General features: G+C 39.7%; 2 protein-coding genes and 1 pseudogene across 5 annotated transcripts; 2 read left to right on the top strand and 1 right to left on the bottom strand.

Moving 5' to 3' along the window:
- The first annotated feature begins 22,069 nt into the window (after window positions 1-22,069).
- On the top strand, window positions 22,070-29,250 carry LOC101389678 (serpin B3). Of its 2 annotated transcripts, none has more exons than XM_087438838.1 (7): window positions 22,070-22,255; window positions 22,859-22,915; window positions 24,181-24,309; window positions 25,076-25,193; window positions 26,362-26,501; window positions 26,788-26,943; window positions 28,849-29,250. In XM_087438838.1, exons 1-7 carry the CDS (start codon window positions 22,091-22,093, stop codon window positions 29,248-29,250), a joined length of 1,167 nt encoding a protein of 388 aa, XP_087294964.1. In that variant the 5' UTR covers window positions 22,070-22,090. The 2 variants fall into 2 exon arrangements, with proteins under 2 accessions (XP_087294964.1, XP_087294963.1); XM_087438837.1 differs by having other exon boundaries at window positions 22,090-22,255; window positions 26,851-26,943.
- Window positions 29,251-40,706: 11,456 nt separating this feature from the next.
- LOC147915330 (tricarboxylate transport protein, mitochondrial pseudogene) lies at window positions 40,707-41,335 on the top strand (annotated as a pseudogene).
- Window positions 41,336-47,668: 6,333 nt separating this feature from the next.
- On the bottom strand, window positions 47,669-69,453 carry SERPINB13 (serpin family B member 13). Of its 3 annotated transcripts, XM_004422608.3 has the most exons (9): window positions 69,345-69,453; window positions 67,948-68,129; window positions 67,349-67,404; window positions 64,025-64,028; window positions 58,092-58,220; window positions 57,583-57,700; window positions 56,055-56,197; window positions 55,693-55,848; window positions 47,669-48,073 (listed from the first exon to the last, which is right to left on the bottom strand). In XM_004422608.3, exons 1-9 carry the CDS (start codon window positions 69,451-69,453, stop codon window positions 47,669-47,671), a joined length of 1,302 nt encoding a protein of 433 aa, XP_004422665.2. The 3 variants fall into 3 exon arrangements, with proteins under 3 accessions (XP_004422665.2, XP_087294961.1, XP_087294962.1); XM_087438835.1 differs by lacking the exons at window positions 64,025-64,028; window positions 67,349-67,404; window positions 69,345-69,453 and having other exon boundaries at window positions 67,948-68,112; XM_087438836.1 differs by lacking the exons at window positions 57,583-57,700; window positions 58,092-58,220; window positions 64,025-64,028; ... (1 more) ...; window positions 67,948-68,129; window positions 69,345-69,453 and adding an exon at window positions 56,312-56,375.
- Window positions 69,454-72,089: the final 2,636 nt, after the last annotated feature.

Below are 72,089 nucleotides of genomic sequence, written 5' to 3'. Positions count from 1 at the left end.
TTTTGGAAGTGTTTGAGAAAGACTGGTGTCAATTTTTTAAATATCTGGTGGAAATCAACAGTGAAGCCATTTTACCAGGGCTTTTCTCTGCTGGGAGAAACCATGACTTTAATAAATACAAAATAAGACCAAATTTCCTTTCATAATCAAATGAAATGGAATCCATCCACCATCCTGTCTATTCAAGATGTCATTCTCCCCCCTGGACCATCCCTCTCTTAATAAGTTTAAGAACCCAGGGTGTTTACCAGTTGGGGTGTGAAGAGGGATGGTCAACATTATCCTTGCTTTAAAGAGGAAAGACCATGCATCTATTGTGTCCCCAGAAAATCTTGTACTCACAAGTTGCTGTTGCAGCCATTGCCACACGGTATCACTAGTGGTGTGGTCTGAATGTGCTGCACTTGGTACCATATAACAACACCATGGCCTGGATCTGGACCCTGCAACAATGATCTCCAAACCTTAACTCAAGAACAACTCCTAACTTTTGTTCAAACCCTCACACATTTTTTAGTTGAGAACTAAAATTTTGTCCATAATATAAATAGTTATAAAGGATATAATTTATGTCATATTACAAGTGTTGTTATTTTCAAATATACTGTGGCATCACTCTTTTAAATGTGTCCAATGAAAATAACCACATGATACCCACTATAATCCATTTTTAAAACACAAGAACAAGCCCTTTACGTTTCTAATATTTTACACCAATGCTTTGTACATGGAAATTATATCTCCAGTCCACTTTCTCCAAGAATTTCATCCTAATTTAGTATTTGTATATTTTAAAGTCTTTTATTGATAATTTTCCATTCTTTCCTACAATGAAAATGTTTATAAATTTAAAATATGAAATATTATTTTGTCCAATGATCATATGGCTCTAAAAGTTCAAAACCTCTTTTGGATTGAATTATCATTGCACTTACTGCCAGCATAATTTTGAAAAAAATATGTAAATAAATACGTTAAAAATTTGATAAGTAATTATTAAGCTCAAAAGCTAATTTTTTATCCAGAGCAGCATGTCTTAATGAGATGAATCAGAATAAAATTTCTCTGTGCTTTTTGAATTAAGATAAAAATGTATACTGCTAAAGGTTCATGGGTTCTTCATCTAACAGAATTTATTTGGATTTTGTTAATATCAACCAGTAAAAGTTTTTATTTTTTATTTTTACCTGTTCAGACCTTTTTTTTTTTTTTTTAATTTTTTCTTTATTGCAGTAACATTGGTTTATAACATTGTAAAAATTTCAGGTGTACATCATTGTACTTCTATTTCTGCATGGACTACATCATGTTCACCACCAAAATACTAATTACAACCCATCACCACACACATGTACCGAATTATCCCTTTCACCCTCCTCCCCCCCCCTTCCCCTCTGGTAACCACCAATCCAATCTCTGTCCCTATGTGTTTGTTTATTGTTGTTATTATCTACTACTTAATGAAGGAAATCATACGGTATTTGACCTTCTCCCTCTGACTTATTTCACTTTGCATTATACCCTCAATGTCCATCCATGTTGTCACAAATGGCTGGATTTCGTCGTTTCTTATGGCTGAGTAGTATTCCATTGTGTATATATACTAGAGCTTCTTTATCCATTCGTCCCTTGATGGGCACTTAGGTTGCTTCCAAGTCTTGGCTATTGTGAATAACGCTGCAATGAACACAGGGGTGCATGTACCTTTGCAAATTGGTGTTTTCAAGTTCTTTGGATAAATACCCAACAGTGGAATAGCTGGATCATATGGTAGTTCTATCGTTGATTTTTTGAGGAATCTCCATACTGTTTTCCATAGTGGCTGCACCAGTTTGCACTTCCACCAGCAGTGTATGAGAGTTCCCTTCTCTCCACATCCTCTCCAACACATGTTGTTTCCTGTCTTGTTAATTATAGCCATTCTGACGGGCGTGAGGTGATATCTCATTGTAGTTTTGATTTGCATTTCCCTGATAGTTAGTGATTTTGAACATCTTTTCATGTGTCTGTTGGCCATCTGTATATCTTCTTTGGAGAAATGTCTGTTCAGGTCTTTTGCCCATTTTTTAATTGGGTTGGTAGTTTTTTTGTTGTTGAGATGTATGAGTTCTTTATATATTTTGGAGATTAAGCCCTTATCAGATGTATGGTTTGCAAATATCTTCTCCCAATTGTTAGGTTGTCTTTTTGTTTTGTTGATGGTTTCCTTCGCTGTGCAGAAGCTTTTTAGTTTGATGTAGTCCCATTTGTTTATTTTTTCTATTGTTTCTCTTACCCGGTCAGATGTGGTGTTTGAAAAGATGTTGCTAAGACCAATGTCGAAGAGCGTACTGCCTATGTTTTCTTCTAGAACTTTCACAGTTTCAGGTCTTACATTCAAGTCTTTAATCCATTTGGAGTTAATTTTTGTGTATGGTGTAAGGTAAGGGTCTACTTTCATTTTTTTGCATATGGCTATCCAGTTTTCCCAACACCATTTGTTGAAGAGACTTTCTTTTCCCCAATCTATGTTCTTGGCTCCTTTGTCAAAGATTAGCTGTCCATAGATGTGTGGGTTTATTTCTGGGCTTTCGATTCTATTCCATTGGTCTGTGTGTCTGTTTTTGTGCCAGTACCATGCTGTTTTGGTTACTATAGCTTTGTAGTATATTTTGAAATCAGGGAGTGTGATACCTCCAGCTTTGTTCTTTTTTCTCAGGATTCCTTTAGCTATTCGGGGTCTTCTGTTGTTCCATATAAATTTTAGGTTTCTTTGTTCTATTTCTGTGAAAAATGTTGTTGGAACTTTGATAGGGATTGCATTGAATCTATAGATGGCTTTAGGAAGTATGGACATCTTAACTATGTTAATTCTTCCAATCCAAGAGCACTGAATATCTTTCTATTTCTTTGTGTCTTCTTCAATTTCCTTCAGAAATGTTTTATAGTTTTCGGTGTACAGATCTTTCACCTCTTTGGTTAAGTTTATTCCTAGGTATTTTATTCTTTTTGTTGCAATTGTAAATGGGATGGTATTCTTAATTTCTCTTTCTGCTACTTCGTTGTTAGTGTACAGAAATGCAACTGATTTTTGTATGTTGATTTTGTATCCTGCAACTTTACCATATTCGTTTATTACTTCTAAAAGTTTTCTGGTGGATTCTTTAGGGTTTTCTATATATAAAATCATGTCATCTGCAAATAGTGACAGTTTCACTTCTTCCTTTCCAATTTGGATCCCTTTTATTTCTTTCTCTTGCCTGATTGCTCTGGCTAGGACTTCCAATACTATGTTAAATAGGAGTGGTGACAGTGGGCATCCTTGTCTGGTTCCTGTTCTTAGAGGGATAGCTTTCAGTTTTTCACCATTGAGGATGATATTAGCTGTGGGTTTCTCATATATGGTCTTTATTATGTTGAGGTACTTTCCTTCTATACCCATTTTATTCAGAGTTTTTATCATAAATGGATGCTGTATCTTGTCAAATGCTTTCTCTGCATCTATTGAGATGATCATGTGATTTTTGTTCTTCATTTTATTAATGTGGTGTATTACGTTGATTGATTTGCGAATGTTAAACCATCCCTGCATACCTGGAATAAATCCCACTTGATCATGGTGTATAATCTTTTTAAAGTATTGTTGTATGCGATTTGCTAGTATTTTATTGAGGATTTTCGCATCGATGTTCATCAGTGATATTGGCCTGTAATTTTCTTTTTTTGTGTTGTCCTTGTCTGGTTTTGGTATCAGGGTAATGTCAGCTTCGTAGAATGAGTTAGGAGCTTCCCCCTCCTCAATTTTTGGAAGAGTTTGAGAAGGATAGGTATTAAGTCTTCTTTGAATGTTTGGTAGAATTCACCAGGGAAGCCGTCTGGTCCTGGACTTTTATTTTTGGGGAGGTTTTTGATTACTGTTTCGATCTCCTTACTGGTGATTGGTCTATTCAAATTCTCTACTTCTTCTTGATCCAGTTTTGGAAGGTTGTATGATTCTAAGAATTTATCCATTTCTTCCAGATTGTCGAATTGGTTGGCATATAGTTTTTCATAGTATTCTCTTATAATCTTTTGTATTTCTGAGGTGTCTGTTGTAACCTCTCCTCTTTCATTTCTGATTTTACTTATTTGTGCCTTCTCTCTTTTTTCTTGGTGAGTCTAGCTAAAGGTTTGTCTATTTTGTTGATCTTTTCAAAGAACCAGCTCTTGGTTTTATTAATTTTTTCTATTGTTTTTTTGGTCTCTATTTCATTTATTTCTGCTCTGATTTTTATTATTTCCCTTCTTCTACTGATTTTGGGCTTTGTTTGTTCTTTTTGCAGTTCCTTTAGGTGCATTGTTAGATTGTTTATTTGAGATTTTTCTTGTTTGTTGAGATAGGCCTGTATCGCTATAAACTTCCCTCTTAGAACCGCTTTTGCTGTATCCCATGAATTCTGGCATGTCGTATTTTCGTTTTCATTTGTCTCCAGGTATTTTTTGATTTCTTCTTTGATTTCTTCGTTAACCCAGTCATTGTTCAGTAGCATTTTGTTTAATCTCCATGTATTTGTGGCTTTTCTGATTTTCTTCCTATAGTTGATTTCTAGTTTCATACCGTTGTGGTCAGAAAAGATGCTTGGTATTATTTCAATCTTCTTAAATTTATGGAGACTTGTTTTGTGGCCTAATATGTGATCAATCCTGGAGAATGTTCCATGTGCATTTGAAAAGAACGTGTATTCTTCGGTTTTTGGATGGAATGCTCTGTATATATCTACTAGGTCCATCTGTTCTAGTGTGTCGTTTAAGGCCAATGTTTCCTTATTGATCTTCTGTTTGGATGATCTATCCGTTGGTGTAAGTGGAGTGTTAAAGTCCCCTACTATTATTGTGTTACTGTCTATTTCTGTTTTTCTGTCTGTTAATAATTGCTTTATATATTTAGGTGCACCTACATTGGGTGCGTAGATATTTACAAGTGTTATATCCTCTTGTTGGATTGTTCCCTTGATCATTACGTAAAGTCCTTCTTTGTCTCTTTTTATAGTTTTTGTTTTAGTCTATTTTGTCTGATATGAGTATTGCTACCCTAGCTTTCTTTTCATTGCCATGTGCATGGAGTATCTTTTTCCATCCCTTCACTTTCAGTTTGTGAGTGTCTTTAGGTCTGAAGTGTGTCTCTTATATACAGCATATATATGGGTCTTGTTTCTTTATCCAGTCAGCCACCCTATGCCTTTTAATTGGAGCATTTAGTCCATTGATCTTTAAAGTAGCTATTGATAAGTATGTACTTACTGCCATTTTTTAACGTTTTTTTTCCTCTCAGTGTTTTAGTAGTCCTTCTCTGTTCCTTACTTCTTCTATACAGAATTGATGGTCACTTTAGTTTGACCTCTGTCTGAAACCTGTACTCTTTAACTACCCTCCTCCCTCCTTTTATGTTTTTGATATCATATGTAACCTCTTTTTTGTGCATTTGTGTCCATTATGTTCTAATCGTGGAAATAGATAATTTTTCCTATTTGTGGTCTTCTCTTTTCCCCTTAAATCAGTCCCTTTAACATTTCTTGTAACACTGGTTTCTTGGTGACAAACTCCTTTAATTTTTGCTTATCTGGGAAAATTTTGATCTCTCCTTCCATTTTGAACGATAACCTTGCTGGGTAGAGTATTCTTGGCTGTAAGTTTTTTCCTTTTAGCACTTTAAATATATCGTGCCATTCTCTTCTAGCCTGTAAGGTTTCTGCTGAGAAGTCAGCTGATAGCCTTATGGGGTTTCCTTTGTATGTAACTTGACATTCTCTTGCGGCTTTTAGGATTCTCTCTTTATCTTTAATTCTGGACATTTTGATTATGATGTGTCTTGGTGTGGGCCTCTTTGGGTTTATCTTGTTTGGGGCTCTCTGTGCCTCCTGTACCTGGATGTCTGTTTCCTTCCTTAGGTTAGGGAAGTTTTCATCTATTATTTCTTGAAATAGATTCTCTGACCCCTTGTCTCGCTCTTCTCCTTCCGGGACACCTATCACACGGATGTTAGTGCGCTTGATGTTGTCTCAGAGGTCCCTTAGACTGTCCTCACTCTTTTGAATTCTTTTCTCTTTTACCTGTTCACCTTGGGTAATTTCTTCTAGTCTTTCTTCCAGCTCACAGATCCATTCTTCTGTATCCCCTACTCTGCTTTTGAGTACCTCTAATGAATTTTTCATTTCCAGTATTGTATTCTTCATTTCTGATTGGTTCTTTTTTATATCTTCCATTTCTTTGTTGACATTCTCACTGAGTTCATCTATTCTTCTCCCCAGATCAGTGAGCATCCTTAACACTCTTAGTTTGAACTCTCTGTCGGGTAGGTTGCTCATTTCTGTTTCACTTAGTTCCTTTTCTGGGGTTTTGTCCTGTTCCCTTACTTGGAATGTATTCTTTTGCCTCCTCATTTTGCCTCTTTCCCTGTGCTTGTGTCTACGTATTAGGTAGGTCAACTAAGTCTCCTGCTCTTGGATAGGTGACCTTATGTAAGTGATGCCTTAGGAGGCTTCCAGTGTGTTTCCCTCAGTTCTCAATGTTCCGGGGGTGGCCCCTATGTGGGCTACGTGTGTCCTTCTATTGTGGCCTGTTAGCTCTCCCTATAGGCGCCCAGGGAGGCTGAGTTATGCTCCTGGCCAGCTGTTGTAATGCTCAGCTGCTTGTAGTTGTTGTGGGCCCTTCAGTCTCTTTATCAGGTGTGGGGAGCCCCAGCACAGTTGGCTGTAAGTTCTAATACCACATTTGTGTTGCAGTATTTCTTTTAAGTGAGTAGGCCCCCAGTGTGGCAGGTTGTTAGGCTCAGGGCCTTACAATTGCTGTAAACCTCTAGCCTATTAGGTCTCTTGTCAGCTCTCTGAGGATTGCAGCTGGGTGGGGCTGCCCTTAGGCACAGGAGCACCCAATTGTTTCAGGCTTTGGAAGGTGGGGCAAACCTCCCATGTGGGTCTTTGAGAAGCACAAGTCTTCTGCAGCTGACAAGCCCTGTTGCCCACAGGTCCACACACACAGTCAACACAGTCCTGCCCCGTGTGAGCGCCCCGACCTCCCCAAGCGGACCCAGTCTCTCCACGGCGGGAGCCCCACACACTCTGCCACCACCCCACACTCTCCACCTGCTCCTTGTGCACACCCTGCCCCGCTCAAGTCAGCTCAGTTGCCAGGCTCCAGAGAATCCAGTCACCAATCTAAGCAGGCCCACACGTTGCCTGAGGGCTTGTTGTTGGGTGGGGCCAATCTCTAGGGTGGGCTGCCTGCCCTGGCTGAGCTGGATTAAATTGGTGCTCTAGCAGGTGGGGCCGACCCTGGGCTAGCAGGCCTCGGGGAGAACTCCAATGGCTTCTGTGTCAGCACGCTCACACCAGGCCACAACAATCGCCGCCGTCAATGTCCCAGTCCCTGGAGAGGTCTCACCCCTCACCGAGATGCACTCAGGGCCTATTAGGTGAGTCTCTTGTCACCGAAGCACTGTGCACCTTTCTTTCTGGTGATTTTAGGATGCTTTCTGGAACGGGTGAGTTTGTGCGCGGGCCCTTTAAGAGCCAGTTTTAGTTTCTTTGTGAACCGGGTTTTCTGGGGGTACTCCCCAATGTTTTAGTAGCAGGCAAAGTCAGATATTATGCCGCTGGTGTCGATTGTGCTGGGTCCACAATATGCCCACAGCGGGGGCTCTCCCGGCTCAGGACCCCGCGCCTCCAGGGAGGCTGCGTACCTGTGAGCTGCTCCCGGCGGCCGTGAAGCTGGCGGCTTGTGAAGGCGGCGTTTTTCCTCTCCGGAAGGGAGTCTCTGCCTCTTCTACCCCAGTTAGGATTGTCTGTTGTTGCAGGAGTTCCTCTCATCCAGTTTTCAGTTCTGTCTCAGGGGTAATTTTTCCACGAGTAGTTGTAAATTGGCTGTGTCCGCGTGAGGAGGTGAGTTCAGAGTCTGCCTACGCCGCCATCTTGACTCCGCCCTCCTCAACCAGTAAAAGTTTTTAGAGACGAAATAAAATGAGGAGTCACTCTCACAGGAGGAAATATTCATGATGACATTTGATAAAATAGATTTTGTATATTAATTGAATGATCTACATCAAATCTGAAAAATTTCATAGGTTTTCTCCAATGTATCTTAAAAATAAATAACTCAGTAAGACATTTCATTCGTTTGGTGTTTTCTTGTGCCTGAGATAAATGTTAGGAATAGCAGAAAAGAATTTGTCACATGTAAATTCATAGGTAGAAAACTCATATCTAGTGTTCAGTAGCTCTTGAGATGTTTTTCTGCTTTGGACTCCAGAAAAACACAATCTCGACAGCAGTCAAATATTCAAAGAAGCTGTGTTATTATTTAAAAATTGTCACTATTCTCATTGCCACCTTGCCTTAACTTATATATATATTTGTAATTCAGAACGGCTCAATCTGAGCTAAAAAATGTTCCCACCTGACACTCCTTTCTTCACAATTTACAGGAGTCAGTATACAACAGTGAATGCAGAAGCCCAGTAAGTGGGCCTGGGGTATCTTGATTAATCATTAAATGAGGTTTTGTCTTATTTGCTCCTGGGCATCTCACTGATATAAGATTTGAGGTAGATGACAAGTTTGCTTTGCTTTCCTGAAATGTGGAAGAATTGGGAAACCTGCCACTGTGAACATAGGACGTTTTCAGGCGGATAAGTTATGGAGAAAAGATCACATGCCTTTGAGATTTAGTAATTCACAGACAATGGAAAAGTCCCTGTGGACACCTTTAGCTTGACTCCAATTTGAAGACCACTGTTTTAGAAGATGTTTTGGTTAGAGGGAGCCTCTCTTCCCCAGATACAGTCAGCTGTACTGGTTCCATGACCCACCATCCACGTAAGTGGTGTTCATTCTCTCTTTCTCTCTCCATCTCTCCCTTTCTTCCTCCCTTCTATGCTCTATCACACTCTCACTTTCTCTCTCTCCTTCCCTCCATGCTTCCCTGTCTCTGTCTTTCCTTCCTTCCCTGCCTCCTTACTCTCATCCTTCCCATGGTCTTCCTCCCCACCTCTCTCTCTCTCTCTTTCTCTTTCACTAACCACACGCACACATCATCAGACCAAGGGCGCTGGGTGAGAAGTGGTCCATCAATAAAACATCTTGCCTCTGGAACTAGCCCTCCTGTCAGGTCTTGGAAACAGCAGCTCATGCGACATGCCAATTCCTGGTACATCCTCTCAATCTCCACCATTGAAAATAGGACTTAACCTCCATTATCTCTCCACCGCTGCCGTCAGCAGTGATCCACAAAACAAGGAAGAAGCAAGAATGCAGCTTCCCTAAGCTCCTTTCACAAGGTCGAGGTCAGATAAGCACCACAGGAACCATGACCTCAGTCACTCTAGAGTATTCTGGCTGGCGCTGCAAAACTGATGAATTCCCCATCTACTGCCAGAGCCATGGCCTGAGCATTTGTTGCTCCAGAATGATTGGCAGTCATAATACAGGCATAGCTTGGAGATATTGTGGGTTCCCTTCCAGACCACCGAAATAAAGCAAATATCACAATAAAGTGAGTCAGATTTTTTGGTTTCCCAGCCAATATAAAAGTTATGTTGACAGTATACTGAAGTCTCTTATGAAGTGTGGAATAACATTGTGTCTAAAAAACAATGTACATACCTTAATTAAAAAATACTTGATTGCTAAAAAATGGTAACCATCATCTAAGCCTTCAGCAAGTCATAATCTTTTTGCTGGTGGAGGGTTTTACCTCAGTGTTGAGGGCTGCTGACTGATCAGAGTGGTAGTTGCTGAAGGTTGGGGTGGTTAGGGCAATTTCTTAAAATAGGACAACAATAAAATTTGTCGCATCCACTGACTCTTCCTTTCATGAACGATTTCTCTGTAGCGTGGGGTGCTGTTTGATAGCATTTTACCCACAGTAGAACTTCTTTCAAAATTGGAGTCAGTCCTCTCAAACCTCGCCATTGCTTTATCAACTAAGTTTATCTAATATCCAAACTTCTTTCTTATCATTTCAAAACTCTTCACAGCATCCCCATCAGGAGTAGATTCTATCTCAAGAAACCATTTTCTTTGCTCATCCATAAGAAGTAACTCCTCATGCATGAAAGTTTTATCATGAGATAGCAGCAATTCAGTCACATCTTCAGGCTCCACCTCTAATTCTTGTTCTCTCACCATTTCCGCCACATCTGCAGTTACTTCCTGCACTGAAGTCTTGACCCCTCAAAGTCATCCACGAGGGTTGGAATCAACTTCTTCCAAACTCCTGTTAACATTGATATTTTGACCTCCTGCCATGAGTCATGGATGTTCTTAAAGGTATCCAGAATGGTGAATCCTTTCCAGAAGGTTTTCAATTTACTTTGCCCAGATCTGTCAGAGGAATCACTCTCTATGGTAGCTATAGCCCTACAAAATGTATTTCTTAAAGAATAAGACTCAAAAGTCAAAATTACACCTTGACCCATGGGCTAAAAAAATGGACGTTGTGTTAGCAAGCGTGAAAATAGCATTAGTCTCGTTGTACATCTCCATCCATGCTGTTGGGTGACCAGGAACTTTGTCAATGAGCAGTAATATTTTGAAAGAAACCTTATGTTCTGAGCAGTAGGTCTCAACATTGGGCATAAAATATTCAGTAAACCACGCTATAAACAGATGTACCATCATCCAGGCCTTGATATTCAATTTACAGAGCACAGGCAAGTAGTTTTAGCATACTTCTTAAGGGCTCTCGATTTTTGAAGTGGTAAATGAGCAATGGCTTCAACTTCAAGTCACCAGCTGCATCAGCCTCTAACAATAGGGTCAGCCTATCCTTTGAAGCTGAAGCCAGGCGTTGACTTCTCCTCTCTAGCTATGAAAGTCCTAGGTGGCATCTCTTCCAATATGAGATTCTTTTCCTCTACCTGGAAAACCTGTTGCTTAGTATAGCCACCTCCATTAATTATCTTAGCTAGATCTTCTGGATAACTTGCTGCAGCTTCTACATCAGCACTTGCTGCTTCACCTGGCACTTTTATGTTATGGAGATGGCTTCTTTCCTTAAACCGCATCCTCCAACCTCTGCTATTTTTAAACTTTTCTTCTGCAGCATCATAACCTCTCTCAGCCTTCACAGAATTAAAGAGACTTAGGGCCTTGCTCTGTATTAGGATTTGGCTTAAAGGAATATGGTGGCTGGTTTGTTCTTCTAACCAGACCACTAAAACTTTCTCCATATCAGCAATAAGGCTCTTTCTCTTTCTTATCATTCATATGTTCACTGGAGTAGCACTTTTAATGTCCCTCAAGAACTTTTCCTTTGCATTCACAACTAGGCTAACTGTTTGGCACAAGAGGCCTAGCTTTCAGACTAAATCAGCTTTCAACATGCCTTCCTAACAAAACTTAACCATTTCTAGCTTTTGATTTCAAGTGAGACACATGCGGCTCTTCCTTTCACTTCAACATAGAGGCCAGTGTAGGGTTATTAATTGGCCTAATCTCAATATGGTTATGTCTCAGGGAATAGGGAGGCCCAAGGAGAGGGAGAGAGAGGAGGGAACGGCCAGTCAGTGGAGCAGTCAGAACACCAACAACATTTATCAGTTAAACTCATTGTCTTATATGGGCACAGTTCATGGTGCCCCAAAACAATTACAAAGGTGACATCAAAGATCACTAATCACAGATGACCAAAACAAATATAATAAAAATGAAAAAATTTGAAATACTGCGAGCATTAACAAAACGTGACACAGAGACACCAAGTGAGCAAATGTGGTTGGAAAAATGGCGCCAATAGATTTGCTTGATGCAGGGGTGCCACAAACCTTCAATTGATAAAAAAAATGCAGTTTCTTTGAAGCACAATAAGATGAAGTATAACTGTACCTGCTCTCTTGGCCCCATCACACTCAATAGATAATCATGAACAAGTACAGTCTGGTGTCAATGGATTTCCCAGTGTCTGGGCTGCTCAGGCTTGCTCATGATCACATGGAGACACATACATGTCTTATAGTTATGGAAAGTTAGCTGAAGGGTTTTTCCTCGAACTGTTAAAAGTGATTAGTTTTGGCTCAAAAGATCACTGATTGTAGTGGGTTGAACAGTACCCCTCAAAAATTCATGTCCACGAAGAATCTTGGAATGTGACCTCATTTGGGGATAGGTCAGAGGCATAATTAGTTAAGACAAGGTCGCAGTGGCTTAGGGTGGGTCCTCATCCAATATTTTGTGCCCTTCTAAAAAGAGAAGAGACACACAGGGAAGAAGGTCATGTAAACACAGAGGCAGAGGCTATATACATGAGCCAAGGAACACAAGGAAACACCAGAAGCTGGAAGAAGCAAGAAAGGAGTCTCTCCTAGTGGCTTCAGAGGGAGCGTGGTCCTAATGACAACATGATGTTAGAGTTCTGACTTCCAGAAATGGGAGAGAATAAATTTCAGTCATAGTAAGCCCCAGTTTTTGGTACTTTATGATGGCAGTCCTAGGAAAATTGAGAGTGGAGGAGGAGTCCCCAGTTGTACATTCCTCCCTACATTTCTGAATTATCTCAGTTTACTAAAGAAAGCATCCAGTATTTCAGAAATTTTTTCAAAATTACTTTCAAAGAAGAGAGATAAGCATCATAGGAAATAATGTTGTAAATCAAAGTGAATATTAACCAAATATTCAATTTAATGCACTGAATTTCAGGAGCAATTCTTTCACATGAAGTACAATTAATTAACATGTGTTGTCAAGTGATCCTCCTAGCATGGGGAGGACATTACTGGGACATTTCAAAGTCAAGAATTTCTTGTGCCCTAACACATAACTACTGGTACCAATGGGAGTAGAGTTGATCAGGCTTGGGCAACTGGGAGACTGAAGGAGGTGATAATAAATGCTCCCGGCTGTCCTAGGGAGATACATGTTAAAGGCAGGATCATTCCCAGGAATACAGAGGCAATGAGATGGGAAATGTATGGTGATGAGATGGGCTGGATACTTTGGTTCAGGAGATTAGGCTGTGCAAGTCACTTGTCACCTGAATGTAAAGGAACTTTGGCAAACCTCCATTGTCCATAAGTCCCTGCTTCTGGCACTGTGCTAGAGACTACTCACATAGCCCACTAGTAAGTCATAGAAAATAACTAAAAATCCATTGTATGGAGAATGGATGACTGAAAAAGCCTTAAAATGTGATGATCAAACATATTATGTAACCACCCCTAAATTCAGAATGATCTTCAAGAAGCATTCATCCAAATGGAAGCAACCAACAGTCATTCATTCCTGGTTACTGCCAGACTTGGTGCATAGAGAAAATATTCTCTTTGAGTCCCAAGAACACACTTATTCTATTGAAATATTAACACAGTTCCATAACAGAAGTGGTGAAAGACAGTGTAATATTTCTAACTTAAAAAGTTACAGAACAAAATTGTAAATAGGAACTGATTAAAACAATGTAAAACATCAATAATCATGTGTTGAATATCAGTCCAAACTAATACACAGGAAGAGCTATATGAATGGCCCTAGAGGTGGGAGGTGTCAGAGGAGGGATGGAGCAGATTGCTGGGAGAGAAGGAAAGGAAGGGCCCTAAGCTGAGAGAACTGGGCTAGGAAACTCCTGGACTGATGCTGTACCGGTGGATAGATGATCACGTAGAATGTAGAGAGAAGAATGCCTGCGGTAGACACGAGGAAAAGCAAAGCCTGCACTTAAGAGGTGGCAGTGGAAAGTGAGTTGAAGACAGAAGTCAGAGAGGTAGAGGAGAACTAAGGATAGAATCCCAAGGAAGACCAGTCAACAGTGAGAAAATTCCCAGATAAGGACTGAAAAAGGAGCTCTCAGGCAGCTATTAGAAAGACACCGACAGGCTTGAACAGGAATGTTTAAGAGGTGTAATGGGGCTAGACCACAAGGTGTGCAGAAATAGATGTGGAATCTGCACTCCTCTGGCTAAACCTCAAACCTGAAAAGACAAACCACAGACACTCTCCATGTGGCTCAGTGTTTCTACAGATAAATCGTATGTAGAGCCGATGGCCCTCAAGGCTCATTATCTTCAGTCACAAACAGGCGCCACAGAATACCCAGCGACATGTCTACATTTCTCAAGCAACCGTGCCCTCTAGTTCCCCAGAATTACGTTCCAATCATCAATCTCCCTACTTTCCCCACCCACACCGAACAAATGATGGCTACACATATTCTTTCAACATGTCTTTCTCTGTGGGACACTGTGTTTGGAGATCTATGCTTTCTGATACACGAATTCTGGGTCATTCATGTTCACTGCTGTAGCATATTCTATTGTACGAACAGAGAATAATTTATTCTCCATATTCTTGTATTAAAACACTTCTAATTTGTTTCTACTTCTTGCCATTGCCAATTAAGGTATGATTAATACCCTATAATGTGATTAATGATGAAGTCCCCTTGAGCACAGCATGTGAGTAAATCAAGGGTATATATTTAAATAGACAACTGCTGAATCTTAACCACATGCTGCCAAACATTCCCAAATTAGTTGTACTAACAGTTTCATTAGCATATTATCAGTAATGCTCTTCTTCCACATCACACCAATCTTCAGTATTGAAGAACTGTCAGTATTACTGTTGTTAATCTCATCATTGTTTTCATTGCATTTTCCTGACCTAGGAAAATCAAGCATCTTATCAATGTAAACATATAGAAGTCTTTTAGGATTTATTTGTCAAGGTCCATGAAAAATGTTTTGCAAAATTCAGTTTGAATTTACCTTCCCAGGCCCTGCATAAGTAATCAGCCAATCCCACAATCTTTATAATCATTGTTGTCACAATAGCAAGTAACCACCACACCCACTTGAGGTCCCAACACCTTGTCTTCCACCCACACTGCTTGTTCTGCCATCACCACTGATAATCTAATGCTAATATATGCTGATGCCAGTGCCCCATTTCCTCTCAGCATGTGTTTCTCAATATGTGAGCAACCTGATTCCAGACTTCCCTTTGAAGATGTTTTTCATAAAGCCATTGACTTACTGTATTAGTCAAGGGCCTAGCAGAAAACAAATGACACAGTCAAAATGGGGAATTAAGGTAAGTTTAATATGGAACCATACAATGTATGGTCAGGGCTAAGAGAAACCAAGATAGGTTAGCGACCATCCCAGGGCTAGCAACAGTGGGGACACATGGCTACCCATACACCCAAATGGCTAGGAGAAGAGTGGTTCCCAAATTCCAGAGAAAGTAGCTGTAGCCAAATGAAAGGCAGCCCAACAGGATCTGTGGCCTTTGGTAAAGGAACACAGCCACCCCTTGGCAACTGAACTGAGACCGAGCTGGGTGACTAAGTACACTGACCTCCCTCAGCTGAGGATCTACTCCTGTTGTCTGCCACGGGACAGATGCATATGTTTGTCAAAGGACAAGACCCTGGTCATGTCTCCCTACAACTCAGCCTCCTGGGATCTACAGGAGGTTGAAAGAGTTAAGGATGGAAATGGAGAAGCAAAATAAAGTCCCCAGCAAGTCCACATCCCATGTAATCAAATTTCTTTAGCCCTCTAGAACTTTGCAGCACCACTGGGACTCCAGAGAGTCATCCACAGCTACTATTACCTTTATATAAAGAGCATATTCAAATAGATAAGGAAACATCATGAATCCAATGAACAAAAGGGCAAAAGAAATGACTTTTTTCACAAAAGAAGAGATTCAACTAGAGTAGAGATGTAAAATAAAACAAGAATGGCGTCCATTTGTTGAAGAGGAAATGAAAGATTTGAAGTCACCCAGAATACTGGAAACAGTGAGGATGAAGAAGAAAACCGTAAAAGGGCAGAGAGGCAACAGATTAGGAACTATTAAGGAGTAACATACAAGGTAGATGGGACATGTAGTGGTATACCCCCATGGCACAAAACTTGAAGTAAAGCATTGAAGACAGGGAAAGAACAATGGCTAGAAAAGTCAGTGAGAATAAAAGAAAGAGAAGGCCTGTTTCCTGCTTCATAGTGTGAAGATGGGGGAGTGAGAAGTTGCCCCTGAGAACAGATCAAGACTCATGCAGTCTTGGGGAAAATCTGTATTTCAGATAAAGGAAGGAGGAAGAGGGAGAGTTCTAGGAATAAGGAGAGCCAACATCGGTCTTTCTTGGCAACAGAACAGAAATGCCAAGATGAATCATGGCAGGTGGGGTGGGAGTTATAAGTGATCAGCCAGGGACAGGGTTGGATTTCGTTGAAAGCATCGAGTGGGAGGACTGTCCTAGCAGGTCTTGGAGGTGTGGGAATGGGGAAAGGGAGGAGGTAATATGAGTCCCTGTCAGTCTTCCATGATTTACCTAGACATGAGACCAATTCCCTAACTAACATCTGTTCAAATCTTCGTGCAATGGGTCCTCCTCTGTGAAAATTAAAGAAAATTAATTAACCCTGTTCTCTCATTATCCAATGTGAAAGAACATATCTGTATCTACACCTGCATCTATAGAGAATACAGTAATTGGCAGATATTCTGCAATTGGATGCTTGAAGAATCTTCTACACTAACCAGTTTCCTTGTAGACAGACACAACTGCATACCTGGTAAGGAGGAAGAAATAAAATGTCTCCTATGATTTGCACCTTAACAATCCTGACTAAACTTCACGCCCTTCATGAGGAAGTGCGGTTCAGGAAAACTGAGGGGATATTTCTTAACCAACCTGCAAAGGTATTAGAAATAGCAGGGTGGCTCCTGAAAACATAACTTCCTCTTGACTTCTATGGAGTGTCTGGATTCCTGGGACCAATAGTGTTGGTTATATATTTAGAAATACCTAAAGACATAAGTGGGCAAGTACTTACAGGAAAAAACTCCTGAAAATTGCTGGGTCTTCTGTGACACTGTATGACATCAGGATGTCACAACCCTCCCTATTAAACACCCGGAGCACTTTTCAGAAACAGAAGAAAAGTATGAAATAGTTTCTCAGTTGAACTAAGCCAAGCCCTCTTTAAATGGAAGCAAACTCCTGGTCCTTATCAATTAGTGCGTTTGCCTCAAACTCAACCTCTGCCTGACAAATCTTGGCAGCTTAGTCTCAGGAGGATTCAGTGCTAGTCAGAAGCTTTCGTCCATAGCTCTGTCCCCCTGAAGGCCATTATCCTACTTTGTCACCCTATTTCTTCTTCCACGCCCAGGCTGAGCTTCTCGGTTCTGTCCTATGGGATTTGGGTCCGTTTCTCTTTGAGCCCAAAGAAACTCATCCTGCTCCTGTTCCAGGAAACTCTGCTCTATCTAGAGACAGTGGTCTGTGATGCAGCCTTCACTGAGAAGCCCCTCTCCTCATGTTTGTAATTGTTCATCCTGCACCTTTTCCCTCATCATTGTCCTGTACCTTTGACTTACTCCTTAGTTGATCAAAACTCCATTAGTCTGTGTCCTGCTCACCTGTTCCAGTCTCAACACAAGGAGCTTTTACATGACAATCCCATTCAGGGATCACTATGCATATATTGTTAGAGGAGACCCAAGAGCAGCATGGCCTGGGGATGGGGGATCAGGGAGGGAAAATCTTTCAGCTTTAGAAACACAGATCATCTTCTCCCGCCTGCCTCCTACCTCCATCCTCTGCATCTGGGACCTTGATGTAGGTGAATCTTTCTGTGAATTCTTGAGGTGCTGGGACTAGAGCCCCTGCACATGGCTGATGTTAAGAAGGACCAACAACAATAACAAGTGTTAGAGAGGTGTAGAGAAATCAGAACTCTTATACATATCCCCACCATTTTCTGGTGGGAATGTAAAACAGCGCTGGTGCTATGTCAACACAGATGGAATCTAAAAATAACAATAATAAAATTTTTAAAATAAATAAGAATTTTAAAAATCTGACTTAGAGATACAGAGAACACATTCAAGTTGCCAGAGGTAGGCGGTTGCGGGGTGGGCCAAATGGGTAAATGTGGTCAAAAAGTACAAACTTCCAGTTATAAGATAAAGAAGACCTGGGATGTAATGTGCAGCACAATGATTATAGCTAACCCATACAGTATTGTATATTTGAAAGTTGTTAAGAGAGTGGAACTTAAAGTTTTCCTCAAAAAAAAAAAAATTTAAACTATGTGTGGTGATGAAGGTTAACTAAACGTCTTGTGGCAATCATTTTGCAATATTTATATATAATTATTGTGTTGTACACCTTAAAGTAATACAATGTTATGTGTCAATTATATCTCAATTTAAAATATTAAAATAGCAACAGAAGTTCGTACCCACAAGTTCATACCAGCATTATTCACATTTCCAAAAGTTGGATGCAACTAAAATGTCCATTAATGCATGAATGGATAAAAAAATGTATTATATCATACAAAAGAATATTATTTAGACATAAAGGAAATGAAGCATGGATACATGCTACAGCATGGATGGATTTGATATTATGCTAGGTGCAAGGACCTTGATACAAAACGCCACATACTGTGCAATTCCACTTATAGGAAATGTCCCAACGACAAGAAGTGGATGAGTGGTTTCCAGGGACTGGGGTGAGGGGAGAACTGTGGAGGGGGTTTCTTTGGGGAGCTATGAATTGTTCTGGAACTAGATCATATGACGGTTGCACAACCTTGTCAATGTACTAAAAACTAGTGATTGGGACATTTTTAAAAGGTATACCTTACGGTATATGAATTATATCTCAAGTAGAAAGTTGGTCCCAGTACACACAAATCCTACCCCTGTCGTAGGGGACATATGGGGCTAGATGCCCTGGAACAACAGCCCTCTCCCCAGCCACAGCCAGGCCTCCGGGGACAGTGCACTCTGGGGAAAAACACTTCTTCTGTCTGCCTCCTTTCCCTCTCAGAGTTCCTCATTTACTAAATCCCGGCTGGATAGAGCTGTTTAGGGAACAGAGGGTTGGGGATGATTTCAGGCTCTCTCTGAGCCCCACACTCAGAGAAAATCACCCAGATCCTATCCCCACTTACTGTTCTTGGTTGTCTCGGGACGGAGCCCTAAGAAGGTGTCTGAAAGGCCAGCCTTCTCTCCTGGTGACTGTGGGGCCCACAGAGAGCAGTTTGGGAGCTTAGTATTTGACCCTCTCCCACCCCTTTGGATTGGGTGGGATTGAAACTGAGGATGAAGAATTTAAAATTTCTCTGGATTAGGCTGAAACTGTGCCTTGTACCCACAAGATTAACATGGGAAACAAAAATCACCAAAGTTTCTGAGTTTGCCTTGCAGAGCAACAGGAGGAACACTGAGAGGAAAGGAACTTGCTGATAGCCCCCAGCCTGACTAAGCATCTTGTAGGAGCGTTGAGAAGCTAACATGCCTGATTGTAAACTTTAGATGTCAAAGACTAAAAATCACTGCATGCAACACACAGAACACACAGTCACCCCTGTGTGGAGGACACTTAGAACTTCAGCCCCCAAGGCCACATGCTCCCTCGCCCCTACCTAAAATCCCAAGTGAAAACCCTTGCTTGTAGCTTTTCAGGGAGTTCGGGATTGCAGCATTAGCTGAACATTCTCTTTGCTCAGCACTTTGCAATAGAATTCCTCCTTTTTCCACTACACCCGGGGTCAGAGACTGGCTTCCTGCACGATAGGTGAGTGAACTCACTTCAGGTTCAGTAACGGGAGGACCTCATCTCTTCTGAGAATGCAGAAGAGAAAGGTTGCTTGCATTTAAACATAAGGAGGTATGTCTTTTTAAACCAAGAGTCTGTCTAACACAGTCTGGAAAGTGGATACATACGCAGGGTCTGAGCCAGACTATCTGCCAGGATACCTCACTGTGCAAATCACTATCCATAGAAACCTGGGTTTCTGTTCAACCTCTCTGTGCCTTATTTCTGTCTTCTGTGATACGGCGACAGCAAAGGGACCTGCATCAATGAGTTGTTAAAGATGCAAATGGACAAATATATTTCCCTGTTCAATAAAAGTCCAGAGTTTTTAATATTATTCTACCTATTGAAACCCCATGCACATGAAGACAATAAGCTTCCAGTGATAAGAAACATAACCATATATTTATCCAAAGGACATCAAAAAACTAATCGGAAAAGAAATATTCACCTCTATATTCATTGCAGTATTATTCACAATAGCCAAGAATTGGAAGCAACCTAAGGGCTCATCAACAGATGAATGGATAAAGAAGTTGTGGTAAATATAGACAACGGAATACTACTCAGCCATAAAAGAGAGAAAATTGTGCCATTTGCAACAACATGGATGGATCTTGAGGGTATAATGGTAAGTCAAATAAGTCAGATGGAGAAAGACAATTACCATCTGACTTCACTCATATGTGGAAGATAAACAGACAAACACATAGACATAGAGACCTGATTGGTGGATACCAGAAGGGAAGGGGTGGGGCCAGGGTGAAAGGAGTGAACGGACACATATGCATGATGGCAGACGGCAACTAGACTTTTGATGGTGAATACAATGGAGTCTATACCGAAGTCTGAACACCTATCACCTGTACAACTTAAATTTATAAAATGTTATAAAATAATGAAACCTCAATAAAATTAAAAAAAAAAAAAAAAGAAATTGAACCATAGCATTCAAAGAACAGCTTGTTCTCATGGTTTCTTCTAGGCATTTGAGCCAGATATTCATTCCATGAATCTGGAGGTGATGTGCTAAAGGGCAGGGTGACAAAGAAATGTCATGATTCCGGAGCTCCAACAATTTATTTCTACCTCATATTAATACAAAATTTAGACTACTGCCATGCAAAATGGCCCCTGTTTGTATCACTTCTTTGTCTCATTGAGAGCATATTAACACCACAAGGTAAATCAGCTTCCCACTGACCTTAAAACAAAAGGGAAAATCAGGGACTGGCTGCAAGGGGGCAGGGGAGGTAACAAAGAGGACCTCTGTCAAGGCACAGCCTTTAGGGGAAGGCAATAGATTCCTGTTCCCCACGTCCTGCTGCGACACCTCGTCGCTATCTCTCTAGACTGAGAATTCGAGCTATTTTCCTGTTTATACAGAATAATTACTACAGAAATTGACAGGTGGAACAGCCCTTTTAGAAAATTAAATAGAAAATGTAAGTTTTGCAATTGTGTTTGAATTAGGCCTTAAAGACAATTCAACATCCAAGAGAAGTAAGAGGGTTATTTTAGGGGTTATTTCTGGGTGACTGTGGCTGGGAGCATGTGAGAAAATTGGATTTTAACTTAATTCTCATCGGTACTGGAAAGGCACCTCCATGCATTTCATATGAGCCAGTGATGGCAGGGCCACAATGTTTTCTGAAGGTTAAAAGGAAGTACAGTAATAGAACTATAAGCGTGTTTATTTTCTCATAAATATTTCTTGTTCATGAAGGTGACAGCTAGCTTGATTAAGAAATCAAAAGCTGATTGACTTGAAATGCCACATGCCCTGAGCAATGGGAGGTGGGCAGAGAGAGGTATATATTCAGGATCTCACCATTCACCTCACACGGGCTTCCAGGCTCCCTGCCCACCTCTGCTTCCTCCAGGAACACAGGTAAGTGCTTCCAGCTGCTCCACTTAACAACATGAAGCATTTTTGAAAATAATAACAATGGTGCCTTTTACATCATGTACCCATTCATTCTCTATGATTGTAATGTACTTGTTCTGAGGGGGCAAATTTGAAACACCCTCTTCACCTGATTTATCATTTATCTGATGTATTTCCTTCTGAGGAAGCAAATGCCCCTTTAGGAGTACATGTGGTGGAGGGGAGGGTGTCTGGCACCCACGGAGCCTTGAAGGGAAAGTCAGAGATGTGCCTTATGGGAGCTGGCTGGATGTTATCTACACGGATCATGGTCTTCCGATCTGTTATAAAACATTTTCTACCCACGTCTAGGACAGCCAGTGAGGAAGGAAAGATGAGGATGTTCCATTAATTTTTCACATAAGTATTTTTAAATGGTAATTCTGATAATCTTCTAATTAGAAAATTTATACAAGTATATTGAAAAAGAGTTGAAAAGTAAAAAGATGAAAAACTTCAATTGCCAGAATCCCACAACCCAAATACAAGTCATTTCTTCGAAGAAAATTTCATTACACACCAACCTTGTCTTGAGTAAAGTCATTCTCAAATGAACCTGATGCTTTTCCAGGAGTTCCAGATCACACCGTGGCCGCCATGAATTCACTCAGTGAAGCAAACACCCACTTTGCAGTTGATCTGTTCCAACAGCTCAGAAAATCAAACAAGGACAACATCTTCTACTCCCCTCTCAGCATCTCTTCAGCGTTAGCCTTGACCTACTCAGGGGCCCAAGGGAACACTGCACTCCAAATTGGCAAGGTAGGTGTCAGCTCCCTTTACATTGACCGGGTTAGACTGAATTCTCTGTTGGCCTGTGTGCAGATGCTCGCAGATCTGGCTGTCCCAGGGGTAGCACAGGAGGCTGAGCAAGATTCCCACGTCCGAGTGAGCACAGGGCTGTGGGGGCATCCCCCTCCCCCAGTGCTCTGCCCCATCTGCCTCCCTGAGCCTCAACTTCCTTTGGGAGCTGGGACAAACGCCTACAACTGCCCAACAACTAGACACGAGGCTTAAAGGCAAGAGCACTGGGAGAAGTGATGCACTGACTTAGCTCCATGGGAAACACCTTCACATGACTCCTAAGCCGTCCATCCGTCATGAATCAGGATTCTTTGAAGCAGCTGGTGATCCATCAGCTTTGCTGTAGTTTTTCAAGGAGGAAATGCTCACACTGAAGCTTTCTTTATTCTGCTTCCTTTGCTTCTATATTGTTTTTTTTATTATTATTATGGGTTGGCTTGGGGGTTTTGTTTCATCTATTAGTTTGGGTTTATTTCTGTTTTTCTTTCTTCCTTTAGTTTCCTCTAATGGAGACAGATCTTTTGAGTAAAGTTTTCTTGTCCCTCTTCCTGTCCCTTCCAGGTCCTTCACTTTAATGACGTCACAGACAGCACAAGGGGAAGAGCCTCAACAGCTCACGTGAGTCACGGAGCGCTGGGGTCTAGAAGGAGAGTCACATATCCAAGAGGGTCACAGTTTAAACTGGGAATTTTAGCGAAAACTCCATTTTTAGGGGAAATTTGGGGCAACATACACTGGACAGGCAGAGCTGCTTCTCATTTCATATTACATACTTATTTATTTCACATTTTTGTTTCCTAAGAGGAGATCAGCATAGTGATTAAGAGCACGGCTTCTGGAACTGGGAGACTAGCTTCAAATTCCTCCTCTGCTGTTCGTGAACAGGGACCATGGGCAGGCATAACTGCTCTGAGACCCAGTGACCTCATGCCAATAAACTGGCAGTAATGGAAAATCTGCCTCAATACCTGCAAATACACGCAAAACATCACTACATGTCTGGATTACTGGATACCCTGATACATATTATGGATTATTATTATGGAATAACAGTAATTACAGTAATCACAATAAACTTGATAAACTAATGTAATTTTAATTAACTCAAAGATGGGATTAACAGGAATAAGCGTACATCCAAGAATATTTTCCAAAATAATTGCATTAACTATACGGTTTATAGCCTTAATAGCATAAAAGTATTAGCTAGCAAGTGGAAGGTGCTGGATTCACACAGGCCTAGGTTCAAAAATTGGCTCTGCTACCTTGTGTCTCTTTGCAGAGGTTGTTTCGTTCTCTGAGCTTTCTTGTTTTCATCTGAATCGGACTAAAGACGTAGAGATACAGATGCAAAGCCTTAGCAGTGTACCAGGCACACACTGTTCCTACACTTGGAGTATGACCATCATGAGTGAAGAGACATGGATCACACTCAACAGTCTCACAAGAGAACACCACCTAGGAGTGTACAGGGCTTCATGTCATAACATCATTGAAACACACAAATTCAACATTCTCATACAACTGATGGCAGGTAAAATGAAAATGTTTCTAGCCCTTAAGGACCTTAAGCTTAGCTGGGAAGTTTAACCTAATCGTAGGTACCAATTAGAGGACTTTCCAATGGTGGAATGGTGCTGCATCTGTACCCCAAAAGAGAAAAGACTGGAGGATTATTTAGAGCAGAGACAAAGACATGCCTTGAAGACATTGAATGTAAAACTTTTCAAGAATAATTCAGGTAAACTACACCAATATCAGAGAATAACAACAAATGTCATTCATGGGGTTACCAACCTTTAGGGATGGCTCTAACAGAGTTACCTGGGTTTAGTATTTACATTGACAGAGAATGCAATGAGTTCACTTTTTGATGATTGAAGGTTGAAAAGTCGAGAAACGTGCATCACCAGTTTCAAAAGCTTCTGACTGAATTAAAGAAACCCACTAATGACTATGAGCTGAACATCGCCAACAGGCTCTATGGAGAAAAGAAGTTTCAGTTTCGTCAGGTAAGTTTCACTGTCCTGTCACACCTTTAATCTGCATCCTAGGTACTCTGTCTCCCAATCACCAAATGGAGGAGAGTGAGCAGATGAGCCTGGCTGGCCCACATAGGGAGAATATACCCAGGGTGCAAGGCTCCCTTGCCACAGCTATACTCAATGGAGTGTCCTAGAGGTCGACAATCCACCAAGAAAGTGTGGGTTTAGGGGTTACTTTATTGTTAAAGGGCAGATTCAGTAGCAGAATAAGTCATCAGGTGCCCCTAATGATCTGACACCATTCAGTCATATAGTGTAAATTTTGGTGGGCAGTGACCCAGGAAGTGTATGGTGAATGGGATACTGATGGTATGGGCAGGCTTGATGAGTCCCTGGGGAAAGCTAGGGAAGTACCAGGGGATACTGAATGCACAGCATGGAAGTTATAAGCAAAGATGAGGACCTGATTCATGGGTATTACTGGAGAGGAGTACGAGCACACCTCCTTTGGAGCAACAAGCTTTGCAGTTTGCAACCCACAGCTTCTTCTCCTCCAGGCTTTGTCAGGTGGTATTGCCCTTCAGAGACCTCATTTTTGTGCCATCCTATACTTCCCTTTCACATTACCCCCATGGGAGCTGTATAAAAATACGCAGGGGCAAGAAAATGTACATTTCTTTAGAGTCTGGATTCCTGTGCTATATTTTGTTAAGATTGAAAACAACTCACTTGGGAATACATAGTTAATAATAAATTACTCTTAATTCCTCTTTTCTTCCTTCCCATGTCAAAGGAATACATGGATAATGTTAAGAAATTCTACCTAGCCAGTGTGGAATCTGCTGATTTTATAAAGGCTCCAGAAGAAAGTCTCAAGAAGATTAATTCCTGGGTGGAAAGCCAAACGAATGGTAGAGTATGGGAGATCACCCATAAAGAAACACATTGAGTTCCTGCTGTGCATGAACCCTGTGCTTGACACTGCATGGGATGCAGGGAGAGGGAAATGAAATGAGTTTGCAGAAAACAGAGAAGAGCCCTGCAGGTGGCGGGACGGTCCAAGCAACGCGGAGATAAATAAGGGGAACCCAAGATGTGGTCCGGGACCAGCAACCTGGAAATACAGCTGGAGATCTGTGTTTGCTCATGGCCACAATGACAGAATCTTTGTGGACTCCAACTCTCTGCTCCGATGCCATCCTGGGTTCACATCCTTTACTTGAAGTCAGAGCCTTAATTTCCGTATATGGTTCCCTAAGAGAACCATTAGAAAGGCTTCCCATGTCCTTTGTTAATCGGCAAACAAGCAGCTCTCCTGTAAACTACCCTCCTTGCCACCTGCAGCTGCAGCTGCCTGCCCACTTCTCCATCCCCACATCCTGAGGGGTGATCCCAGCTGTCATCCCCATCCAGGACAGAGAGCTTGACAAAGTCTCCATTTTATGAACCCCTATCCTACCTCCCACTCCTTTCATAGACCAAAGCTACAGCAATTCTAAGTGGAGAGTGAAGAGGAAGACCCGCAAGGGAGTGCTGTCTGGCAGCATTGGACAAGTCTTTCAGATTAAATAGAGTTCATGCCATTTGTCCTAAAGAACACTCAAGCCCTCCTTTGTCTGAGTAGTGAGCCCAAAGTTGAAAAAACAGAAAAGAAGGAGGGGAGAGAGGAGTCAAGCCTGGAGGTATGGAAGAATAAAGGAGGGAAGGAGGGAGGGAGGGAATGGATTTGCTGAAATGATAACTAAAATCCATTTATAAATATTCATTGTGAGATGACCTGAGTCTCCCACCCACCCACCCACTCACTCTGAGAGACAGAGACTCTGAACACCATTCCAGTGATAAGAAGGGAAGTCCCCATCAGGGGTAACTCCATCAGGATGGTGCCATGAGGAAAGCTGCACCTCACCTCGTGAACTATTGGTCACGGAGTCCCTAAAGTGGTGACTTGTGTGAATAATTAATGGTCCACTGTAACTTTCAAAGTATCTTCCAGACAAACCACTTGTACCTTCATGCATCTTCCAGACAAACCACTTGTACCTTCATGACAGACATTTGTTTTTCTTTGTGTTGCAGGAAAAATCAAGGATCTGTTTCCCCCTGGCTCGCTTAGCTCCGCCATTCTGGTTCTGGTGAACGCGGTCTATTTCAAAGGGCATTGGCAGTGGAAATTTGACGAAAAAAATACTGTGGAGGAAAAATTTTGGCTGAACAAGGTATTGTCTATAATTTATTTATGACAGTAATATAGTTATATATGGAATGTTAAGTTTAAACTCATATCTGATAAAATGTACAAGTGTGAATAGAAAATAGAATTTGTCTATTTTCTTCTTGTTTCATTTTCTTGACTTTAGCTGGGAATACTTGAAGAGACTCTTCCTCTAGTTCACATTTTCCCAGATAATCTTGTAGAAAAAAGATGTGCTGGTATCTTAATAGTATCATCTTTCTTTGACCTATGCCTCACTTGGCATTTCTTTTCCATATTAATTACTGCAGGATACCAGCAAATCTGTGCAGATGATGAAACAAACTAGTTCCTTTAAATTCACTGAACTGGAGGACGTGCAAGCCAAGATCCTGGAAATACCGTACACAGGCAAAGATCTAAGCATGGTGTTGCTGCTGCCAAATGAAGTAGATGGTCTAAAGAAGGTAAAATCTTGTACCTCCAATTCTTCCTTCTTTTGCCCAATTTCCTAGTAGTGCAATGCTTGTATGGACTATTCGTGGAAGCAGTGCTGACAGGTGGTGGCTTGCAAAGCTCAAGTACAGAGTACACCATTTCTTCCCTGCCTACAGCCTAAAAGAGAATTATTAAGGAGAACCTGGCCACATGTCACGTTCCAAAAAATGAATATCCTAAGTATCACAGTGTGATATGGAAGAATATATAGAAAATCACCCTCACAGTTCCCATGAGTATTCTGATGAAACTATGAAGTGTCAGTTCAGAAAAAAATACACCTAAACACACACATTATATATTGCAACCACAAGAAGCTCTGAAATATTCCAGTGTATTCATTTGAGGATAAGGAAATTCACACTGATATATGGTGACACAGGGAAATATTTGCAAGTTCACTCAATAAACAAAATGAGAAAATGAAAATACCAAAGGGTACAGTGGTCAAATAGATTTATCTTGTTGCCTACTTTTCAATTTGGAAGTATTCTGTCCTTAGGAATTCAAAAGTCATTCAGACCCTCATTGCTGGGAGTCAGAAAACAACAAAAAAGAATCATAGAATTTTCCTCTTAGCATTGTTATTATAGGTAAAGTTAATACGTAAAAATACCAATAACAATATCTGGCATAATAAGGACATTCCACAAATGGCCATCTGAAATTACTGTAACAGTCAATGATGATACTGAAGTTGCAGTGAACTTGCCACACTCGAAATATATGTTGTGGTAACCCTGGAAATTGGAGATAGAGCCTAAGGGAAAGTAATATGACAGTATATGTGAAGGGCCATTACAATACTCGTACTCCAGCTCAAAATCCTCGTTATCTATGACATCAGGAACCCCAGTCAGGGATTTTATCCTAAGCTAACTAATTTAAACCAGGAAGAGTTTTTGGACAGAAGTGGCTCAAAACAATGAAAAATTCACACCAAGGAATGATGCTGCATCTTTCATCGCCGATAATTGAGCTTACAGACTGGCACACACTGAATTCTCTAAAAATATTAATTAAGTAAATATATATACAATAAATAGTAATTGAATACTAGTATTACATAACAATTTAAACTTGATTATAGAAATATATATCTATATGGGAAAAGTTTACAAATAAGTCAAGCAAGAAAAAGGAATAAAAATAGGGTGTACGCGGGACTAGCCCAGTGCCATAGTGGTTGGGTTTGCTCTCTCCACTTTGGCGGCCTGGGGTTCCTGGGTTCGGATCCCAGGTGGGGACCTATGCACCACTTGTCAAGCCATGCTGTGGCAGGCATCCCACATATAAAGTACATGAAGATGGGCACAGATGTTAGCCCAGGGCCAATCTTCCTCAGCAAAAAGAGGAGGATTGGCAACAGATGTTAGCTCAGGGCTAATCTTCCGCACCAAGAAAAAAAAATAGGGTGTATGCTATAAGTGCAGTATATAAAAAATTATGTACACATAGACATTAATTACAGAAGTCTATTTGATTATGGAAAATGCCGTAGGGAGGGAGGATAAGAAATGGGATAGGTAATTTTATGACAAAATAATTTTATTTAATTATTCTGTTGTGGCACATATATGTATATGCATATATATATACATGTATACATATGTGTACTTATATATATATTTATGTGTCCATATATGCATAAAAATAACACAGTCATGAATATATAAGTACATTTATTTGACTTTATAATATATATCCATGTCTGTGTTATTTTTACCTCCTGAGATTAAATTGAATAAACTGAACCCTCCATAATTACATTTTCTATTAAAATAAAGGTTTTCTACATGTTTCAATCTAATGTTAACGTTGTGTTGGGTGTCCACTGAGAATCACGTCCGTTGTTCTTTTTTCCATTTTTATAGCTTGAAGATAAATTCACAGCTGAGAAATTAATAGAGTGGACAAGCTCACAGAATATGAGAGAGACACTCGTGGATTTATGTTTACCTTGGTTCCAAGTGGAAGAGAGCTATGACCTCAAGGACACGATGAAGTCCATGGGGATGGTGGATGCCTTCAGTCCACAGGATGCCGACTTCTCGGGCATGACTGGGAGCCGGGGTCTCGTGGTGTCTAAAATCCTACACAAGTCCTTTGTGGAGGTGACTGAGGAGGGCACAGAGGCTGCAGCTGCTACTGGCATAAGCTTAGAATTGTCGTCACCACGAATTTACAGTTTCCATTGTGATCATCCTTTCCTGTTCTTCATCAAGCATAATAAGACCAACAGCATCCTCTTCTTGGGCAGAGTCTCTTCCCCTTAGAAGAAAGTAGCCTGCTAATAACTTAGAGGGAAGTTTACGGTTGTTCCAGTATGTTAATCGCTGGAGATAACAGGTTCTCTTTAGCTCTTTTTCCTTTCCAATCTCATAGTCATTACTAAGAATGTAACGGCTGAAATAGCATGTCTTTCTACAAACACACGTAAGCCTATTTTATTTGGCCATGATAATTCCCCTTTGGACAAAAAGTTCAAGATAAGATAAAAAGATACTTCAACACTCTATCTTATCCTAAATTTGAAATATCATCTGCTATCTCAAAAATTATATCTACTAATCTTATTAACCTAGACACCCACATGTACTTGAATTTAGGAGATATCTGGGATCCTTACATGTCTAAATTTTTGATTTTATGAAATACATTGTCAATTAAAAAATGACTTACTCATATTATTTGTTGCTTTTTCTTCTTTTTCCTTCTCTACAACAAAGTGGCCCACCACATACAGAAAAGATAATTCAGAAATATATTATCATATTAAAAAAAAATTCAAAATACAAGTAGTGAATTTGAGTTTGCAGAGGTAGGCTCATACCAAAACATGAAAGGATTTGTAGCCCATGTTAAGAACTTTCAATTTTATCTAAAATAAATGAAAAGCCGTTACAGGTTTTGTTCATTTATTTGTCCAAAGTGGAGAATGAGATCATCACATCTACATCTTTATATCTCTGGCTACTATGATGTAAAGGGAGGAGAGGAAAGAATAGCGTGGATACACTGATATTAGTTAGTAACCTATTACAATGTCAGGAGTGGAGATGGAGAAAAACAGACACCTGAGAGAATTATTTAGGAAGTAAAATCCACAGAATCTGGCAACACATTATATATGCCAGAAATAAGAGATAAAAGCCAAAAATGATGTCCAAGTTTCTGGCCTAATCCACTGGTTGGATGGAAGAAGATTTTGTTTTGGAGAGAAGAGAAGACCCTGGGTTGGTGTTTCCACTTGTTGAGTTTTAATTTCTTTTGACACATCCAAATGGAGTTGTCTAGTAAGCCCTTAAATATATGAGTCTTGAACTCAAATGCAGGATATCATCAAAACTCTAAATTTGTGATGCTCAATATAAAAGTTTTAGAGTTACTGAATAAACATGATAATTCCAGAATTTGGTTAAAAAATAAAAAGGTGGCTAAAGACAAGAAAGAGATCCTAGGGAGAGAGTATAATGTGATAAGAAAGGAAGGCGGCCTAGAACTGACCTTGAAGTGTGTCAATACATAAAGGTCAAGAATTGACAATTTTTATTTTCTAGAACATAGCATTTCTTAGGGGACTGTATATATTCCAAATCCTTCCCAGTCAGTCCTGAATCCAAGCTGATTACATAAACCATGAATTTTGGAGAATTTGAACAAGGTCTAAATTTTCTTCAGCAGAATTTGGCAGCCGAAGAATAGAGCAGAGGAAGGAGATGTTTCACCGCATAAGTGTGAGACTTGGTCAAGAGAACTGACGGAGTGGAAAGAGACCCAGTAATATGAGAAAACCATGCAGTGAATGGGCTGGGAAGGGAAGGCAAGGCAGGAGGCAGGTGCCTTGAAGAACAGAGAGGCAGTGGGGTACTTAATGAGGTTAAAGAACAGAAATGATGGGAATGAGTTTGGGAGAACTATCAGAGGTTCAGAAATTTGGCCCAGGGCCTGAGATTTTGAAGTGTATTTTATAACAGAAAATTTTAGGTAATAAATAAGCTCAGAGTGTGGCTATGGGTGTGAATTAATTTCTAATGGTTAAATGAAGTTGAAACCAGTAGAGAGTTTTAGAAGTTTGAAGAATTGATTGTTAGAATGCCTTTACACCATAACTTTCAACTACTTATAATTTTAATTGGGTTTTTCAAAAGGAACTTTGTAATGGCAAACAAGTTAAGGCAAAGGCTCATAAGCATTTGAGTCATATCAGGAAGAGGAGATAGCTGACATCTAGTTCTGAGAACTGAAAAACTTTGCCATATTTTGGGCCAGAGAACCAATTACCCCTGCATTGGAGCCATATTTAAGAGAAATTCAAATCCTGTATCTTCATTTAAAGTAATAGATCACAATTCATTGAATAAAGCAGAATACGATGAGTCCACACTGATATAATATAAATAAATGACTAAATTAAAAGTTTTAGAGGAGTGACATCACTATCATGGCAGAGGGAGTTGTTCTCTTGTCTCTCCCCTCTAAGTTACAACTAAACAGACATTCATTAACCAACAGAGGATTCCCTACACTGCACAACAGGACACCTGAGAGATCCATGCAGCCAGACACCTGAAGGTGGGTGGACTGGATCCCCTGGAAGCAGTGGAGCTAGGTCAGCAGACCCCTCCCCATCCCCAGAGGCAACCATCCAAGTCGTGCATCACACAGCAGCTGACACAACTGTAAGAGGAGGCAGGGCAGCGAGCCACAAGCATGATGGCTTTTGGAGTGTGGCCAAGCCCACAGGAGCATCCACTGTGCATTGGTGGCCCCATCTGTAGGAACGCTACCCCTAGAGTAGCAGTGGCTCTGCCCCTGCAAAGATGCCCAATTGCCTAGTGCAGCAGCCCAGCCAGTCCCCTGCAAAGGGAAGCAGCCCAGCCCACACGAGAGTAACCCACCTCCTGAGTACTGGGACTCTGCCTGACCATTTGCAACCTGCCAAGTGGCTACAGCCAGCCCACAAAAATGCAGAGCAGCCATACCAGCACAACTTCCAGCAGACGGGGCAGGATCAGAAAACAGAGCTCCTGCCTCTGCAGCGGTGGCAGGTGGAATCTGTGACCTGACACTACCACAAATGTGCCAGCAAAGGAACAATTCATCATCACCATGGAGAACTGAAGTAACACTTCAGAGCATAAGGAAAATGGCAAGACTCCTGAAGCCAATCATAAAATCACAGAAATTTTCAGTCTAAATGACAGACAATTCAAAATTGTTGTCATAAAGAAACTCAGTGAGTTTCATACAATGAAACTCAGAAAGAAAGTTCAATGAGCCAGGAGTAAAATTAATAAGCAGAAGGAATACATCAACAAAAAGATTGAAGCACGTAAAAACAACTATACAGAAATTCTGGATAAGAAGAACACAATTAATGAGATAAAAAAAAATCTCAAAACTGTATAAAATAAAACCGACCTGATGGAGGAGACAATTAGTGACCTAGAATATAGAAATTTAGAAATGCTTCAGGTGACGGAGGAGAGAGAACTAAGACTTTTTTAAAATGGAGAAACATCTGACTCAATTAGATAAAGCAACATAATGATCATAGGTATTCCAGAAGGAGATGGGAGGGAGAAAGGAGCAGAGAGCTTGTTCAAGGAAATAATCGCTGAGAACTTCCCAAACCTGGGGAAGGAACTAGACTTACAAGCACATGAAGCCAACAGAACTCCTAATTACATCAATGCAAAAACACTTTCTCCCAGGTACATACTAGTAAAACTGACAAAAGTCAATGACAAAGAAAAAATATTAAGGGTAGTAATGCAGAAGAAAATAATCTACAAAGGAATACCTACCAGGCTTCCAGCCGATTTCTCAGCAGAAACCTTACAGGCTAGGAGAGAATGGAATGATATATTCAAAATACTGAAAGACAAAAACTGTCAGCCAAGAATACTCTATCCAGTGAAACTATCCTTCAGATGCGATGGAGACATAAAAGCTTTCCCAGATAAACAAAAGCTGAGTGAGTTCATTGCCACTAGACCTGTCTTACAAGAAATGGTGTTGGAAGCCCTCCTATCTGTAACAAAAAAGCAAAGGTATACAAAGCTTTCAGCAAGGAGATAAATTGACAGACAAAACCAGAAAATAGCAGCTCTCTATCAGAACAGGTTAACACACACATAATTATAACATAAAAGATAAAGGGAAGGAAAGCATCAAAAATACTCTACATACTTTTACATACAAAATACAAAAAACTCTAAATACTTCAATTTACTCATAAAATCACAACACAAAAAAGAATAATTGGTGACAACAACAACTCAGAAGGGGAAGAGAAAAGGGGTGGAACCTGCTTAGGCTAATGGAGATAAGAGGCTATCAGAAAATGGACTATCTCATCTATGAGATCTCATATACAAACCTCATGGTAACCGCTAAACAAAGAATCAGAATAGGGCCACTAATCATAAATAAAGAGAAAACTATCACAGAAAACCACCAAAGCTAAATGGCAGTCAGAAATACAAGGGAAGAGAAAAAAAGGAAATATAGAAAACCAGAAAACAAGAGATAAAATGGCAGTATTAAGCCCTCATATATCAGTAATCACTGTAAATGTAAATGGATCGAATTCTCCAGTCAAAAGACACAGAGTGAATGGATGGATTAAAAAAGAAGACACAACAATATGCTACTGCCAGGAAACACATTTCAGCTCTAAAGACAAACATAGGCTTAGACTGAAGACATGAAAGATGATACTCCAAGTAAATGACAAGCAAAAGAAAGCAGGTTTTGCCATACTTATATCAGACAAAGCATACTTCAAGATAAAAGTGACAATGAGAGACAAAGAAGGGCAGTATATTATGACAAGAGGGACATTCCACCAAGAGGAAATAACACTTATGAATATATATTCACCTAACACAGGAGCACCAAATTATATAAAGCAACTCCTAAGAGACCTAAAGGGAGAAATTGACAGAAACACAATAATAGAAGGGGACCTCAACACTCCACTTACGTCAATGGATAGCTCATCCAGACAGAAAGTCAACAAGGAAGCAGTGGCCTTAAGTGAAATACTAAACCAGATGGATTTAATAGATATCTACAAAACATTCCATCCAAAAACAGAAGAATACACATTCTTTTCAAGTACTCATGGAACATTCTGAAAGATAGACCGTATGTTGGAAAAAAGGCAAGCCTGAACAAATTTAAGAAGACTGAAAGCACATCAAGAATCTTTTCTGATCACAATGCTATGAAAATAGAAATCAACTCTAAGAAAAAAGCTGGGCAAAACACAAATATGTGGAGACTAAACAACATGCTACTGAACAACCACTGGATCAATAAAGAAGTCAAAGGAGAAAACAAAAAATACCTTGAGACAAATGAAATGAAAATACAACATACCACCCCTTATGGGATGCAGCAACAGTGATCCTAAGAGAGACATTTATAGCAATACAGGCCCATCTCAGCAAACAAGAAAAAGCTCAAATAAGGAATCTTAAACTACACCGAACACAACTAGAAAAAGAAGAACAAAAGAAGAACAAACAAAGCAAAAAGTCAGAAGAAGGAGGGAAATAATAAAAATTAGAGCAGAAATAAATGAAATAGAGACTAAAAAAATAGTATAAAGGATCAATGAAACTAAGAGCTGGTTCTTTGAGAAAATAAACAAAATTGACAAACACTTAGCCAGACTCACTAAGAAAAAAAGAGACAAGGCTCAAATCAATAAAATTAGGGATGAAAGAGGAGCAATCACAACAGATCCCACAGAAATACAAAGGATTACAGGAGAATACTATGAAAAACTATATGCCAACAGATTAAATAACCTAAAAGAAATGGATAAATTCTTAGACTCATACAGCCTCAAAAAACTGAATCAAGAAGAAATAGAGAATATAAATAGACCAATCACAAGTAACAAGATTAAAACAGTAATCAAAACCCTCCTAAAAACAAAAGTCCAGTATCAGATGGCTTCTCTGGAGAATTCTACCAAACATTAAAAGAAGAGTAATACCTGTCCTTCTCAAACTATGCCCAAAAATTTGAAGAAGAAGAAGAAAATTTGAATTTCCCAAAAATTCAATTAAATTGAAGAAGACTGAATGCTTTCTAACTCATACTATGAGGCCAACATCAACCTGACACAAAAAGCAGACAAGGAAGACACAAAGAAGGAAAGCTACAAGCCAATATCGCTGATGAACACAGTTGCAAAACTCAGCAAGAATATACTGGCAAATCAAATACAGCAATACATTAAAAGGAGCATACACCATGATCAAGTGGGATTTATACCAGGGATGCAGAGATAGTTCAACATCCGTAATCGATCAATGTGATACACCACATTAACAAAATGAGGAATAAAAATCGCGTGATCATCCCAGTAGATGTAGAGGAAGCATTTGACAAGATCCATCATACATTTATGATAAAAACTCTCAATAAAACGGGTATAGAGGGAAAGTACCTCAACATAATAAAGGCCATTTATGACAAACCCACAGCCAACATCATACTTAACAGTGAAAAACTGAAAGGCATCCCTCTGAGAACAGGAACAACACAAGGGGGCCGACTCTTGCCACTCCTATTCAACATAGTACTGGAGGTTTTGGCCAAAGAAATTAGGCAATAAAAATAAATAAAAGGTATCCAAATTGGAAAGGAAGAAGTGAAACTCTCCCTCTTTGTGGACAACATGATTCTATATATAGAAAACCCTCGAGAATCCACCAAAAAACTCTGAGAATTAATCAAAAACTGCATCAAAGTTGCAGGGTACAAAATCAACTTTCAAAAATAAGTTGCATTTCTATACACTAATAGCAAACTAGCAGAAAGAGAAGTCCAGAATGCAATCCCATTTATAATCGCGACAAAAAGAATAAAATATCTAGGAATAAATTTAACGAAGATGAAAGACATACACACTGAAAACTCTAACACATTATTGAAAGAAATCAAAGAAGACACAAAGAAATGGAAAGATATCCTATGCTCATGGATTGGAAGAACAAACATAGTGAAAATGTCCAAATTACCTGAGGCAATCTAGAGATGCAATGCAATCTTTACCAGAATCCCAAAGATGTTGTTCATGGAAATAGAACAAAGATTCCTAAAACCTATATGTAACAACAAAAGACACCGAATAGCCAAAGGAATCCTGAGGAAAAAGAACAAAGATGGAGGCATCACAATCTCTGACTTCAAAATACACCATAAAGCTACAGTAATCAAAATAGCATGGTACTGGCACAAAAACAGACACACAAGTCAATGGAACAGAACTGAAAGTCCAGAAATAAAACCACACATCTAGCCACAGCTAATCTTTGACAAAGGAGCCAAGAATATACAATGGAGAAACGAATATCTCTTCAAGAAATGGTGTTGGGAAAACTAGACAGCCACATGCAAAAGAATGAAAGTAGGCCATTATCTTACACCATACACAAAAATTAAATAAAAATGGATTAAAGACTTGAATTTAAGACCTGAAACCATAAAATTCCAAGAAGAAAGTATAGGGAGTACACTCTTTGACATCAGTCTTAGCAGCATCTTTTCTAATACCATGTCTACTCAGGCAAGGGAAACAAAAGAAAAAATAAACAATTGGGACTACATAGACTAAAGAGCAAGGCAGAGGAAACCACGAACAAAACAAAAAGACAACTCACCAACTGGGAGAAAATATTTGCAAACCATATATCCCACAAGGGGTTAATTTCCAAAACATATAAAGAACTCGTATAGCTCAACAACAAAAATCAAACCACCTGATCAAAAAATGGGCAGCGGAGGGGACCGCCCAGTGGTGCAGCGGTTAAGTGCACACACTCTGCCTCGGCAGTCCGGGGTTCGCAGGTTTGGATCCTGGGTGCGCACTGATGCACAGCTTGTCAACTATGCTGTGGCGGCGTCCCATATAAAGTAGAGGAAGATGGGCATGGATGTTAGCCCAGGGCCACTCTTCATCAGCAAAAAGAGGAGGATTGGCATCGGATGTTAGCTCAGGACTGGTCTTCCTCACAAAAAAAAAAAACAAATGGGCAGAGTAAGTGAATAGACATTTTTCCAAAGAAGATATACAGATGGCCAACAGGAAAATGAAAAGATGTTCAATGTTACTAATTTCTAGGGAAATGCAAATCAAAACAACAATGAGATATCACCTTATACACATCAGAATGGCTATAATTAACAGGATGAGCAATAATTGGTGTTGGAAAGGATGTGGAGAGAAGGGAACCCTCATACACTGCTGGCGGGAATGCAAACTGGTGCACCCGCTGTGGAAAACAATGTGGAGATATCTAAAAATATTAAAAATAGAAAGACCATACAATCCAGCTATGCCATCACTGGGCATTTACCCGAAGAACACGAAATCAACACTACACAGAAATCTATGCACCCCTATGTTCATTGCAGCATTATTCACAACAGCCGAGATATGGAAGCAACCCAAGTGCCCATCAACCAATGAATGGCTAAAGAAGATGTGGCATATATAGAGAATGGAATACTACTCAGCTATAAAAAATGACAAAAATGTCCCATTTGCAACAGAATGGATGGATTTTGATGGTATTATGTTCAGCAAAATAAGCAAGACAGAGAAAGACAAACACCATATGATTTCACTCATACGTTGAAGATAAACACATGGATAAAGAGAACAGGTTAGTGGTTACCAGAGGGGAAGGGCCTGGGAGATGGAGGAAAGGAGTAGAAGGGGGACATACGCATGCTGATGGATAAAAACTAGACTATTGGTGGTGAGCATGACACGGTCCATACTGAAACTGATATATAATAATGTAAACATGAAATTGCACAGTCTTATAAACCAATATGAACTCAATAAAATAATTTTTTTAAAGTTTTATAAGGAATGGATATTTATGTGCTTTCAAAGTTCCTCCCCACAGAATACCTACTATATCTATTACAGTGACCAAATTTAATTTAATTAAAAAGACTGGCCATATCAAGTACTGGAGACAGTGTGGAGCACCAAGAACTCTCATACACTACTGGTGGGATTACAAAGTGTGCAATCACTTTGGAAAGTACTTTGGCAATTTCTTATAAAATTAAACCATTACTTACTATATGATCCAGCAATTCCACTCCTTCATATTTACCCAAGAGAACTGAAAACATGTGTCCCCAGAAGGACTTGTGCACAAAAGCTCACAGTAGCTTTATTCACAATGGTCAAACACTGGAAGTAACTCAAATTTGCATCAGCTGGTGAATGGATAGACAAACAATGGAACAGTACTCAGCAATGAAAAGGAAGAAACTACTGATTCCTGCAGCACCATGGATGAACCTCTCAAACACTGCTCTGTGCAAGAGAAGCTGGGCAGAAAGAGCACGTGTTATATAACTCCACACATGCGAAGTCCAGCCTGTGGGGACAGAAAGCTGATTAGTGCTTTCCTGGGGCTGGAGTTGGGGAGGAAATTGATTGTAACAGAGTCCAAGGGAAATTTCTGGTCCAGATGAATGCTTTACAACTTGATTAGGTGGTGGTTACACAGCTGTTTACATTTGTCAAAAGTCATTGACCTGTACACTTACCATGTGTGAATTTTGCTTTCTGTGAATTATGTCTCAATAAAGTGGGCAGGGAATGAGGAAGAGGAAGAGGATGGTACAAAAGACACATCGTTACTTTGCCTCTGAAAATATCTGAGTAAGAAACACTTCTTAATTAACTATGTTTATAAGAACAACCTCATTCCCACTGATTTCTGGCCAACCTTCAATTTATTCATGTACATTTAATCACATTTAATCATGTGCCAATATTACTGTCATCTAAAGCAAGAAGAATCATGAAACTGCAATAAAAAATAAAATTCTGTGATTTGTAATCTACCAAGTTGCCCTTACTGATCCTCAAGAGGTTAAAAATTACTATATTTAAAATTTAATTTGAAATTTGAAAGTTTAATCAGAAAATTGATTTCCAGATATTTTCCCATTAAATGTCATTGAATAAAATGCGGTATGTGAAGCAATTTTTATGTCAGTTTTTGAAAGAACTTTCAATAGTCAAACACGAAAACCAGGATTCACAAACTACTCCAGTCGTATAAGTGGAAGGATAGACACCGTCTTCCCTTAGGAAACAACATTGTCCTCTTCTGGGAAACACTCTCAATGTATAATCTGGTCGGCTCCATCACAGCACAGCTCTGTCAGGATTATCTCGGTCGTATACCTAGAGCGCACACAGGTGCTCAGCAGCTATGTGACAAATGAGTGAATGACTGAGTCATGCCCTGTGAGTCACTCAGGAGCCTATCATTGGTTCTTTAAGAACTCATTAGAATTTCTAGTATAAAGGACATTATGAACATCCAAAAAATGTATCATCTGCCTCGCTGTGTGTAGTGTAGTGTAGGCATTTATTCTGCACCTACTATGAGCAGTGCTGGATTAGGCAGTGGGTTCTCAGATATAGGATGACAAAAAAGATAAACAAAGCAAGCATCCTGAAGACCAGAAGAGGGGAACCGAATTCAGAACACAAGCAGGCCAGAACTTGGAAACATGCTGTAACGTTGATGGTCAAGGCAGAGTTCCAGGTCTGGAACAAGAGTAGCAGTGTGGGTGCAATACATACTTGGACGTACCTGAATCAGTTAGAAAATAGCTGAGCTGCCGGGCGGTTAGAAAGCAGGAAATCCACAAAACTTAAGGATCCCATAAAAGAGGCAAACTCAGAAATTTAGAAAGACATTTGGCAATAGACACAATAAACCAGAACACACTGAAGGTCTGCCCTCCCAAGAGGGGTGTGTGTGTGTGTGTGTGTCTGTGTCTGTGTGTGTGCGTGTGTGTAATTTCTCAGAGGGTAGGGCTATCTCAGGGCACAGGAACCCAGGGCCAGGCCCTTGCCTTCTAAAATCTTGACGTCTAAGGCCGTATTGCTTTTGCTCCTGATAATTATCTGCCCAGATACGTGGAAACCAGAAACACTCATATTCCAAAATACTGCCTAAGATAATTCACGTTTCATTTGAGACTAATAGTGCAATTGCTTCCTTCCTAAGAAGAATTTTTTTACCTATATTTTTTCTCTAAGAATAGTGTTAAGAAAAACAGAGGCTTGAACTTTTTTTTCTACACTCTAAGTTAGACATTGATCAGGCTAAAGTGAAGTTCACCTTTAGATAAACTGCACATGACAAAGAGAGCGATGTCTGCATTTTCACCTCCCTGCAGTGACGTTGATGCCCATTCCAGGGGTGGCACACCAGTGACCTCAGAGGCAGCGCTGAAGCAGCTACTGCACAGGCTCCTGGTGTCTCTCTACTTCCACCACTGGGGATCTCTGCATCCCAACACCCACGATCCATGCATCACAACATCCCTGATCCCTTATTCTCCAGAGCACATCCTGGATTGCACAAATGGTGGTGCTGGGGAGGGCATTCTCTCCATCCCAAGCCCCCTTCCTCCAAATACACATCTGCACAAATACAGAGAGTTAGGCAAGTGCTCAGAGGTCCTGGGACCTTCTGCTGACCTCCAGAGAGGGGCATGGAAAGGAAGCTTGTAAATATGGGTCCTCGTCCTGGCAGGCGGCCTGGTGGGTGGCACCAAAATCCGCATCACCTTCACCACCAAGGACACGAAGAGCAGTAGCTGGACATCCGGGACTGTGTGGGGCGACGGTCCACAGCCCTGTGTCCTGAACCGAGGCCTCATCCTCCTCCCCCATGGCTCCATCCTCCAAACAGCTGACAGGTTCGGGATGTTCACGTTCCTCAGCAACCCCAGGGATGCCCAGGGACGCGGGACAGCAGGAGCGGCCTGGGCGCCAGCCTGGCCGAGGCCGTGGTGGTCGTGGGCCGCATGGAGACCACCAAGGTGAAGTTCATCCACGAACAGACCTCCCCCAACCCTCAATACGGAGGATCCTTCCATGGAGTCTGGGAGATGGAGCGGGAACAAGGGCTGAAGGGGAAGTACCAGGGCCTCACCAGGCCATGCGCTCTTTGTCATGATCTCCTGGCGCAAACGGTACCGAGGGGAAAACCCCCACAAGCCCCGAAACCGCTGATGACTGGGCTTTCCGAGCTGTCGCGGGAGCAGCCTGGGTTTTCAGGAACACTCCTCTGGCCGTGATCCAGACCCCGACGCAGGGCCTGGAGGCGCACAGACACCGGAACACGTGCGGTGCGGGCTGCAGATCCCAAGGAATGAGGGGCTCAAGGTATTCTACAAGGGCGCTGTCCCCAGCCTGGGCTGGGCCAGCCTGCATGCGGCCATGAGGTCATCGTCAACTGTGAGGCGGTGAGGCTGCTCAACAAAGCGTGGAAGACGAGCTGAGCCCTAGGGCTTCTGTGTGAGGCGCCCCCTCGCCCCCGGCGCCTCCAGACCAGCGCCCGCAGTGCTCTTCTCGCAATTCCAGTGCAATGTGCCCCGGCCCCCTTCCCCCCTCCCTCACCTTCTATGGCCTGGGGCTGAGCCTGTGGCCATCCAGTCCATGTGTCCAGTAGTGCTGTGTGGTTGGTATGGCACCACCGTTGTGTCCATGTGTCTGGTCACAGCTGGGTGATGCCCTGGCCTGTGAATCTGTGCCCACTTCTTCATGTGCTTATGCATGAGCCCTGTTGGGTCCACAGCCCTGCAGTCATGGCCTGGTCCAAGCCCAGTGACTTCCACCCTGGGAGCAAAGGCACCTGCCTCAGCTTGGTGTCACTGCATTCCAGGGGCTTCGAGCCCCATGCCCTTCTCCTGCTGCTGGCCTTAATTGGCCCTTCGGCCCTCTGTCTGCCTGGGACAGGGTAACACCTGCCGCTCTCAGGACCACCCACCCAAGGCAGAGTAAACTGGCTCCTGTCAAAAAAAAAAATGCAATCCATATATCTGGCACACAACTTTTATTCACAATATGTTAAAAACAGTTAGAAGTCAATAATAAGAAGACAATCTAATAAAAATGGGCAAAAGATTTAAACAGACACTTCACAAAATCCACATGAACTATATGCACATGAAATGATTCTAGACATCATTAGTCCTAAGAGAAATGAATACATTAAATCCATAATGAGATACCACCTGTACACCCACTAGAACGTCAATAATGAGGAAGACTGGCCACACCAACCATCAGTGAGGATGCAGAGCAACTGGAATGCTCATACAGTGCTGGTAGGAGAGTAAAATGGCACAACTACTTTGGAGAACATTTTGGCAGTTTCTTCTAAATTTAAACATATATTTACCATATAACCCAGTAATTTCTTTCCTAGGCATCTACCCAAGAAAAATGAAAACATATGTCCACACAAAGATTTATGCACACAAAGGTACATAACAGTATTACGCAGAGTAGCCAAACACTGGAAGCAGACCAAAAGCCTATCAATGGGTAAATGGATAAACAAAATGTGGTTTATCCATACAATGGAATACTATTTGTCAACAGAAAGTAACAAGCCACTGATATCTCAACAACATTAATGAATCTCAGAAACACAGTGTTGAGCTAAAGAAGCTAGACACAAAAGAGGACACACTATCTGAATCCATTTGAATGAAACTCTAGAACTGACATGTGTACCCTGAAATGATTGAAGATGGATCAGCAGTTGCCTGGGCTGGGATTGTATGGGGGTGGTTGACTGGGAAGCAGAACAGTGTTCCAGGGGGATGTTGAAAATATTCTGTATCTTGGATATGGTGGTGTTTTCATGGATGTATACATTTATCAAAACTCAAGTTCTAGGCTTAAAATGGGGGCATTTTATTTTATGTGAATTATGTCTCAATAAAGTTGATTAACTATTAATCTTTTTGAAGTCTCTTCTGATCTTCCCTACAGAAAACTCCCAAATACCACACGTCAATACCCTCCTTGGAGGAGGTGGAGTTTAATCTCCCCACCCCCACTAGGATGAGCAGCACTTAGTGACTCACTTTCAAAGATTATAGAGCATGGAAAGGGAAAAATAGCAACTTTACAGTGCAGAAACCTGGCAAACTCTACCTTAACCAAGTGATCAAGGTTAACATCTGAGTGACGTCATGTAGATGTCAGGAAGCCCCCCATGAGATGTGATGAGAAGGGTACTTCACCTCCATGACATTCTTTCCAAAAGCCCATAGCTTAAACTAGCTTAAACCACAAGAGGAATTCACTTGCTGGTGGAACCGTGAAAACAAAGTGGATCAGATTTTCTCAAGGAAGATAGATAGATAGATAGATAGATAGATAGATAGATAGATAGATAGTCTCTATTTCTTGGCACTGTTTCTCAGTATTGATCTCATCTTCTCCTACTATATAAAGGAAAGTTTCCTACATCATGAGAAGAATGGTGTTTACTTCAGCTAATACCTAGATTACCTTATTCCAGCTAGTGACCCCCAAGGAAAGACAGCTTCTCTCCCCCATCTTTATATGAAGTCCCAGGCCACATTCTCACCCTTTATACAGGTTACTGTGGATGAAGGTATGAGTTACAATGATTGGCCAAGACTGGACCATGTTACCTTTCAAGGGCCTTTGTTACTATGGTTAGCAACCTTACACAGATTGACACCAATTGGCACCAGAGAGGGCTTAACCGGTAGCTCCTCTGCTGTTTGCCAAAAGGATGTGGCTCAATTGTGTCACTTGGTTTTATTGCAATATCATCCTTTTGCCGCTTGTGGACATGCCCGGCTCCATTGAGGACACTTGCAAAACCAAAGAAGGAGATCTTCAACACTTGGTCAAGGATGTGTGGAGTGAGGAGGCCCCATGTCTGCATCTGGTGGGCAAACAATGGTCACCGCCCTGAACTCAGTTGTGTTAGTGACACCTCTATTATATCTGTTTACTTGTCAGCCCATCCCCACTGCGTTTTGCGCCATCGCACTTCCTAAAGGCTTTTTACTCATAACTAAGACGCATCACCTCCTCTCTTTCTTCCTTGCCTTCTAAATAAACTAAAAAATGCATAGTCATCTGGGTGATGGTCGGAAGCAGAAGGAGCTGGTTTGGCCTTCCTATCCTAAGCCTGAGGAAGATGTCTGGTCCAAAATGCTCAGGGATTTTATGAATATGGAAGACTAGGTTCTTCAGCTGGTGCAGTTCTTCAGCATGAGAAAATATCACTCAACAAAATACCCAAAATATTAACACTCCCTCATTTTTTAAATTCCCTTAGGATATCTTATATTTATGCTTTTTATTGTTTTTGTTTTAATTTTATTTTTTAATAAAAATTGTATATACTTAAGGTTTACAACATAATGATTTGATATACAAATTAAGAAAATAATTCCATTCACAATAGCATCAAAAAATTATCAAAATAAATTCATTGAAAGAATATTTCTACACTGAAATCTACAAAATATTGTTGAAAGAAATGAAATTACTAAATAAATGGAGAGACATTCAATATTTGATATTCGTGGATTGGTAAACTCAATGTCAAGCAAATTGATCTATAAATTTAATGCAATTCCTATCAAATCCCAGTAGGCTTTTTAAATAAATTGACAAGCTAATTCTAAACTTTATACGAAAATGCGCAAGACCTAGAATAACCAAAACAATTTTGAAAAAGAACAAAGTAGTTACTCTCCCTAACTTCAAAACTTATTATAAATTTACAGTAATCAAGACAGTGTGGTATTGGCATTTCAGTAGGCATATAGATCAACAGAATGAAATTGAGAGCCCAGAAACATAACCTTATATTTAATGTTAACTGATTTTGGATAAAGGTCCCAAGACAATTCAATGAAGAAAGGATTATCTTTTTAGGAAATGATACTGTGACAATTATATATCCATACTCAAAAAATCTAAACTTAGACACTTACCTCACCACACACACGCATACACATATGCCACAGACAAAAAAAAAAAAACTACACACACACATGTGGACCACGGACCTAAAAGGACGAGTTAAAACTATACAACTTCTAGAAGAAAACAAGAGGAAATCTTTGTATACTTGAGTTAGAGAAAGAGTTGTTAGATACAACACCAAAAGCATGATTCTTCAAAGATAATATTGATAAATAAGACTCTAATTGCACTTAAAAAGATACCATAAAACTACAATGAGATACTACTTCACAATAACTAGGATAGTAATTAAAATTAAAAATAAAAACACAAACTATAACAAGTATTGGCAAAGATGAGTAGAATTTGGGACCCTCATACATTGCTATGGAATTGTAAACTGAGGCAGCTACTTTGGAAAACAATTTGGCAGTTTCTCAAAATGATAAACATAAAGATACCATATGACCCAGCAATTCCATTCCTAAGTATATACCTAAGAGAAATGAAAATATATGTCCATACAAAATGTTCATAATAGCCAAAAACTGGAAATAATACAAATATTCATCAGTTGATGAATGGATAAACGAAATCTGAAATATTTGTACCATGGAACATTACTCAGTCAAAAAAAGAATGAAGTACTGATTCATGCTATAACTTGGATGAACCTTGAAAATATTATGCTAAGTGAAGGAATCCAGTTACAAAAGGCCGCATATTGTATGACGCCATTTATAGGAAATGTCAAAATAGGCAAATCCATAGAGACGGAAAGTAGAATAATGATTTCCATGAGTCCAGAAAGAGAGAGAAATGGGGAATGACTGTTAATGGGGGTGGGGTTTCTTTTGGGGGTGTTGCAAATGTTCTAAAATTAGATAGTGTAGATGTTTACACAACTCTTTAAATATACTAAAATCACTGAATTGTACACTTTATTGTGAATTTTATAGTATGTAGATTATATCTCAAAAAGCTGTTATATTTTTTTAAAATACGCCAACGAGAAAATTGAAAGAAACCATAGACTAGGAGGAAATACTCACATATCAAGTATTTGATAAAGGACTTATAGACAGATATGAAAAGAACTCATTCAACTCAGTAATAAGAAGACAAACAACCCAATTCAAAAATGGGCAAATGATTTGAAAATACATTTCACCAAAGAAGTCATACAAATGGCAAGTAAGCACATGAAAAATATTCAACCTAATTTGTCATTAGGTATATGTAAATTAAAACCACAATGAGATACCACTTTACACCCACTAGAATGGCTATCAGCATAAACGCAATACTGAAAGTTGGCAAGAATGTAGAGAAACTAGAACCTTTATACTTGCTGGTGGGAATGTAAAACTATATAGCCACACTGGAAAACAGTTTGACAGTTTCTTAAAAAGCTAAAAAATAACTTATCATACAACCCAGCAATTCCTATGAATCCACCCAAGAAATATAAAAACTTATGTCCACACAAAGGTCTTTATTCAAATGTTCATAGAAGCGCTATTCACAGCAGCCAAAAAGGGGAAACAATTCAAATGTCCACAGCTGGTAAACAGATAAACAAAAAGTATCTTTTCAATCACATGGAATACTATTTAGCAATAAAAAGGAATTCACCTGGGACATGCCACAAGAAGAATAAACCTCAAAAACATGCTCAGGAAAGAAAACAGATGCAAAAAACTACCTACTTTATTATCTGTTTATATGAAATGTCAAAGAAAAGAAGAATTTATACAGACAAGCAGATCAGTGGTCGCCTGGGTCTAGGGTGGGACAGCCATAGGAAACAGTTTAGGGTGATGGAATTGTTCTAAAACTGGGTTGTAGTAAGAGACACGCAACTCTAGAAACTTACCAAAAATCATTAAATTGTAAAATTACAATGTGTGAATTTTATGGTAGGTAAATTACAGCTACTAGAGCTGGTAAAAAAGTAAGTCAGTAATGAGATCTTGTTAAAAACTGAAAATATAAAAGCAAAGCAGGCCTGCAGTGCAGAGCATCAGCAATTGATTCAGAGCCTTTCAAAAAGCATCTTCTTGAAAATATCATTTGGTAATACCCACAGCTCACCAACAAAATAACCAGAAATATGTAAATGGGAAAAAAAACAGAGAAAACCTTCACTCCTCTAATAGTCATTCCAAATACTTACTGTCACCTAGAAAAGTGACAGGGTAGGAACATTGATCAGTTACAATATTTAGCTTCTCAAATACCATGTTTTTTTCACAATATCAAAATGCTTACGCAACAGACAATGGATTATATACTCTGTTAGAATATAGGATAAAAATATGGGAATCTTTTCCATCTGGTGTATTGTTTTATCTTGCCCCGACATTTGGGTTTTAATTTATGCTTTGCTAATATGTTTCTAAAATTTCTTTCCTTTTGCAGTTTGCAACACGATCTGCTGAGAAAGAACAAAGCAACACATGAATTGAGTAAATTATTGCTTTATTTAACTTGTGTATTACATAACATGCCAAAATATTAGAACTGGAGGGACTCCCCATATCCCTTGCTCCATAGTCTTTACTGAAGAGACTGCTTCTCTTCATTGGTGCACAAAACTACATTACATTGATTTACTTTCAGAAGAAATCAACAAGAGATTATTAATGAACTTTGATTTATCTCACTTTATGCATGGCACAAACAAAAGGACATTTCACTTTTAAGGAAAATGAAAAACACGCATACACACCCTATTACAGTCATTAAATCATTGATTTTGCTAGTAAGACAGAGTGCAAGACAGGAAAAGAAATTTTAAAAGAATGGGCTATTTCACAGTAGTGTTAATACTCCAATACCAGTTTTCTGCCAAGGCAATGACTGTCCTAAGGAGAAGAAAATCTGCCAAAGAATAGGACGCTGTTGGACTCATTGTGCTTGATGAAGAACAAGAAAGGGTGATTGCAGTGAAACTTTTCATAAACTGGCGCTGATGCGGCAGCAAAGCCTACGCCAGTGGCAGCTGCAGCCTCGACACCTTCCTCAGTTACCACCACAAAGGACCTGTGCAGGAACTTCTGGACATCCAGCCCTGAGCGTGAGGACATCGCGGAGTAGTCAGCTGTGTGCTCACTGAAGGCATCCTCCACCCCCATGGCCGCCCAGTCAGCCTCCAGATCGTAACTATCCTCCACTTCGAACCTGGGCAAATGCAAAGTCACATTCCTTTCTTCCATATGCCCTGGGCTAGTCCACTCTACCAATTTCTCGGGAGTTAGTCTATCCATAATCTATTGAGAAAAAAAAAGAGAGGGAAGAAGAGCATGATTATCAATACAAATTTGAAAGGGTGCAATATTGATTTTATAAGTAAGAAATTATTAATTTTAGTAACAAATAAAATTAGAAATTTTGTTTCACTAGACTCTTGTCTTTATATAGAGCAGGCACTTGTCATATTTCTCTGTTTAAATTATCTGTGTATATGTGAAAACTCAATAGTACTAAATAAACTTTTGAAGATAAGAAATAAGTCATTTCTTGTTCTATCAATCTAATACATATTATTTCACTTTTTACTATTCCCCTCTAGTCTTTATATTCAGGTTTAATACATAATTTATAAATATATTATACATTACATATTATATAATTGTCTGTTATAATTAATTATTTATATTATAATATGTGATATAGTATATAATATATATTTACATAGTTGTCATCACACTGAATGTCCATTTTACTTGTTATAATTTAAACTTTTTTTCACCAAGTTGATAAATTTTACCCGACATTCATCCATTCATTCATTTTACAATCATCCAGTATGTATTAAGAATTATGATAAATGTTGATAGACACTGTGGATACAAAAATTATTATTATTATTATTAATTTCAAACTAGGTATCCTAGTATATTTATGCAGAAATTACTGATTTCACTCAGAAAGGCAATTTAATTCTTCTGCATTATTTCCCTAGGGTAGTTTCCACAACTGGGGTTTTTGAGTTAGAGTATGAATATTCTTAAAGCTTTCATACATACTGCCATTTAGCTGTGACAAAATATTTTTCAACATATGCCACTAGAGATGTTTCACAGTAACAGAACTGTATCCAATATTATAATAATATAGCATCTATCATTTATTGACTACTTTCCATGTCCTGGGCCTATTCTAAGATAGCCCCTAGAATGGGTCTAGGACGTGGAAACCATATATATATCTCTCCTAGAATGGGTCCAGTACATGGAAAGCACTCAATAAATGATATATGCCATATTATTACAATACTGGGTGCTGATCTCTCTATATATATTTTTCTAGATATTTTCTAATCATGACAACAACTCTATACATTAAGAACTGTGGAGCCCATTTTATAGATGGGAAAATATTGAGCTTCAAGGAAGTTAAGCTTCAAAGGACAGAAAGCTATTAAATAGAGGAATAGGGATTTGAAACAAAGCCTTCCTGATTTCAAAAATAGAGGATACTAGCCATATCAATTTTTTTGTTGTTTTGTTTTATCCAGGTCACAATAGTTTACAACGTTGTGAAATTTCAGTTGTACATTATTATTTGTCAATCACCACATAAATGTGCCACTTTACTGCTTATGATCACCACCAATCCCCTTCCCCTCTGGTAACCACTGATCTATTCTCTTTGTCCATGTGTTTGTTTACCTTCCACATATGAGTGAAATCATACAGTGTTCGTCTTTCTCTGTCTGGCTTATTTCACTTAACACAATACCCTCAAGGTCCATCCATGTTGTTGCGAATAGGATGATTTTGTCTTTTTTTATGGCTGAGTAGCATTCCATTGTGTATATATACCACATCTTCTTTACCCATTCATCAGTCGACGTGCACTTGGGTTACTTCCACATCTTGGCTGTTGTGAATAATGCTGCAATGAACATAGGGGTGCATAAGTCACTTTGAATTGTTGATTTCAAGTTCTTTGGATAAATACCCAGTAGTGGGATCGCTGAGTCGTATGGTATTTCTATTTTTAATATTTTGAGAAATCTCCATACTCTTTTCCATAGTGGCTGCACCAGTTTGCATTCCCACCAGCAACATATAAGGGTTCCCTTTTCTCCACATCCTCTCCAACATTTGTTATTTTTTGTCTTATTGATTATAGCCATTCTAACAGGTGTAAGGTGATATATCAGTGTAGTTTTGATTTGCATTTCCCTGATGATTAGCGATGTTGAACATCTTTTCACATGCCTATTGGCCATCTGTATATCTTCTTTGGAAAAATGTCTGTTCATATCCTCTGCCCATTTTTGGATCAGGTTGTTTAGTTTTTTGTTGTTGAGTTGTGTGAGTTCTTTATATATTTTGGAGATTAACCCCTTGTTGGATATATGATTTGCAAATATTTTCTCCCACATGGTGGGTTTTCTTTTTGTTTTCTTCCTGATTTCCTTTCCCTTGCAGAAACTCTTTTGTCTGATGAAGTCCTCATTTGTTTATTTTTTCTTTTGTCTCCCTTTCGCAAATAGACATGCTATGTCAAGGTATGGTATGACAAGAATGATGTCAAAGAGTGTACTGCCTATATATTCTTCTAGGGGTTTTATGGTTTCACATCATACCTTCAAGTCTGTAATCCATTTTGAATTAAATTTCAGATTCTTTGTTCTATTTCTGTGAAGAATGCATTGGGATTCTGATTGGGATTGCATTGAATCTTGGATTGCTTTAGGTAGTATGGACATTTAACTATGTTTATTCTTCCAATCCATGTGCATGGAATATCTTTCCGTTTCTTTACGTCATCATTGATTTCTTTCAATAATGTCTTATAGTCTTCATTGTCTAGGTCTTTCACCTTCTTGGTTAAATTTATTCCTAGATATTTTATTCTTTTTGTTGGGATTGTAAATGGGATCGTATTCTTGACTTCTCTTTCAGCTCTTCATTATTAGTGTATAGAAATGCAACTGATTTTTGTAAGTTGATTTTGTACCCTGCAACTTTGCTGTAGTTTTTGATTATTTCTCATAGTTCTCTGGGGGATTCTTGAGGGTTTTCTATATATAGAATCATGTCTTCTGCAAACAGGGAGAGTTTCACTTCTTCCTTTCCAATTTGGATACCTTTTATTTCTTTTTATTTCCTCATTGGTCTGGTCAAAACCTCCAATACTATGTTGAGTGGTAAGAATGGGCTCTCTTGTCTTGTTCTTGTTCTCAGGGGGATTCCTTTCAGTTTTTCACCATTAAGTATGATGCTGGCTGTGGGTTTGTCATATATGGCCTGTATTATATTGAGGTACTTTCCTTCTATACCCATTATATTGAGAGTTTTTATCACAAATCATTGTTGGGTCTTGTCAAATGCTTTCTCTGCATCTACTGAGATGATCATGTGATTTTTATTCCTCATTTTGTTATGTGGTGTATCACATTGATTGATTTGCAGATCTTGAACCATCCCTGGTATAAGTCCCACTTGATCATGGCATATTATCCTTTTAAGGTGTTTAGTTTGCCCATATTTTGTTGAGGAGTCTTGCATCCATGTTCATTAGCAATATTGGCCTGTAATTTTCCTTCTTTTGTGTTGCCTTTGTCTGGTTTTTGTATTGGGGTGATGTTGGCTTCATAGAATGAGTTAGGAAGTGTTCCATCTTCTTCAATTTTTTTGAATATTTTGAGAAGGATAGGCATTAAATCTTCTTTGAATATTTGGTAGAATTCTCCAGAGAGGCCATCTGATCCTAGACTTTTGTTTTTTAGGAGGTTTTTGATCACTGTTTCAATCTTGTTACTTGTGATTGGTCTATTCAGATTCTCTATTTCTTCTTGATTCAGTTTTGCAAGGTTGTATGAGTCTAAGAATTTATCCATTTCTTCTAGATTGTTCAATTTGTTGGCATATAGTTTTTCATAGTATTCTCTTATAATCCTTTGTATTTCTGTGGGATCTCTTGTAATTTCTCCTCTTTCCTTTCTAATTTTATTGATTTGAGCCTTCTCACTTTTTTTCTTAGTGATTCTGGCTAAAGGTTTGTCAATTTTGTTTATCTTCTCAAAGAACCAGCTCTTAGTTTCATTGATCCTTTCTACTGCCTTTTTGGTTTCAATTTCATTTATTTCTGCTCTAATTTTTATTATTCCCCTCCTTATGCTGACTTTGGGCTTTGTTTGCTCTTCTTTTTGTAGTTCTGGTAGGTGTAGTTTAAGATTGCTTATTTGAGATTTTTCTTGTTTGTTGAGGTGGGCCTGTATTGCTATGAACTTCCCTCTTAGGACCGCTTTTGCTGTATCCCATATGAGTTGGTATGGTGTATTTCCATTTTCACTTGTCTCCGGATATTTTTTGATTTCTCCTTTAATTTCTTTAATGATCCATTGGTTGTGCAGTAGCATGTTAATCTCCACATATTTGTCACTTTCCCAGCATTTTTCTTGTAGTTGGTTTCTAGTTTAATAGCATTTTGATTGGAAAAGATGCTTGATGTGATTTCAATCTTCTTAAATTTATTGAGTCTTGCCTTGTTTCCCAACATATGGTCTGTCCTTGAGAATGTTGCATGTGCACTTGAGAATACTGTGTATTCTGCTGTTTTGGGATGGAGTGTTCTATATGTATCTCTTAAGTCTATCTGGTCTAGTTTTTTGTTTAATTCCACTATTTCCTTGTTGACTTTCTGTCTGAATGATCTATCCACTGATGTAAGTGGGATGTTGAGGTCCCCTACTATTATTGTGATGTTGTTAATATCTTCTTTTAGGTTTGTTAATCATTTTATCATTATATACTGCCCCTCTTTGTCTCTCATTCCCTGTTTCATCCTGAAGTCTACTTTGTCCGATGTAAGTATGGCAACACCTGCTTTCTTTTGCTTGCCATTAGCTTGGAGTATCATCTTCCACCCCTACACTCTGAGCCTGTGTTTGTCTTTCCTGAAGCATATTGTTGAGTCTTGTTTTTTAATCCATCCAGCCACTTTGTGTCTTTTGATTGGAGAATTCAATCCATTTACATTTAGAGTGACTATTGGTATATGAGGGCTTAATGCTGCCATTTTATCACTTGTTTTCCAGTTGTTCTGTACTTCCCTTGTTTCTTATCTGGTGTATTTTGGACTGCCAATTCAGTTTGGTAGTTCTCTATGACGGTTTTTTCAGTTTTCTATTTATTTATCATTTATGTCTCTGTTCTGACTATTTGTTTAGTCGTTACCATGAGTTTTGTATAAAAGTCTCATAAATGAGACTGTCCATTTTCTAGTAGCCTCTTAATTCCTTACTCTAAGCAGGTACCATCCCCTACCTCTTCCCCTTCTAAGTTATTGTTGTCACAACTTATTCCATTTTGTGATGTGAGTTTGTGGTTAAAATGATGAGATTATAGTTATTTTTGATGTTTTCCTTCCCTTTATCTTTAATGTTTAGAATTAAGTGTTTGCTAACCTGTTCTGATAGAGAGCTACAATTTTCTGATTTTGTCTGCCTATTTATCTCCTTGCTCAAGGCTTTGTAAAACCTTTCTTTTCTTTTCTTTTTTTTTTTTTTCCAAGTATGAGGGCCTTCTTGATCATTCCTTGTAGCAGGGGTCTTGTGGCAACGAACTCCCTCAGATTTTGTTCATTTGGGAGAGTTTTTATTTCTCCACCGTATCTGAAAGATATTTTCACTGGATAGAGTATTCTTGGCTGAAAGTTTTTATCTCTCAGAATTTTAAGTACATAATTCCCCTCTCTCTTAGCCTGTAAATTTTCTGCTGAGAAATCTGCTGCAAGCCTGTTAGGGATTCCCTTGTAAGTTATTTTCTTCTGCCTTGCTGCCCTTAATATTTTTTGTTTGTTGTTGACTTTTGCAAGTTTTATACCTTGGTGAAGGTCTTTTTACAATTGATGTAATTAGGAATTCTATTAGCTTCTTTCACTTGTAATTCCAGCTCCTTCCCCTTTGGGAATTTCTCAGCTATTATGTGTCTTTGAACAGGTTTCTGTTCCTTTCTCCCTCTCTTCTCCCTCTGGAATACTTATAATCCTTATGTTGCATTTCCTAATTGAGTCGGATATTTCTCAGAGAATTTCTTCATTTCTTTTTAGTCTTAGTTCTCTCTCCTCCTCCATCTGAAGCATTTCTATATTTCTCTCCTCCAAACTGCTAATTCTGTCCTCCATAATATCAGCTCTGTTATTCAAGGACTCCAGATTTTTCTTTATCTCATTTATTGTGTTTTTTAACTCCAACATTTCTGATTGGTTTTTTTTTTTATAGTTTCAACCTCTTTTGTGAAGAATTCCCTCTGTTCATTAATTTTATTCTTGAGTTCATTGAACTGTCTTTCTGAATCTTCTTGTAACTTATTGGGTTTTTTATGACAGCTTTTTGAGTTTTCTGTCATTTAGATTGTAAATTTCTGTGCCTTCAGGATTGATTTCTGGGTAATTTTCATTTTCCTTCTGGTCTGGAGTATTAATAAACCGCTTCATACTATTTGATGGGGTGGATTTGTACCTCTGCATAGTGGTAGTTTCTGGACACAGATTTCACCTGCATCCAACCGGCAGGGGCTGGGGATGGGCAGGAGCTGTGTATTCTGAGCCCACCACAATCCCTGGCGTCTATGCCTGTCCTTTGGAATCTATGCTGCCAGGGACCGTCTGCAATTGCCTGCTCACCGCTGCTGCTTTACAAATGTATGCTCATGTGCTCTGGTGAAGGTCCTTACTCTGGCCAACTGGCCAAGCTGGTGCACCAGGTGCAGGGACGGGCACTTGCTTTCCCATGATCGATCCCAGCAGCATTCTCACTCTGCCCTCACTATCTGCCCTCCTGGGGCTAGCTTGATGAAGACACCCCCACATTTGCTTAGCCTCCTCTGTGTGGAACTTTCCCATGGCTAGGAGGCAACTCAGAGAGCGAAGACATTCTGTGGAGAGCTGCCTCTCCCCTCCTCTCTTCTCGGTGCTGTGCATGATCCTGCACTGTAGGTTGCTGCCAGGGAGGAACAGAAGATCCCCTTACCTCCTTCCACTTCCTCCCAGGGGTCCAGCACCTCCACCTTCAGATATATGGCTGTGTGTGTCTCTCAGATGTCTATTGTATTGTGTGAATGTCTTCTGTTGGTTTATCAGTGTCCTTTCATTTGTATCTTAGGGGGGAGATACAAGGGGAGATACTCTCCCCTTAGGGGGGAGAGTCTGAGCAAAGAGCTCATTCTGCCATGATGCTGATGTCACTCTCTTGCCATGTCAATTTTTAACTGCAAAGTGGGTGGGACTAAATCAAGGGGTTTAAGATTAAGCGTCCTATGGACTTTGGGTGATTATTCTGTGTTGATGTAGGTTTATCCTTGGTTAAAAAAAAAAAAAGTACCACTCTGGTAAGTGATGTTGATTAGGGGGGAGGCTATGCATGTGTGAGGGGCAGGAGGTATATGAGAAATCTCTGTACCTTCCTCTCAATTTTGCTGTAAACCTAAAATTGCTCTAAAAAAATGAAGTCTTTAAAAAAATTAAAGATCTAAGAAAGAAATTCAGAAGGTCCAATAAGCCTACTGAATAGTATGCAGTATTTGCTGTATATGTGCACATGTAATTTTTTTATGGGGAAGAGTGTCCATAGAGATCAACCATTTCTAAGAATGGTAGGTGATCTTTAGAACTCCCGTGTGACCTTAAATGTCCATTTTAGCTCAGCCCCAAATGTATTAGTATTGGTTGTTCTCAATAAAACCAAGAAAATTTAATGTTCTTTAGACATCCATCTGTAACTGTTGCACAGAGTGAGAAATATTTTCTACTTGGGTCTGCCAGACACCAGCTCCAAATCAGAAGCCCTGTTTCCAGGCTCACCCAGAGCAAGCTTTGGATGCAAAGTCTCAGGAAATGAAAGCAAGATTGTGACGATGTAAGGTTTTACCTTCTCCAGACCATCTACATCATTGGGCAGCAACACGAACATGCTTAGGTCATTGTTTTTATATGGTATCCCCAGAATTTTGGCCTGCAAGTCTTCCAGGAAAGTGAATTTGAAGGAATGGCGCTGTGTCATCATCAGCACAGATTTACTTGTAGTCTGCAACAAAGTCACAGGGCACGCGGTGTCAAAAGAGACATAGGACAACCACATTAGTGCACCAAAATAATTAGCTCCATCTAAAATCATGCTCAAGATCAGAGCCTCAGAATCAGCATTTGCTATTCTCCATGTACATTTGCTCAAATATGACTTTAGATTTTACATTCCATGTGTAAGCACATCACATAAATAAAGGATCATACCTTATTCAGCCAAAATTCCTCCTCCTTGGTATTTTCTTTTTTAAACTCCCTGTCCCATTGCCCTTTAAAATAAACTATGTTCAGCACCACCAGCTTAGTGGAGCTGCTTAGAGAGCCATCTGGAAACAGGTCCTTGATTTTTTCTGCAAACAAACAACAACAAAAATTGGCCCATCTTCAAAATTATAAGTAATATGCACGGCAGATACAATGCAGATGGACTTGACTGATCATTGCAAACTCAGCTAGGTCGGCACCTGAACACCTTGCCAACAAAATGTTCACTGGCAGAACCGGTAGGGACATTTTCACCTTGCCCATGGCCTGTTTATCCCATGGGATAAATTGAGGTGTGATGGTTAAGAGTTCAGGCTCTGGGATCAGATTGCCTCTGTTAGCATCCAGTTTTGCCATTTATCAGCTGAGGAATCTTGGGCAAGTTATTTAAGCTCTCTGTGCCTCAGTTTCCACATCTGTAAAACAGGAATAAAACCTGCCTCAAAGGGTTGTTGAAAGGAGTAAATGATTTAATACATGTAAAGCACTTAGAACACTACCTGACTCATAATAAGCACTCGGTAAGTGTCAGCTATATTATTTTTACCCATTCAACATAGTTACCACATGAGGTAGAGAAAACTTATTTTACTAGAAAAAGAGCTGATGTTTTTTTCTCGGGGTTTAGCCCATCCCACACTAAATTCTGAAGAATACTGCCTTTGACCAACCCTTTGATAGACACCTTTTTTTTCCTTTGCACTGAGTGTAAAGAAAAAAAATGCATTCTGAAATAATAGATGCCTCCCTGATAACTGGAATGAAAAATGTAATTTGAAACTCTAATACTAAAGTATCAGCTATCACTCCCTACTGTGTATTCCGTATTAACATTCCTTTCTAGTATTTCTTTTGTGTTTGGCTCATACCAGGGGATGAGGAGGGGAGGACGAAGGGAGAGCTTTGTCAAGTCCTGTGCTGTGGAGGGGGCTGAAAGTTGTCATCATCCCCGCATGATGCTCAAGTGGAGATGAGGCCCAGGCAGCCCCAGCTATAGGTAGCAAAGGCAGGGTTTGATGGGAGAGCTGAATGTTTCTCACCTGACAAAGAGAAAGGAAACCCTCTATGACATTTTCACTTAGGGACTCAGACTCAGAAAGAAAGGCTCTGATATAAAGGAAAGAATGTGAACCCAAGACAGACATGAGCCTAATTTCAGATCCCCAAAGATATTGCAATCCACAGCCACGTGCAAATAATTCTCCACTAAATGTTTCCATGAAGTTGGCTTCCTGTGGTCCCCTCCCTGGTTCCCTTTGGCTCTTTCCACATTTGCTGAGAACATTCCACTATCTTCAGTGCCCTCTCCCACACCCCGCATGCCCAGCCCTGTCTTTCCAACCCTGCAAAATCCATCTTGAGTCCCCTCTCAAGGCTTGTCCACCCTGGCATCCCATGCAGTGTTAAGCACAGGGCTTCACTCACAGTGGATACTCAAAAAGTATTTATATGATGAATGACCATACCCTACCATTCGTTTGGCTTTCAACCCAGGAATTAATCTTCTTCCGACTTTCATCAGCTGCATTTACAAAATCAACAGGTTCCAGAGAAGCATGGTAATATTTCTCAACATAATCTAAGTATTTCTTTAGGAGAAACAGGAAAGGAATAGAAAGAGGTTGAAAATTCAGTTTATTCACTGCTACATCGCTACATAAATTTATCTGTCCATCAAGATGATTCATATTGTAAGCAGGGATTTTTTAGGACCTGAGAAAATCACTTTGAGTACTTCCATGCACACTTTTAGGAAGGTGCACTGGGTTAAAGCAAAAATCAGATTTAGACTGCCAGGATTTTTAAACAGCTCCCAAAAGGCCTGGACATCTGGAGAACAGGCAGAGGTCACACCCAGTGATGTGGGCCAAGCCAGGCAGTCAACTTAGGCAGCGTGCCTCCAGAACCCACAGTCCTAACAGGGCCATTTGGCCATTCATGAATACCACTCACAGATGTGGTAGACACAGCAAAACTTACCTGAAGGAAGAGGTAGGTCTTTTCTCCAAATAGCCTGTTGGCTATTTTCAGTTCATAATCATTAGTGGGTTTGCTTATCTCAGTCAAAAACTTTTGGAATTGGTGATGTAGCTCATCTCTCTTCTCAATCTGCAAAATCAAAACAAAAACTTAATGAGTTATGTTGGCGAAAGCGAGCCTAGATTCTCCCCAAAAAGGACGTGGCTGCTGGGTCTTGCCCTCAGTTTGATAGTCTGGAGAGTGGCCCGTGAGTTTGGTGTGGCCCTAGATGTCAGGTGACTTTTACACAAATCATATGATAACGTAAGTCACAATCCATCTCAGCTCCACAAAGAAGCCTGTTCTGCTGGCCCAACACCACAGATCTTGCTTTGCTGGTTCAGGCTGCATTTTTTAATCTCAGGTGTAATTGCCCACTAAATGTTTTATATGCTTGTTTTTAGCTAACTGCAAGACTCTAAGCACTTGAGGAAAGCAGATGATTCTTACCCACTCTAAAGTTTGGCAATTTCTGTTCCCGGCAGTGGATAAGAAAAGTAATTCCTGATAGTATAAGTAGCCATTTGTGAGAGCTACATGTTGGGCTGAAGTGAGATTTATCCCTGTCTCTGGGGGAAAAAAACAAAGTTTTCTGGATATTTTTTGTAGTATCCATCAGTTTTCTGATTGAGAGCTGAGGAGTGCTCCATGGCAGACCCAGCTAACCCAGCACCCTTCCCGGAAACAGAGAGGAACACTGTCCCACTGTCTTTTGAGCAATATCTGGCTGCTGACATTCACACTGGTTGCAAGGGAGAGGCATTTTAATTTTGAACTGAAAAGCTTATTCCTGATTGCACTGAGAACAGAAAGCCCTTCTTCCTCCAGCATGTGAAGCCCATGAGTTTTTTGTTTGTTTTATCTCTTTATTTCACTACTGGTTACCCAATGCCTAGGGTAGTACCTGGCACATAAAAAACACTCAATTCATTTTTGTGAATAATTAAAGACGTTTGAAGACATTCAAATTGGAAACGTAAAAATGTGCTGCTCTAACAAAATATTTGAGGTTGAATTTAACTTTTGGCTCCCTCCTTGCTATCATGAGTCTTTAAATGTTGAGTGATCATTTTACGGCTGCTCAGGTTAACTGACATGTGATGTGAGCAGATCAAGGGATTGAAGCCTTTGGGGAATAATGGATTGATATAAAGAGAAGGATGTAGTGAGACTATTTCTCCAGTGGGCCAGTTGTGACTGAGTTGACCTGAAAATAGGGAAAGGGAGGAAAGGCCTACTGGCAAACCGGTTTGGGGTTTGAATTTATACTACCTCTGTGGCCAGGGAAACCTCATACTAAGAAATTAATTTAAAGTGACCCTGGGTTGATAACATCCCAAGATCTTATTCCAGAAAAAAAAATTACCCATGCTAGAAAGGTAACTACATCCCAGGTTTCACTGGACACCCATAGATTATCAGCCAAATATTAGTTGATATTCCAAAATTACAAGTCATGAGAAAATAAGTCCTACCTCAAGAATCAGAAGAAAAAGTAGCATATTAGACCCTTAAGGACTTTAAATGTTGGCATTATCAGACATCACCTTTTAAAAGCAGTATATTGGGGCATGTTAACCAGAAAAGATATTGAAAATATGGTTAGGGAAAAAAAGATCGTCAACAATTTTCAGGTTGGTTTTATAATCAACTAGAATTTCTATATACGAATATTCAATGAATACTGAAATTAAAAGCACAATAGATGGGTTAAATAGCCAATTAGGCACAACTAAATTAGTGAACTACATAGAGCTGGATAATTTTCTCAGAATGCAGCACAAAGGCAAAAAGTGATAAAAAATAAGTGTGACAACTGAAGCAATATAGAAGATACAGTAAGAATTCTAGCATCCTTCCAAAAGGCAAGAAAAAGAGAATGGGGAAAATGCATTACTCAAAAAATTAAGAGAATTTTCCAGAATTGATGAAAAGTATGAATTTTCATATTCATAAAGCACAGCAAATAAGTCTTGGTAAACAAAAGAAATCCACACCTAGATACATTTCAGTAAAATTCAGGAACAACAAATACAAACAGCAAAACTTAAGTGTAGCCAGAGATAGATCACCTACCAAGGAATGCCAATTAAACAAACTTAACAGCATCATTAGAAATGCAGAGTGGAATGGTATCTTCAAAGAGTTGTGAGAAAATATCACCCTAGAATTCAATATATAGTTAAATATTCATTCAAGAACAAACAAAGCCAAATACAACCTGACAGCATCTGCCATGTGTAAATCTTTACTAAAGAAACTTCCAAGGAGTGACGTCAGCAAGATGGCAGAATAAGAAGCCCCAGACCCTGCTTCCCTGACTGGAGAAGCTGATTTAACAACAACACAAGAACCAAATGCCTTTATAAGAAATCCAGAAAGCAGTTAAGAGTTTCCTGTACTACAGTGAGCATGAACCAACTGAATCGAAGCCCAGTAGGAAAATTCATGGCACCCACTCACCAGAGCCCCTTCCCCCAACACAGCATGGTGTGATTGGGAGAAAACTCCCAACTCTCAACTTCTCCTGGGGGAGAGAAACAGAAGAGTGGAATGTATACCCAACATTCTGACTTTTCCAGAGGCTGCTTGAGAGACTGGTTTCTGTCTTGTCTGAATCTAAGTGCTGACAGGAACAGGGCACTAGGTTGGCCACTGAGAACAAAGGCAATCAACATGCACTAGGGTCTGCAGTACCACAGGCAGATACCAAGGTGGGCTCCTAAGTAAAATCCAGCAAACTTTTTCAATTAGGAGATTACATGCACAAGCCGGGAGAGGATGCATCCCCAGAAAAGGCTTAAGAGGTCTCCAGAATCTCTAGCCAGGCTGATTGGAAAAAGTTCTCTCTGTATTAAACCAAACCACAAAGACTGGGAAAAGTGGCTTATTTTCCAAATGCTAAAGCCCCAACAGAAGATAATAAGGCATAGAAAGAAACAGGGAAACATAGCCCAATCAAAGAAACAAATTTAATCAATGACCTAACTTTACATCTCAAGGGACTATAAAAAGAACAAATTAAACCAAAATTTAGCAGAAGGAAGGAAATAATAAGGATTAGAACAGAAATAGAGAGTAGAAAAGCAACCAAAAAAAAATCAACAAAAGCAAGAGTTGGGTTTTTTCCCCAGAAGATCAACAAAACTGACAAAGCCTTAACTAAACCAACTAACAAAAAAATATAGAAGACTCCAATAACTAAAATTAGAAATGAAAGAGGGGACATTACAACTAATGCCATGAAAATAAAAAGGATTATGAGAGATTACTATGAACAATTATATTCCCCCAAAAAATGGATAACCTAGAAGAAATTGATAAATTTCTAGAAACCTACAACCTACCAAGACTGAATGATGAAGAAATAAAAAATCTAAACAGACATAACTAGTAAGAAGATTGAATCAGTAATCAAACACCTCCAACAACAAAAAATCTCAGAACCGGATAGCTTAATTGGAGAATTCTACCACACATTTAAAGAATAATTAATACCAATCCTCCTCAAAGTCTTCCAACATCTAGAAGAGGAGGGAACATACTCAAACTCATTCTATGTGGCCAGCGTTAGTCTGATACCAAAACCAGAAAAAGATATAAGAAAAGAAAACTATGGACCAATATCCCTGATGAATATTGATTCAAAAATCCCAAACAAAATACTAGCAAACCAAATTGAAGGGTGCATTAAAAGGATTATACACCATAACCAAGTAGGATTTATACCCGGAACGCACAGGTGGTTCAACATATGAAACTCAGTGTAATACACCACATTAACAGAATGAAAGACAAGATCCACATGATCACCTTAATTCATGTAGAAAAACATTTGACAAAATTCAATACGCTTTCATGAAAAAATCCTCAACAAACTAGGAATAGAAGGAATCAACATTATAAAATCAGCATAATAAAAGCCATATATGAAGAGCCCACAACTAATCACATTCAATGGTGAAAGACTGAAAACTTTTCCTCTAAGATCAGGTAAAGATGTCTACTCTCACCACTACTATTCAACATAGTCCTGGAAGTCCTAGCCAGAAGAAGAAAATTAGAGAAGAAAACAAAATAAGAGGAATGCAAACCAGAAAGAAAGAAGTACAATCATGTCTGTTCACAGATGACATAGTCTTATATGTAGAAATCCTAGCTTCCACACAAAAAATGTTAAAACTAATAAATTAATTCAACAACATTGCAGAATACAAAATCTACATACAAAAATCAGTTGCATCTCTATACGCTAACAATGACCAATCCAAAAAGTAATTAAGAAAATAATCCCATTTACTATAGTATCAAAAGGGATAAAATACTTAGATATAAACTTAACCAAGAAGATGAAATACTTTTACACTGAAAACTACAAAAAGTTGCCAAAAATATCAAAGAAGATGCAAATAAATGGAAAGAATCTATCCTCATGGATTGGAAGACATAATATTGTTAAAATATTCATACTACTCAAAGTGATGTATAGATTCAATGCAATCCCTATCAAAAGCTCAATGGTATTTTTTTGCAGTAATAGAAAAAATATCATAAAACACATATGGAATCTCAGGGGACCAAATAGCCAAAACAATCTGGAAAAAGAAGAGTGAAATTGGAGACCTCACACTTCCTGATTTCAAAATATACTACAAAGCAATGGTAATCAAGATGTTGTGGTACTGGCATAAAGACAGATAAATGGACCAATGGAACAGAATAGAGAGACCAGAAATAAACCTTTGCTTATATGGCCAAATGATTTTCAACAAGGGTGCCAAGACTACACAGTGAGGAAAGGATAGTCTCTTCAACAAAAGATGTTGGGACAACTAAATATCCACAAGCAAAAGAATGAAGTTGGACCCTTACCTCACACCATATATAAAAACTAACTCAAAAGGGTTAAAGACCTAAACACAAGACCTAAAACTATAAAACTCCTAGAAGAAAATATAAGGGAAAAGCTTATGGATATCAAATGGTAATGATTTCTAGAGTGTGACTTCAAAAGCACAGGCAACAAAAGCAAAAATAGGCAAGTGGAACTACATCAAACTAAAAAAAACTTCTGCTCATTAGAGGGAACAATCAACAGAGTGAAAAGGCAACCTGTGAAATGGGATAAAATATTTGCAAACCATGTATCCGATAAGGAGTTAATATCCAGAATACATAAAGAACTTCTACAACTCAACAACAACAACAAAATAATCCAAAGAAAAATGGCTAAAGGACTTGAACAGACAATTCTCCAAAAAAGATATACAAATGGCCAACAGCATATGAAAAGATCCTCAAAATCACTAATTGTAAGAAGAATGCAAACACCAAAACCACAATGAGATATCACCTCACACCCATTAGGATGGCCACTGTCAAAAGAACAGGAAATAACAAGTGTTGGTGAGGATGCAGAGAAGTTGGAACCCTTGTGCATTGTTGGTGGGAATGTAAAATGGTGCAGCTATTATGGAAAACAGTATAGAACTTTCTCAAAAATTTAAAAATAAAATTACCATATGTTCCAGCAATCACACTTCTGGGTACATAACTGAAAAAATTCAAAGCAAGATCTCAAAGGGATATTTGCATATCCATGTTCATTCCAGTATTATTCACAACAGCCAAGAGGTAGAAGCAACCCAAATGTTCATCAACAGATGAAGGGATAAAGAAAATGTGGTACGTACATACAATGGAATATTATGCAGCCTTTAAAAAGAAGGAAATCTTGTTACATGCCTCAACATGGACAAATCTCAAGGACATTATGGTAAACAAAATAAGCCAGTCACAAAAGAACAGATAGCGTGTGATTCCACTTACATGAAATATCGAAAGTAATCAACATCATAGAAACAGAAATTAGAAATCAATTAATCACCAATCACCACGCTGGCAGTTTTAAATCCAAATTCTGTCCAGAATATCAGGTGTGCTTCTGAATTTATACAAACTCTTCCAGAGAATAATAAAAAAGGAAACATTCCCCAACTCATCCTAGGAGTTTAAGGATACTTTGATACCAAAACTAGACAAGAATAGGACAAGAAAAAATATTACAGATTGATCTGGTTTATAACACAGATTTTTTAAAACCCCTGACAAAATATTACCAAATCCAATTCAACAATGTGTAATTTTTTTTAAATCATGACCAAGTTGATTATCCCACAAATACAAAAATGGCTTAACATTAGAAATTCTGTTAATGTAATTCACTTCATTAACAGAGAAAAAAAATACGATCACCAATAGATACAGAAAAAATACACATATATATGTATGTATGTATGAATACGGATGACTGGGGATTGCAAGGTGGGTAGGATTTCAGGTCCCACTTTCTCTGCACAACTGTATGAAATGGGCCTGTACACACTACTGAGAGGAATAGATATTGGTATAATCCCTTTGGCAAACAATTTGGTAATAGTCAATAAAGTTGAACATGCATACACCCTACCTCCCAGGTGTATACTATAGACCAGCATTGTCCCATTGAAATATAATGTGAGCCACAATTGTGAGCTCCATGTATAATCTTAAATTTTCTAGTAACTACATGATTAAAAGTAAAAAGAAATAGATGATATCAAGTTTAATATTACATTTTATCAAACTAAATATATCTAGAACATCATCATTTCAATATATAACTATAATAATTATATATCAAAATATAAGTATTATATATTATTTCAACAAAATTTACATATAAAAATTGAGATATTTTACATTTGTGACATAATAAAAATATACATTTGGTCTCTGTCATCAGTTCCTGACACAGAGCTCCTAAAACTCTCGTAATTTCCTGAGTGACAGGGGTACTAGGAACATCTTTTGTTTTAATATTTGATTTTTGACCCCAGTTCCTGACACCAAGCTCCTAAATCCCTTGGAATTTCCTGGGTCATAGGAGGACCTTTTGTTCTAATGAAGCAACTCTTGGTGGGCTCCTGAATAGCTTTGAGATAGGAGCTGGTCACCAGAAAGACCAAACCATTATTAGAAGCTTGGAACTTTCAGCCCCATCCCTATCCTCCAAGGAAGGGAGAGGGGCTGGAGATTGAGTTAATAATCAATCATGCCTACGTGATGAAACTTCCATAAAAATCCCTAAACTACAAGGTTTGGAGAGCCTCCAGGTTGGTGAACACATCCATGTGCTGTGAGGGTGGTGCACACCAAACTCCACAGGGACAGAAGCTCTTGCACTCAGGACATTTTCAGACCTCACCCCGTGCACCCCTTCGTCTGGCTGTTCATTTTCATCCTTTATAATAAACCAGTAAACAAAAGTCAAATGTTTCCTTGAGTTCTGTAAGGCATTATAGCAAATTCTTGAACTTGAGGAGGGGTGTCACAGGAACCTCCAATTTGCAGCCAAATCAGACAGAAGTGTGGGTAATCTGGGAAGCCACCACTTGTGACTGGCGTCTGAAGTGGGGAAAGTCTTGTGTGACTCAGCTCTTCACCTGTGGGGTCTGTGCTAACTCAGGTAGTTAGTGTCATAATTGTTTAATGTGAGGAAAAAACCCACACATTTGGTGTCAGAGAGTTGTGAGTAGAAACATGGTTTTCCTTTAACATTCTTTTCTCATACTAAGTTCTTGAATTCAGTGTATGCTTTACACTTACGGCACGTCTCAATTTTTTTTTTTTTAAGTACACAGGTTTGTTTTTGTTTTTGTTTTTGTTTTGAGGAAGATTGGTCCTGAGCTAACATCTGTTGCCAATGTTCCTCTTTTTTCTTTTTTTCTCCCCAAAGCCCCAGTACATAGTTATATACCCTAGTTGTAGGTCCTTCTAGTTCTTCTGTGTGGGGACGCCTTGGCATGGCTTGATGAGTGGTGAATAAGTCCACACCCGGGATCTGAACCGGCGAACCCCGGACCGCCAAAGCCAAACACGGGAATTTAACCACTACACCACCAGACCAGCCCCGCGGCACATCTCAATTTGAACAAGATACATTTCAAGCACCCTATAGCCACTTGAATGGCTACTATATTTGATAGCTCAGCACTAGAGATACTCTTATCCAGGTAAACTACAAGGCTTGTATAAGAAGGTCATTTCAGGAAGGAAGGAAGGGAGGGAGCGAGGGAAAAAAGAAAGAATTCTAATCTTCTTCGTACCTCTGTGACTCGCAGAAAAATATTGGGGAATGCACAGAGCTGATACACAGAGTTATACAGATTGTACCCAGCACAAAGCTGAAATTCAACCCTCACCTCAATCACCAAGCATTTCACCCAAGATTGGGGCATCTGTCTGAGGGGGTGTGCCTTTTTCTAATTTGCACAAAGATTCTATATGGGCTTCCATGCTTGGAAGGAAAAGTGCTCTGAAAACAGCTGTGCTCCTTGATTGAGTGGACAGATGAGCAGCTATCTGACCCAACTCTGTTGTAAAAACTCTAGAAGGAAGCCTGGCTCTCCATATATGCACCTGAGCCACCCAGACAACCTGGCCTTGTGGGATTGTGAAACAAACAGCTCATATTGCTGGGTGATTTGAGCCAGGACTTAATGAGGGCCTGGGACTGGGCTATGACTACTATCAGGGCAGATGTGCCCTTCCTGAGAGCTCTAACCATCTTTGGATGCCAGTCCTGACCTATGGACTTGATCCCGTTCCCATGTTTGCACAGACCATCCTTTGGGTGAGGAATACTATAACCCTAGAGCTGGAAGAGACCCCAGGAAGTCAGTGGTCCTGTACTAATATTTTTTTAAAGTAAAACATCCACGGGGGGGGCTTAAAATAAAAACGAAATGTAGTAATAATACCACCTACAACTACCATATCCACTACTGATTGAGTTACCAGTGTGTTCTAGACACTCTACTGGACACTTTACAAAGGCTCAAAGAAGGTGAGTAACTTGCCCAAAGTAGCATAGCCATTCAGTGACTGAGCCAGGATTTGAAGCCAAATCTGTCTAATTTCAAAACCCATCTACTCTCTATAGGGACATGTCAGTCTATTAGCCTTTACCAGCATATATCATAGTGGTTAGTGTGCATTAAAGTTAAGGTCTCTCCTTAACATTAAGGATTTATTATTATTGTATAATCCTACCAACATTATTTGGATGCAGTGATTGCTTAAAAATAAGTATGAAGTACTACCTCTTCTACACATTTCCCCAGTGAGCCCACTTCTACAAAGCAACCATACCAAAGATTCTAAGACATGTCTCCCACCTCTTTTTTTCAGCTATGATTCTTGAGCTTTCTGTGTCTTTTTCAGAGCAAAGCACCTGGAAGGGACAGAAAATACTATGGCAGTGATCAGAGCAGAGAAAACCTCACACTCTATCAGTCAGAGGAAAGTAGATAATGGTTAAAGAAACCTCAATGGTGTATAGGTAACCATTCTTTCCCTGCAAAATCATGAAAATGTCTGGGTTGCCCACTGATTTCTTCAGAGGAGCCTACATTGGTTTACCCATTCATGTACTCATCTTTGATGTGTCATTTATACCCTACTGGCGATTATGCAACTTCTCCCAGTAGGTTTTGTTTTCCATGCTCCATATTTAATGAGGAGGTTGATGGCTTTGGAGAAGGCCATTTCACCCAGACCCTGCTCATAGCAATTTCAAGCACCAGGGAGAAGATGGCAAGGCAGTATTTGGAAAGGGAAGAGGACATCCCTGACAGACCTGAAATTGCTTTGTGTCTTCATATGCTTTCTCTGTTTCCTGGCCCACAGGTCAAGAGGAGCATATTTTCAAGGCAAGGCTACACGGCTGCCCCCAGAGACGAGTTTGTGCCTGGAAAGCAATGGAAGGCCACCCTACCTTCTGTAGCTGGGCCACGGTGGCTCCTCGGGCCCCTAGGGGGAGCATGCCGATGGCAGTTGAGATGCCCGCAGGGGAAAAGAAGATGTTGCCATCCTTTGATTTATTCAACTCTTTGAAAAGATCAAAGCCAAACTGGATGGTTGCTGCACCAAGCAAATCCATGATGATTCTAGAGAGCCCTAGACCAGCAACAACAATCAAAACCGAATAAGCATTTGTCGCGTACTTGAACTGCTTTATTCACAGGAACCCTTCCTGCTTCTCCTCCTCTTCCTGCAGTGATCCAGAAACTAGGGATCTTTCACCCTGTTCGTGAAAGGTCACTGATGCCTCCTTCTTACCCCTTCTCTTGACCCTCTTTTGACAGAAACAGCAACCAGTCTGGCATCATCCAGTGGTTCTCAGTTCTCATTTCCCTGGTGAACAGGGTTAATGCCTCAAATGGTTTTCTTCTCTCTTGCTCACTGTCAGAACCTGCCTGCATCTGCCTGCCCGCCGCCTCCTCCCTGCTATAAGCTCCCCCAGGCAGGCCCAGCCCTTGCCCTGCGATATCCGGCTTGTCCAGCTGCTGGGAGAATGACCAGCCAAGAGGCAGGCTAGGAATGCCTATTGGCCTCAGATCCGAGCAGTGTTCTCCCATCTAGCCTTCACAATAGCGAAGCCAATACTCACATTTTTCTCTGATATTTTCTATTTCTCAATTGATTCAAATCCAGTGCAGAGAGTGGTAAAACAGATTAATTCTCTTATACCCCAATTCCTAACTGCATGAAAACCTCACCCTGGGCTGAATTTTCGCTAAAGGGCAATGACGTATCTCAGGCTATGGATTAGTAAGTAGGAGTGAAAGCATTTCTTTTTTATACTTTTCTATATTGTTTCAGGCTTGTACAGAGAGTTCATATTACTTTTTTCATTTCACAAAAAATAATTTTGAAAGAGCAATTAATATTTACCAAAAATAAACAAATAGAACACATTTTATATTTTCTTCAACATCAGCTATGTTACAACTAGTTAATAAAGGCTTTAAGAAAAATCCTCAAACAAGAATGAGATTAATGCGAAATAAAAATTTTTGAAAGCCTACATACTTTGAGGGGTTTTTGCTATCAAAGACCCATTCTTACTAAGGCATGTCACATCTGCTATTAAAACTCCCATTTCAACTCTGGGTTTCCTTGCAATGATTCTTTGCAGTTTAACTCACAGATAAAATGAATTAACTTACTTCAAACAAGATGAAGAAGACACATTATCATGGCCACGTAGGCACTGGATTAAAAAAAACCACCCCAAGGAAAGTTACGCACAATAAAAGCACTTTCAAATCAACCAACAGCGGTGTTCTCAGAACACTGAAGTCTTAAGTTGGAGCTGAAGGAAGAACTTACCTGGCTTTTGGAGAGACAGAGGCGGCAGGGCAAGGAAGCAGAAAGCATGTGTAAAATGAGTAGTTGAGATCTTTAATTTATAGCTCTGTCTCTGCCTCTCCCTAGTCATTATCATTTGCATTTCCCGTGAAACAAACTTTGGTTTCTCAATGGTGATTTCCCTAATGAAATTAGCAGGCAAAGTTCATGAAAAACTGTGCATTGAATTTCCTATTTCTTTGATTTATGGCCATGAAATGATGCAATTGAAGTTGCCAGCAATTGTGTTGTGAACTGTAGCTAAAAAAGTATGCATCTTAGACGTAGAGGAATAGAATTTAAATTCTACCTTCTCGAAAATCCCTTAGAAATCCATTTGCGGCCCAAGCATAAAGAGATTTAAATTAACCAGACAGCAAAATAAGACTAAAAGCAGTAGCCCCAGGACCAAAGGGCAGCATCAGAATGGCCAAGTTAAATGAATTATGTCCCAAGGGGAGAGATTCTGAGGGAGAACTTCATCCCTAATGGTATCAGGGATCCTCTGGTAAGAATTGTTTAGAGCACTAGTTCTCAGCCTTGGATGCACATTAAAATCTCCTGGGGAACTTTAAAAAAAAATACCTGTGCCCAAGCCCCAACCCAGACAACTGAGTCAGCAACTCTGGGGTGTGATCCAGGCATCACAATATTTATCAACCCTGTTGATTATGACGTGCAGCCAAGGCTGGGAACCACTGGTTTATAGCCTGACGATGATCTGAAATAATGCATACTTTACTTACCACAGATGTGCAGAGCTGTGTCCTGACAAGAACAGTCTCTGTAACAAAGTTAACTTCGCAGGTGCATTATTTTGGGGTGTTGAATGAAAGAAGAAAATGGAAGAATACTATCTTGCTGGAAAAGAACGAGAAAAAGTAGTGAGAAAAGTTCGGGCAGGCAGCTAAACACACACACATACACACACACCACTCTTGTTCTCAAGTATTCTGCCTGTTAATCATGAAATCTCTCATTTTACTTCATTCAATAAACATTTGTTGAGAGTCTGCTATGTTCCAGACACTGGGCTAAGCACCAATTATTCATAAACATCCAACAAGCTCACTGATTTTAGGAAAACGACACTACTTAAAAAAAAGAAACTCAATAGGAAATTATACCTCCAAATTCCAGTTTTTCCTGTCAATCTGGGCACATCCCTACTGGTTCTACTAATTCATTAAAAGAAACAGCAGTTAGATTATTCTCACCTTTCGTCCCTGGTAAAAGGTGTAAAGATTCATCATTGTTGCCAAACGGCAAATCCAAACAGGTAGAAGGGCATCCCACTCTGTTCTCTCACCTGTCATGTCTGCCTAGAAAATCACCTCAGTGTGCTGCTTCTAAGGGCGTGGGTGATGTACGCAACAATCTCAACACTCACAATTTGCTTCTTTTTAATATTTTGATTATAGGTCTTTAAGCAAACTCAAAGCAGTATTTAACTTTGCTTTCTAATTGTCATTGAGAAATATGCAAACTAACCAAGGTTTAGAAAGAATTAGCACCTGGTTATGGAGTTAACCTTGGATGACAATGAAATGAAAATGTTAGTTCTTTAAATGGTGTGAAATCTTTGAGTTGGCAATAATGCTCTATGTTTTAACATTCCTATCAGTTTACGTCTTCTAATGCCTTTCTCTGAGGCCCTAGACTCCCTGTTTATTGCCCAGTTATTTCCATATGCCCTCTGCTTTTTCCTAAGCACTTTCTCTACCACCCTGCTTTCACGAGGAGACCGGGCTTTCCTCTGAGGACCCACATCCCAGAAAGTCTTCACTGGGAACAACCACTCATATCTTGGGATCAGGAAGCAAGGTCCCCATTCCTAGAGGCTCTCCTGCTCTTGCTTCTTCCAAGCCTGTCTTCCTTCAATCATCTTCAATGTTCTCTTTGGAGATTTACCCCGTCTTTCTGTGGCACCCTTTGCCCAACCAGAGGTCCCCCTGGTACTTGGCACACAGTCTTCCCATCCACCCTACAGCTACGACCCCTCTGGACGTCACAGACCATGTCGGTGGCGTCTGACCCCCACTATCCCTCTCCTCTCGTAGCCCACACGCATGGTCATGCACTGGGTGTTGTCATCACCAGGAACTGCTCCTGCTGTAAATTACTGGACACCACAATTCCTCCCTCTGATTACAGATTCTCATCCTTATTCTCGCTAAACCTAATTTTCAATGTCATCATAATCTCCAATTATTGGACCTCTCCCCATTCTTCTATTTTATCAGTCTCTTCCTTCCAGGATAAAAACTATCCCAAAAGTATAAAATATGTTGATGATTAGAAACTATAAAAATGGTTCCTATGGTTTGAGTGAGGAGAGGAAATAATTAAGCCCTGAACCAGAGTACTAATGGGTTCCCCACCCCATCCCAAGTTTTGGCATAACTTCTGTGTGTCTGTTACTGACACTGGCTGGTAACATTTTTCTTCTCCAAGTTTATCATGTTGCAATGGATGCTACTGAGGTCCCAACCAGATTCCCTGTCCCAGCCAGTGCTCCTATCACCCAGTTGCTGTTTTGGCTGATAATTCACAGCTGCCCTTTTCTCAGTCAAACGACTCTCAGCTGAATGACAGCCACCGGCCTGGGAAGCTAGGCAGCACCCCACCCCCACCCAGGGCGCACCTCAGGTGTGACTCACTGGCATAAGAGTACGAAAGGACAGGCTGACCCCCTTGTCATCAAAATAAGACTAGCTTTCTAGTGCC

The sequence above is a fragment of the Ceratotherium simum genome, chromosome 14, assembly GCF_057802395.1.
Source record: "Ceratotherium simum simum isolate JZ-2026a chromosome 14, ASM5780239v1, whole genome shotgun sequence".
Lineage (NCBI taxonomy): Eukaryota > Metazoa > Chordata > Mammalia > Perissodactyla > Rhinocerotidae > Ceratotherium > Ceratotherium simum.
The sequence above is the reverse complement of the archived record's forward strand: the minus strand, read 5'-3'. Positions and strand labels throughout refer to the sequence as shown.

What these genes read in the sequence shown, in the direction of transcription:
- LOC101389678 (XM_087438838.1), top strand. Translation starts at nt 22,091, where the DNA reads ATGAATTCACTCAGTGAAGCAAACACCCACTTTGCAGTTGATCTGTTC. An exon ending in GAAGAGCCTCAACAGCTCAC is followed by an intron (nt 22,916 to 24,180) that starts GTGAGTCACGGA and finishes TGATGATTGAAG; the next exon opens with GTTGAAAAGTCGAGAAACGT. An exon ending in AAAAATTTTGGCTGAACAAG is followed by an intron (nt 26,502 to 26,787) that starts GTATTGTCTATA and finishes TAATTACTGCAG; the next exon opens with GATACCAGCAAATCTGTGCA.
- SERPINB13 (XM_004422608.3), bottom strand. Translation starts at nt 69,453, where the DNA reads ATGACTAGGGAGAGGCAGAGACAGAGCTATAAATTAAAGATCTCAACT. An exon ending in CCGTGGCCCAGCTACAGAAG is followed by an intron (nt 67,405 to 67,947) that starts GTAGGGTGGCCT and finishes TGTCCCTTCCAG; the next exon opens with GTGCTTTGCTCTGAAAAAGA. An exon ending in AGACCTACCTCTTCCTTCAG is followed by an intron (nt 57,701 to 58,091) that starts GTAAGTTTTGCT and finishes TTTCTCCTAAAG; the next exon opens with AAATACTTAGATTATGTTGA.